The following is a 72,089-nucleotide window of genomic DNA, read 5'->3' as shown; positions in this document are numbered from 1 at the left end:
CTGGAGAACAGTTTAGTGGTTTCCAACAAAACTGAAAGCACCCTGACCATATGCTCCAGCAATCATGAGCCTTGTCATTTACCCAAAGGAGCCAAAAACTTATGTCCATACAAAAACCCACACATGGATGTTTATAGCTGCCCTTTCTTCATAATTTTCAAAACTTGGAAGCAGTCAATATATCCTCCAGCAGGTGGACAGATTAATAAACTGTGGCACAACCAGACAATGGAATATTATTCAGCACTAAAATCAAAATTAACTATCATGTCATGAAAAGATACGGAGGGATCAGCACATTGCTAAGTGAAAGAATCCAATCTGAAAATGCTCCAAACTGTACGATTTCAACTATGTGACATTCTGGAAAAGGCAAACTATGGGGAGAGTAAAAAGTTTGGTAGTTTGCTCAGGGCTGGGGAGGGAGTAGAAAGGAGGAGTGAATAGGATCCCAGGAGATGTTCAGGGCAGTGAAACTGTTCTGTATGATGGCATTCATATAATTGTGGACACCTTCATTATATATTTGTCCAAATCCATAGAATGTACAACACCAAGAGTGACATCTAATGTACTTTGGGTAACAATGGCATGTCGATGTTGGCTTATGGATTGCAACAAATGCACCACTCTGGAAGATGTTTTATTGACATGCCATGTTGCCCAGGCAGGTAGGTCGAGTCTATGGGAGAAGGCAAGTGGCTGCCATGGGAAGATTCTAGTATGGCCAACTCATGGGCCAACTCCCCAACCCATATGACATGTTTTACTGACATTTCTTTTGAAATTTATTAGTTACTACATAACTCAAATTTTTATTTTTCCTTGTTGTAAGCCTCTGTTGGTTCTTAATGGTGGCATATTGGTTTTATAATACTTTGGAAGTCCCAGGGTTATTTAAGAATCACTGTCCTTGATTGTAGGTATTGGCAAAAGCACAATTATGTATTCTAATTAGTTACTCCTGATAGTTACTCATACTAACGGGAGTTTCTCATTTATCTCAAAATTTCCAAAGTCAAAGTCCTGAGTTTTAGTGTCTACCACCCCAGTGTTTACATGTATAGGAGAACTTGGTGATTTTGGACGATTTTCTGTGTTGATTTATTTCAGCTCTATAAAAAATGAAGTTTGGATCATTGATAAGAACTAAAATCTAGTCAAACGGTTCTGCTAGTAATCAGTTTGACTTAAAACAAACTGACAAAAGAATAGGCAAATTCTGGTCTAATTTCTCTGAGCACCACACGGTGGTATGTGCTCTCTTCTTCTTTTAACTTAAGAGATATAGCCCCAGGCAGTTGGGAATGCTCTCTAGTTTGGTTGCTTTGCAGGACACCTCGGTGCAGTGTCCCGTGTGTTGTCAGAGGCGTTTGAAGCAGAGGGAGTCCATCTTGAGCAGTGGCTGTGTAAAATGAGGCTGAGACACACTGGGTTACATTCTTAGGAGGTCAGGCATTCTTAGTCACAGGATGAGATAGGAGGTCAACACATGATACAGGTCACAAAGACCTTGCTGATAAAACAAGTTGCAGTACAGAAGCCAAGACCCACCAAAACCAAGATGGTGCCCACAGTAACCTCTGGTTGTCCTCACTCCTCATTATATGTTAATTATAACGCGTTCGCATGCTATTAGTAACAGACACTCCCAGCAGCACCATGACAGTTTGCAAATGCCATGGCAACGTCAGGTAGTTACCCTATAGGGTCTAAAAGAAGGAGGAGTTCTCGTTTCTGGGAATTGCCCCTCCCTTTCCTGGAAAACTCATGAATCATCCACCCTTGTTTAGCGTATAATCCAGAAGTGACGATCAATATAAGCATTTGAGCAGACCTACCCACTGCTCTGCCTGTGGGGTAGCCATCCTTTAACACTTCATTCTCTTAAGAAACTTGCTTTCACTTTACGGATTCGCCTCAAATTCTTTCTTGCGTGAGATCCAAGAATCCTCTCTTGGGGTCTGAATTGGGATCCCTTTCCCGTCCCAGTGGAGTTAAGCGAAGGGTCCGCCCTCCTGGGTGTCCTGCTTACAGCTTCACACGCAAGCGTGGGGTTTTACATTTGTGAACACATGTTGAGTCATAGAGTGAGCCCCTCCACTAAATTTTTCTCGCTGCCACTGACCTCTAAGCCACGCAGGAAATCCCTTTGTAAGCAAATTCCCATCCTCAGCCCTTTGGCTGTTTAGTCTGTGCAGGGCTAGGCCTGGCTTTCTCGCTCCCTTGATTGGCAAGCCCCCTGCTAGAAACAACAAATGGACAGAGTCGCTCTCACCAGAAGCTCCCCGCCCTCCAGCCTCCCCATCTGAAGACTCTTTCAGCTTTATTTGGACTGGAACTTGATGAGAGGTTCACCAGGCAGGAAACACGCCCCTCCTCCCAAAAATGCCACTCACAGGGGGACAGTTTCTCACAGACTTGGCGGCAAGTTGCAGGGACCCGAGCTACTCCACGCCTGGGGAATTTTAACTCTTGTCAAAAAAGGAAATAGCCTTAAACCATTTGTTTTCACTGAAGATGCAGCTAATTGTTTGATTAAAAACTATGGTTCTAATGGGACATTAAATCAGTGAGTCAGATGAGCAGAAACTACATGATTCCAGCATGCAAACTCCAGAATAAGCAAATCCACAAGGTCAGGGAGCATGTGAGTGGGTGGTTGCTGACAGCTTAGGGGAAGGTGAAATGCCAGTAAGTGTTCTTGGGCATGGGGTTGGTTTGGGGGGGTGATAAAATTTTCTGAAATTAGGCGGGGGCGCAGTGGCTCAAGCCTGTAATCCCAGCACTTTGGGAGACCGAGGCGGGCGGATCACGAGGTCAGGAGATCGAGACCATTCTGGCTAACACGGTGAAACCCCGCCTGTACTAAAAATACAAAATAATTAGCCGGGCATGGTGGTGGGCACCTGTAGTCCCAGCTACTCGAGAGGCTGAGGCAGGAGAATGGCGGGAACCTGGGAGGTGGAGCTTGCAGTGAGCTGAGATCCCACCACTGCACTCCAGCCTGGGCAACAGAGTGAGACTCCATCTCAAAAAAAAAAAGAAAAAAAGTTCTGAAATTAGATTGTGGTGATGGTTGCACAGCTTCGTGAATATACTAAAAACCTCTGAAATCATACATTTTATAAAGGTGAATTTTATGATATGTGATTTATATCTCAATTTTATAAAAACCTGTATGAAGGGAGTGAAAAATCATTTTAAAAGTGCCCACAAGCCACAGACTGGGAGAAAATATCTGCAAAAGACATATGTGCTAAAGAGCTGGCATCCAAAATACACAAATAACTCTTAAAACTCAACAAAAAGAAGCAAAACAACCCAGAGATCTGAAAAAGCACATCACACACACATATATACACACACACACCTATATATATGTGTATATGTATAGATGGCACATATATACACATATATAGATATATATACACAGTTGGCAAGTATGCATATGAAAAGATGGTCAGCATCATATGACATTAGGGAATTGCAAATTAAAATGACAATGACATAGTATGAACTCTCATTGCTGGTGGGAATTTACAGTCAGTAAATGGTGTTACCCTATGTGTTAAATTGGTCTGCTTGAGCTGCCATAAAAATGTACCACAGATTAAGTGGCTTAAACAACAGAAACAGGTTCTTACAAGTTCTGGAGGCTGGAGTCCAAGATGGGGGTGTCAGCAGGGCTGGTTCCTGGTGAGGCCTCTTTCTTCAGCTTGCAGATGGTGCCTTCCTGCTGTGTCCTCATGTGGCCTTTCCTCTGTGTGTGCCTGGGTGGGTGGGGGTCTGGGAGTGGGGGATAGCTGGTGTTTCTTCTTATTTGTATGGACACCAATCCTATGGGCCTAGGGCCTCACTCTAATGGCCTCATTTAACCTTACTTCCTTAAAGGCCCTACCTCCAAATACAGTCACATTTGGGGGTTATTGACTTCATCAGACAAATTGGGCAGGGAGCGGGGACCCAATTCAGTTCATAACATATGATTTGGCAATCACACTCCTTGGGATTTTCAAATGAGTTGAGAACTTACATCCACACAAAAACCTGCACATAGAGCAGGTTTATTCATAATTGCCAACACTTGGAAGAACCCAACATATCCTTCAACAGGTGAATGGAATGCTAAGGATGCAATTTTATGAACACGGTGGTTTAAATATTTGTGTTCTTAGACAAATGTCTAATTAAATGACATGATATATGACATTAGCTCTCTTCACTTAGCATTTTGCCAATTAAGAAAAAGACAAGAAGATTTAAATTTCTAATGCCAAGTGTATACCAATTAAATATAATATGAGACAATGAGAAACTCACGTGATTTTTTTAAGGTGAAGCACCAACTTCTAGCTCTGACTTCACTCCCTCGAGCTTCAGGTGTATGCACCCTCTTGTCTGCACGGAGAGATATTTAAAGGGAAAATGGCGAAGTCTCATGTGACAGTTCTGTGCCTGGCTCAGGCCTGCAGTTCCTTTGGGAAAGTACCTGTGGTTGTGTGTTAGCAGCACAGGATATCTTGATAAATCTTTATTTCTGAAACTCTCTATTTTAACCTACCTCTACCCTGATTCTGGCCTAGTCTCCAAATTTTACTTTATTTGTCTTGTATTTCTAGGGGGATGAGGCCACAGAGTGAAAATACGGAAAATCTCATGAGCTCTGAGTACATCTAGAGGCTAAATAACCATCACCCTGCGTTCGGATGCATTTTTATTTTCTGCCTGGCTAAAGATGCTACTGTAATGAATAAAATATACACAACTTTAATACTGCTGTCATTTTCTTCATCATCAGTTCGTAAAAGGACACCAGCATGTGGAGCCCACACATAATTTCTTGAGGTAAAAAGGTTTATAAAGTTCTAGAATGGGGTATTTAATATATAACACAGCATTACACACATCAAGAACACTTTAGGTGATGTAAATCAATTATGTTCACTTCAGTAACAAGTTATAGAAAATCCTGACCAGAAATGGATTCAGTGAGAGAGAGAGAGGAAAATCAGCATTTATAGGCAGAAGGAGCTGAGATGGACAGTCCTGACTTTAAATGAGGTGTAATCCAGCACCTCAGAAGCTGTCATTTTGGCTGCTCTGTCTCCTCAATTGACTTCCCTCTTAGGTCTACTCATGGCTGCCCAGCAGCCAGGAGTCTCAAAGTCTTACCCCAAAATTGTGGAGGAAATGAGAAGAATCTTCACAGAAGCTCCTGTACAAGTCCTGTCTCTCACCAGCTTAAATTTAGCCTCTGCAAATAAGTCGAGGGCATGTCCCATTGCAGACCAGGGCTGGTTAAAGCTTCTTAGGGCCCACCAATGACAAATGGCTGAGATGGGGAAGGGAGTGCTGTGGGTCAGGGTCAGAGGGAGGAGGCAGGGAAACACCCCCAGACATCTGCCACGTGTGGTCCTATGATGCTGGCTCATTCGGCATTCTGCAGATGACACTGTGGTTTCACATGTGATTTTACAAAGCAATCAATGGACAAATATTTATCAGCTTTCTTGTTGCATTGTGTATCCATCTCATTTTGGGTTAAACAGTGGTGTCTGCTCAGAAGGTCCAAGTAATCTGGTTGGATAGATAAGACATAAAATAAAGAGAGAAAGAACAATTTTATTAACAGTAACATTCAGTAATGATAAGATATTGTCATAAGTTGCCTGAAACAATTAGGAGGCTGACATTAATTCATTTTATTAGTTATCTATTGCCACATGACAGATTGTTGCTGTCTTAAATTTAGCAGTTTTAAACAACAAACGTTTGTTATCTCCCAGTTTCACGGGTCAGGAAGTTGGGAGCATCTCGGTGGCGGGTTCTGGCTCAAGTGTCTCAAGCAGTTGCTATCAAGCCGTCGGCCGAGGCTGCAGTGACATCCGAAGACTCAACTGGGCTTCTGAGTTCAATCACGTGCTTGCTGGCAGGACCTTGGATTCTTGCTGGCTGTTGGCTGGAGATTTCAGTTCCTCACCACGTGGATCTCTCCCAGCAGATTAGCAGGCTTCCCTCCAAACAAGTGGGGAGGGAAAGAAAGAAAGAGAATCCAATACAGAAGTCACAGTCTTTTCTAATTATATTATCTTAGAAATGACATAGCATCTCTTCCGCTGTGTGTTTTGGTCACCACCTTTAGTACAATGTGGAAGGAAACTACACCCGGCAAGAACATCAGGGGCCAAGGATCACTGGGAATCACCTCAGAGGCTGCCAACTATATCCCTGTTTGATATTCTTAGCACAAGGTGAAAACCTTTAACGACTGTTGCTTTGGTGAGATGGGAGAATCCATTCACCCGTCTAATAACTTTTGACAACACACCATTGTTGTGATGTGGCTGTTGTACCATATGAAAGCCTACACAAGGTGATCTCTGGCTCCTTCCAACTCAGGGACGAAGGCTCTGTGGCCCTTTTGTATCCAGTTTGAAATCACACCAGGACAGATTGCCAGGGGGGCTTTCCTGGTGTAGGTAGGAGAGGTCTACTGAGCCGGCACCTTGAGCACTGTTCACGCGTATTTGAGACTGAAAGAGAGATGAACCTGGCTCCAGGAGGGCAGCCGAGACCAGAGGTTGAGAGACTCAAGGTATCCAGATGGACGCTGAGGTGCCAATCTGCAGAGACGTCAGGAAACACACCTGTTAGCCACAGGGGCCGGGAGAGGATCCAGGACTGCAGTGCAGAGTGGTAAGTCTGGCGGGCTTGGGAATGTCCCCACGAGGCCAAGCAGGGAAGGCCATTTTTTCTCAGTGCCAGGCATGTGGCACTGCCTCTGGGAATGTTAGTTGGATGTCTGTCTATTCTACTCTGTGAGCCTTCATCTTTTCCTAAATAAGGTGGATTAACTCTTGGATATTGACATAGGATGTATTTACCCCATGCAGAGCTGCTTTCCATTTTCAAACATGTGGTTGTTGCTACTTGTTATCTGGTCACACCTTTACTGAAGAAGTCTTTCAGGAGAAGAAAGTGAGAGTAAGGGATTAAAAGAATACCAGTGCGTGTTAGCCACTAAGAAGTCCTATTGCACGGGTTCAGGAGGGAGTGAATGAATGCAGAGAGCTTTCAACATTATGCCCGCCACTTAGAAACATGAATGCGTGGTTAGCACAGGCACCTTTCCCCAGAGGGCTCATGACAATCTTGCTCTGGTTTTGAGACATCACATGGTATAGAAAGCAGGTCCAAGCAAGAGCCTGGTTCCCTGGCTGACGTGACTGTTCTTGACTCACATGATCTTTGAGGATTGAGCTCCTGTGGGCGGCATATCAGGGCAGCTCTCCTCTGGGCTGCTCGGCAAGTTGGTCTTCAGCTACTGGCACCCACTGCACCTGCTTTCCCCAGAACCCACGATCGTTTGCTTCTCTCCCTCTCCCCATTGTGAGAACACTCCAAGTCTTTGGGCTGCCCACAGATCGATGCCTGGCACTGGGTACTCTTGAACGATGGACACCTTCAGCATTCCTCTGACACCATGCAGTGGAGACAGTGGGACTCGGCATGCTTTAGAGTGTCTTACTGTGTGTCTACAAAAACCACCTATAAAAAAGACTTAAGTCATCATAAGCCAATAAGATGTGTAGAAACCTGATGGCTATGTTTGCATGTTGATAAAACATTCTAATGAAATATATCCATTATGCGATTGTGAGTTTACCGAATGTATTACCTGAAACATATTAATTTGTGGGTCACACCAGCCTCGAGTCCTTCGAAGTCCATTTTCATAGAAATGTGGGGACTCTGCTGGAAGTGGGAGAGGAAACACAGTCTTACGAAGTGACGAGCCCAACCCCAGCTCACCAGTAATGGATACAGCGTGCCTGATACTTAACAACGCTTTTAGATGTCCATGTCTTTTCCGTAGTTTCAATGTGGCCCACCTATAAAATTCATAAATAAGGAAAACATCTTTGGAAAGTTAAGTGTGGACAGAATCCAGCTATTAGAAGCAAGCTCGCTCTGTGTGTCTCCATTTTCTCACTACTCAGGCTCAGAACGGATCTGTGCTATATTTCTGTTCCCCGAGCTTCACCGATTATTAACAGATTCCCTTCTCAATCACCACGTTTTATGGACTGATGCCGCCATGCTTGCCCGGAAGACAAAAGGGAAAAGAAAAATCTCTTCTATGCACTTCACATCTATGGATGTATATTCTGTTAGGCTCAAATGTAAATAGAGTTTCACTGAGAGAGAAAGAAGCATTATTTTTATTCCAACATTTATGATGATGTGAAATATGGACCCCTCTTTCTATCCTAGCGTTTATGACTATGTGGCATACGGACCCCTCTTCTCTCCACTGTTGCTTCTCCTGTTTGTAACAGCAAGACACTGATTTAAGGTATTTGGCCAACTTCCTTGAAGCCCTTTCTGAGCAGAAACAAGGAGGAGCCAGGTGCATGAGTCAACAGCAGCTCTCCCATGTTGATCAGACAAGGCTGGCATTGCTGCAAAAATGAGAAAGCAGATCTGGGGCAAATGCTGGGCTCTATTTCCTAGTATTGTATTTTGCTTTGGCAACTTGCAGGCTTAGTTATTAGAGCAGCAGATGTTTTTTAAGACTTACAGGGAAAAGAGCATATCAGATTCCATGCCCGTGCCTGTCCCAAATGCACATGGCAAGAAGGGTTACTTGGAACTGAACACGCAGAGGGGCAGAGGACACATTCAGAGGTCCTTAACGGCACCAAGGGAACATCTTTTCAACAAAAAATGAATTCATTCTCAGAGCGGGTCAAACCTCCTTATTCCCAGGTTCATTTTGACCTTTAGCCACAAAGATGCAACTGTATCATTAAAAAACAAAACAAAACAAAAAAACAAACAAACAAAAAAAAACCACTCCTGAGATTTCCTACCCAGGAACCACAGTTCTAACAGGGGTCCTGTGATTCTCCACCTGTCTTCTATGTACCCGGGGGTCTGGGAGGACCCATCGTCTCGTCCCTGCTTGGATTATTGCATCACCCGAGCATTTGCCTTGAGCATAGTGGATACTCCACATATACCCAGGCTCTCCTGATTCCCTGAGGATACTCCAGGTTTAAAGAATTCTGAGATTCCCCAGTGCTGTGATTCTTACAGTTTCTTTCTAATTTGGTCTTGAGGTCTCTCTCGAGAGTGGCCCTAAGCCAAGACAGCCATTTTTAGGAGAACCCTGATGTGGGGATTGCATATGTGGGTCTGGTGAGACACAATGAGAAAGCGAAAACAGAATGCACGAAACAGACACAATTTATTTCTCACAGGTACGGAGAGGTTAGAGGTGCCAGCAGGAGGCCAACGGGAAGTTTGCAGGTGGCAGGGAACTCAAGTGATAGCTGGTGGGTGAGAGAGAGAAGGAGAGGAGGGGGGGACCTGTGGGACTGAGCTGTGGGTGTGATCCCTTGGGTCTTCCTGTGGGGGTTGTGGATTGCACCTGCAAGGGAAAGAGCTTATTTACATGACTCGGGGCTGACCATTATGTTTTATCATGGTCAGCAGCTGTGGGCTGTGCAGAGTTTTGGGTCAGTGGGATGAGGAACAAACAGGCTTTATCTCAAACAATCACAAGGAGAGGAAAAGTTTTAACTAGGCCAAAAGTGACCGGGTACAACTGGTTTCAAACAACTTACATCAGAGCTAGAAAGTAATTGTATTAGGCAAATGCATTACACTCTGTGTCCTTTGATTTAAACTCTGCTTTGGTGAATGGTATTTTTCAGAAGAGGAGGTAGACCACATGGCAGGAAGAGGGTGAAATTCAATGGATGCGAATAGTATAGTAAAAGGTTTCAGGGGATTTGGGACGTGAAAAACTGGTGAACCACTGCACTCAGGCTGCAGTTGATAAAGACGGTGCTGTGCTGGTTTCTGTTATTTGTGTTTAAGATTTTGTTTTTAATTAATAGCCTACCAATCAAAAAGAGCCCAGGGCCAGACAGATTCACAGCCAAATTCTACCAGAGGTACAAGGAGGAGCTGGTACCATTCCTTCTGAAACTATTCCAATCAATAGAAATAGAGGGAATCCTCCCTAACTCATTTTATGAGGCCAGCATCATCCTGATACCAAAACCTGGCAGAGACATCACAAAAAAACAAAGCAAAACAAAACAACAACAACAATAACAAAAACAGAGCATTTCAGGCCAATATCCCTGATGAACATCATGCGAGAATCCTCAATAAAATACACAGAAACCAAATCCAGCAGCACATCAAAAAGTGTATCCAACACGATCAAGTCAGCTTCATCCCTAGGATGCAAGGCTGGTTCAACATACTCAAATCATAAACGTAATCCAGCATATAAACAGAACCAATGACAAAACCAACATGATTATCTCAATAGATGCAGAAAAGGCCTTCGACAAAATTAAGCAGCCCTTCAGGCTAAAAACTCTTAATAAACTAGGCATTGATGGAACATATCTCAAAATAATAAGAGCTATTTAGGACAAGCCCACAGCCAATATCATACTGAATGGGCAAAAACTGGAAGCATTCCCTTTGAAAACCGGCACAAGACAAGGATGCCCTCTCTCACCACTCCTATTCAACATAGCATTGGAAGTTCTGGCCAGGGCAATCAGGCAAGAGAAAGAAATAAAGGGTATTCAAGTAGGAAAAGAGGAAGTCAAATTGTCTCTGTTGCAGATGACATGATTGTATATTTAGAAAACCCCATCGTCTCAGCCCAAAATCTCCTGAAGCTGATAAGCAACTTCAGCAAAATCTCAGGATACAAAATCAATATGCAAAAACCACAAGCATTCCTATACACCAGTAATAGACAAACAGAGAGCCAAATCATGAATGAACTTCCATTCACAATTGCTTCAAAGAGAATAAAATACCTAGGAATACAACTTATAAGGGATGTGAAGGACCTCTTCAAGGAGAACTACAAACCACCGCTCAAGGAAATAAGAGAAGACACAAACGAATGGAAAAATATTCCATGCTCATGGATAGGAGGAATCAGTATCCTCAAAATGGCCATACTGCCCAAGGTAACTTGTTGCTTCAGTACTATCCCAATCAAGCTACCATTGACTTTCTTCACATAATTGGAAAAAAATACTTTAAATTTCATATGGAGCCAAAAAAGAGCCTGCACACCCAAGACAATTCTTAGCAAAAAGAACAAAGCTGGAGGCATCACGCTACCTGACTTTAAACTACAAGGCTACAGTAACCAAAACAGCATGGTACTGTACCAAAACAGAGACATAGACCAATGGAACAGAACAGAGACCTCAGGAATAACACCACATGTCTACAGCCATCTGATCTTTGACAAATCTGACAAAAACAAGAAATGGGGTAAGGATTCCCTAGTTAATAAATGGTGCTGGGAAAACTGGCTAGCCATATGCAGAAAGTTGAAACTGGATCCCTTCCTTACACCTTACACAAAAATTAACTCAAGATGGATTAAAGACTTAAACATAAGGCCTAAAACCATAGAAACCCTAGAAGAAAACCTAGGCAATACCATTCAGGACATAGGCATGGGCAAAGTCTTCATGACTAAAACACCAAAAACAAATGCAACGAAAGCCAAAATTGACAAATGGGATCTAATTAAACTAAAGAGCTTCTGCACAGCAAAAGAAACTATCATCAGAGTGACAGGCAATCTACAGAATGGGAGAAAATGTTCGTAATCTATCCATATGACAAAGGGCTAATATCCAGAATCTACAAGGAACTTAAACAGATTCACAAGAAAAAAACAAACAAACCCATCAAAAAGTGTGCAAATATATGAAAAGACACTTCTCAAAAGAAGACATTTATGCAGCCAACGAGCATATGAGAAAAGGCTCATCATCACTGATCATTAGAGAAATGCAAATCAAAACCACAGTGAGATACCATCTCATGCCAGTTAGAATGGCAATCATTAAAAAGTCAGAGAACAACAGATGCTGGAGATGATGTGGAGCAATAGGAACGCTTTTACACTGTTGGTGGGAGTGTAAATTAGTTCAACCATTGTGGAAGACAGTGTGGTGATTCCTCAAGGATCTAGAACTAGAAATACTATTTGACCCAGCAATCTCATTACTGGGTATATACCCAAAGGATTATAAATTATTCTACTATAAAGAAACATGCACACATATGTTTATTGCAGCACTGTTCACAATAGCAAAGACTTGGAACCAACCCAAATGCCCATCAATGATAGACTGGATAATGAAAATGTGGCACATATACACTGTGGAATACCATGCAGCCATAAAAAAGGATGAGTTCATGTCCTTTTCAGGGACATGGATGATGCTGGAAACCATCATTCTCAGCAAACTAACACAAGAACAGAAAACCAAACACTGCGTGTTCTCACGCATAAGTGGGAGTTGAACAATAAGAACACATGGACACAGGGAGGGGAACAACACACACCAGGGCCTGTTGGGAGATGGGGGGCTAGGTGAGGGATAGCATTAGGAGAAATACCTAATGTAGATGATGAGTTGATGGGTCCAGCAAACCACCATGGAAGTAAAGACTATTTACTATCATTTGACTTTGTGGACTTATTTTTGCTAATAAAGTGTGCCAGAAATGTCCAGGCTGGGCTTTGAGAGGAGGCTTCCATGGAGCCCACTCAGGCCCCCTGTGAAGAGTGCAGGCTAACTCATGGCCAGTTTCAGCCAGCTGGAGGGCTTCAGTTACGTGAGTGAGCCTGGCCCAGAGCAGCAGCATGGCCTGGCCTAGTCCAGCCTAAGCTGCTAACCAAATTATTGCTGGAAATCACTAACTCTTATTGGTTTGTTCTGCAGCAAAACTAGCTGGGCTGACTTCATTCAGAGGAGCAGGACAAAGCCAGGTCACGGCTTGTCAGTTTACACAACGTAGGTCTCCAGTAAGTGTGAATATGCCGAACCCAAACCCTGCACCCCCAGGTCAGGAGGCCAGAGAAGTTGAGCAGCGAACTAGCTAGGTTCTGTCTACTTAATTTAGAATAATTTTTCTCATAATTGGACCAACATGCATAAAAGAAGTCCTCAACCTCTGCCAAATTAAATGTATCCTATGACTCTCCATCTGAAAACATTCTTTCCGGGGCTGGGGAAGCTCCTTCCATCCCTGTCTTTTGGTGGCTGTGTTGAAGATGCGATGACAAGATATTGGTCATCCTCCTTTTCTTAGGTTAATTCACCGTTTGCCCTCTGAATGCTATCTACTTTCAGAACGCTATCACTTGCTCCCGTCCAATAAGAAAGAGCGAGCTTCGTGTCTTGTAGCAAATGCGCGATTTGATGAGCGCATCTTTGCTCTCACTCTCTGGTTGAGAGCTTCTGCTTTCTGATTTTGAGGCCAGATTTTATCCCCACCTAAGAAGGAGATTTCTTAACAGAGGGCAGTTAGTGAAGCGAAGCAAACCCCATACCTATCAGGAGAACATGTTAAGTGAGTTTACATTTGAGAGATAGAAACTGGACTTAAGGCTGGCTTCAGTTCTTCTCCTTCCACAGAGCTCCTGGAATGTTCCGGAAAGTCGAAGCCAGGGGACTTTGCCCTTCTCAGTGCTCTGAGGAGGTGTTTTCTGGTGTGCGCGCTCTGAAGGATCAGAACGGTGAGCCACGTGGAGATCACCTGTGGCTGATGTGGCTCATGGGCCCCTGGGCAGGGGCAGTCACTGGTTTTGTCTGCTGTAGCTCTATCATCTGGTCAGCATCTTGTACATTTTTTTTTGAGACAGAGCAGTAAAGGAATGTGCACCAGATCATTAAAGTCTTTGTGGGCGGTCTGCGTGGGGGAGGCACTGCCACAGAGGACACGTTGGACCTGACCGGTTCATATGAAAATCCCCTTGGAAAATGCATGTGGCACCAGATTGCTGGAGTTTTCTCAGTCTAAACAGTTCCTGATGATTTCCCTCTCTCTCACTCGCTCTTTATATATATCTATATTTTTTTAAACTAAAACTAAACTGTTATCTACAAAGGAACTCATCAGCGTGTATGCACACACAGCATTCCATCCAATCCCTGCCCTCGCCCACCCGCTGTCTATATAAAAACACTTCAAATGTTTTGGATCCAGTTTCTTATTTCCTGTGAGCAGTTGCCGGCATTACTTTACGTGGAGAGGTTTGGTTGTAAGATGAGCAAATGCCCCTGAGCTCTATCCCTCATAGTAAGTTAGGCCAGCAGGCTGTGAGACTTTGGAGACTGATGCCAATTTCCTTCTTAGAGCGTAATCCTGTAATGCAGAACAGAACGTTTCTGTTCCTTTGAGTTAAAGCCTTACTACTTTGCCTGATTTGTGTTTGAGGTTTTATTTTTTTTCCTTTAGTAGAGACAGTGTAATCTCAGAAGGCCAAGTCCCCTTAAACTTTCCTACTCTGTTGCAAATATCCCGGAGAAACATGGAAGAGGTCCTTGGGCAAGTGAACGCCCTCCTGGTCATCATAGAGATTGCTGAGCACAAGACTAAACACTTACGTCTATGACACTGATTTACCATCAAATAATGAAGATGTCTGCATGCCATTTTAGGTTCTGCAACTCACTACTGCTTAGCTCCCAAAGGCCTGTGGCGTCCAGTGGTGATCCGGCAGTCACACTTCGCAGGTGTGCGTGTTTCGCTGCAACGTCCCTGTCTGCAAAATGTCCTGCTCCACTGTTCTCCTTAAATCAGTTCCACTTCCAGAGGGTTTGATTCCACTCTATTCCCTGGTCTATGGTGTCAACCAGGAGTTTGTTCTCCGTTATTATTGGGGTGTTTTCCCAGACTCCAGGGAATGTCCTAGATCCCCTGGGGTCTCATGCAGATTCAACCTTTGGGGAATTTTCTCCTTGAAAGCCTGTGGTGTCCTTGCTTCCACGCCTTGTGTGGGCTCAGGAGTCCCTGCTCAGGGACCCTGGGGTGGGGATTCCACCTCCCCAGACACACCATTCTGCACATTCCTCTGCAGCCTTGCCACCTCCCAGGCTCACGGTCGTGGGCCCTGCAGCTTTTCCTGCCCTTCCCCACGTTGGGAGTCTGCCTATTTTTCCTCATTATCTCTGCCTTTTTCCAACCCCCTGATACAATCTCCTCCAGAAGGTGGAACCCTGGGAGGAAGAGAGCCAGGAAGGGAAGAGTCTATGGGTACAAACAGTTCACGCACATGGAATACACAACACCACATCACTAAGCAAATTAACCTTCCACGTCTGGATGAGGAAAGTCAGGTGCAGAGAGGGTGAGTGACTTATAGAAAACCAGATGGCAGATAAACCACAGGTTTCGGTATAAGTGAAGCCTTCTGAATGCAGGTCACATGTCCTTTATAAAGAGGAAAACTGAACTCAGGTCCTTTCAATTGTTGAATACCACGTGTTTTCCAGGATAGAAAGTAGAAGTCTACTCTGTGGAGCAGAAACAGGAATTATCTTCTCTCCAACTGTGGCTTGACCCATCGGTGACACACTTCTGCAGTCTGGTTCCGAGGCCATAGAATCCAGTCACTGAGGCCAAGAACCAGCGAGAGGCCTCCTCTTCTCAGCACTTATTACCCCTCTGCACCACAGTGGCCAGCCACGCTTCTAGGGTGTCTGTGGACAACATGTGGCAGGTTCCAATCCCAGCCTTGCTTCTCGGGCAGCAGGTGTCTATTTCCCCCATCTCTTTGTAAAACAGAAAGCGTTGTAGTAAACATTAGTGCTCACATGGAAAACGGAAAATGTAGGTGGATTGCCAGTTAGTATCGGAAGCTCCTAAAATCTTCTAGCTGAAGAAAAACATGGAGTTGAAAACTGGATTTGCTGTTCTTCTGGAAAAATAAAGTCAATTATAATTTTTCCATATTTTTTATATATAATACATATTTTACTATACTTTAAGTTCTAGGGTACATATGCACAACGTGCAGGTTTGTTACGTATGTATACATGTGCCCTGTTGGTGTGCTGCACCCATTAACTCATCGTTTACATTAGGTATCTCTCCTAATACTATCCCTCCCCCCTCTCTCCCCACAATAGGACCCGGTGTGTGATGTTCCCCTTCCTGTGTCCAAGTGATCTCATTGTTCAATTCCCACCTATGAGTGAGAACATGCGGTATTTGGTTTTCTTTTACATAATATTTTTCCACATTATATTTTTTAAAAAGATTGCATATTTTGACAAGTGAAAATGCTGATAGGAGCCTTATAGAAAAGCTGATAATATTGCAACACAATGTATGAATCTTGCTAAGGGCATTTAGCCTTCTAAGGTTGGACATCTTATACATGTGGCTGGATATTCAGGCTTATTGCACCATTGCTGCATCTTTTTCTTAGATTGCTCTTTTCAGAGGAAATAAATTAAAATATACTAATTGTGTTAGAAAAGCCTAAACCTTGAAATTCAATATAATTGTGGTCAAATAATGCAGTTATGAAATGTGCATGTGAGAGTCCTAGCTCAAGGAGAAGTCATGCCTCAGTTACTGCCACGCGTCCACCCATCCATCCATCCTCCTATCCTCTCGTTTATTCATCCATCCACCAGTCCATCCATTCATGCCTCCATCTATGCGTCTATCCAACAAATAGTTACTCAGACCTACGATGTACCCAGCACTATTTTAGGAGCTGAGGTCCCAGCACTGAGTAAAAGAGACAAAAATCCCTGCTCTATTGGAGCTCACATCCTGGGCCAACTTCTGTTTTTGAGCCTCTTCCAGATGAGGCTGAGGCCAGTGGGAAACTTTCCTCCAAGGGAAGGTCTGCGCTGCCTCACGTTGTGAGTGAAGAAACTACAAATCAAAGGCAACAAGCAGCCCTCTGCTCAGCGCAGCTCCCAGGAACCGTTCTCTTCCCAGAGCGCATGTTCTGGAGGGGCCTGGTTTTTCCGTCTTCTCTGGGCAAGGTACCCCTTGGCATCGGTTCCGTAAGCTTCGCTATCAGGCTCCGGCTTCTCTGTTGTGTGCCTTTTTGCCATTTCTCTGTCTCCTATTCCCGATAACGTCGTTTAAGTCAGTTTAGGTGCCAGTCACCTGTAGTTAGTTTCATTTTATTCCTAGATGGATCTTGTCTCTATGACTTTCTCCTCAAATTTACTCGTTCCATCTCATTTGTCTCTGTTTCCCCCATCCTGCCTTTTGGCAGTAGAACTCACGCCTGGCACACAATAGATGATCAATTAGTTATTGGTGAATGAGGGAATGGACAGTGATAGATCTTATATATGTAGAATATTTACAAGTCTTTCTCTTTTTCTCAGAGATCCTCTGATGAATGCATAACCAGAGGGAGGCTTACCCTCTACTTGCTCACCTTCTCCCCTACTGAGATGGCCTTTGGAGGCTCTTCCAGTTAATTTGCCTTATGCTGCACTGCATCGTGTTCCTAGTTAATTGCAAAGCAAATAGTCCATGGCCTAGAGGAGGCCTGCACCCTGGAACAAACGTCTGAATACCCTGGCCATTTAATATATCAAGAGTGAAGGAGAAATATTCTTTGTGTGGCTTCAGTGGCAAAGTGTGAAAAGGACTGCAAAGCCCATGTGTCACCGAGGAGTGGGTCAGAAGCTTGTTGCTGGCAGGACAGAGGCCACTTCTAGATGTTGGTGTGATGGAGAAAATGTAATCAATGATAAGGCCCTTGGGGAAAGCATTGCATTTGTTTGGAAGAAATATTTTAGTAAGTTGAGGTTAAGACCCCCATGAACATGCTCAAAGACAAAGGATAGTCTCTCAATAGTCTTCTAAGGGTGGGAATGATTGATGAGAGGGGATTTTGATTTGCTGAGCACTTAGATCAGTTTCAGTTTACACATCTGGGGACAGACGCCAGGGCACATCTGGGGGCAGAAGCCAGGGCAGAGATAAACTGCTCAGCATAAAATGGGAAAGAGGTGTCGAGGAGGCTAATTCTGGGAAGAGAGGAGCCACGCCCTTGCTGGTATGTGGACAATTTGTAGGTATTGGCTTTGAGCATCACACACAATCCCCTTTCTTTGGCTTTGTAATTGCCTGGTGTGTTCTTCCTGCCTGCTGCACAAACAAAGACCACAGCATTGCAGTAAAGAAAGGGTTTAGGCCAGGCAGGGTGGCCCAAGCCTGTAATCCCAGCACTTTGGGAGGCCGAGGTGGGCGGATCACAAGGTCAGGAGATCAAGATCATCCTGGCTAAGACGGTGAAACCCCGTCTCAACTAAAAAAAAAATACAGAAAGTTAGCTGGGTGTGGTGGTGGGCACCTGTAGTGTCAGCTACTCAGGAGGCTGAGGCAGGAGAATGGCAGGAACCTGGGAGGTGGAGCTTGCAGTGAGCCAAGATCGTGCCACTGCACTCCAGACTGGGAGACAGCGTGAGATTCCATCTCAAAAACAAATAAATTAAAAAAAAAAAAAAAAAAAGAGTTTAATAGACACGGGGCCAGCCACACCACGTAGGAGACAGAGTTATTACTCAAATCAATATCATCTCAGGCTCCTGGGTTAGGGGGCTTTAAAAAGCAGTTTTGGGGAAGGGGTGGGGGCCAGGTAGTGAGTGCTTGCTACTGATGGATTAGGGCAGAGATGAAATCACGGGGCGTTAAAGTTGACCTCCTGCACACTGAATCACTTCTGGGTGGAGCCACAGGAGTTGGGTTGGTGGGTTTAGGCAGAGCCATCAGGTCCAGGTGGAGCCACGCATGTCACACTGCAAAAATCCTGAAAAGATTTCTCAAAAGGCCCATCTACCACAATGGTGGTATTTGCAGGACTATCTCCTGACCAGTCCACACTTGGCAGAATCAGGCTCCTCATCCTAGCCTGATGGCCTTTGGTTAGCTTTACAGAGGCTGCAGAATTTCGGGGAAGGGCTATTATCATTTAAGCTCTAACCTACATGTCTTCTGAAGTTACCTCAGCCGCAAAGCCCAGAAATAATTAAGCGGAAGGCAAGATGGGGTGTGGGTTAGATCAGATCTCTTTTACTGCCGTAGTTTTCTGCTATAATTTTGGCAAAGGTGGTTCAGCTTCTCTGCGAAATCTCAGGCGAGTTACATATCACTCAGTAATAATTCCCGGCAAGTGGGTTCTTTCGGAAAACCTTGAGGCTCTTTGGTCTGTGTCCAGACTGGTTTTGGGGTGAAAGCAGAATTAGTTCACCTGGACGTAGGAGCTGGAGGATGATTTAGGGACACCTCACAAGTTCGTTGTTGGGCTCTGATGCAGGAGAGGTTCTGGTGCCTGGAGTCCCCCACTCCTCCCCACTGGCCTGTCTTCACCTGCCTCACCTGACTTAAGTCCCACACTACACGATTATCTAATGGTTTAGCCAATAGACAAGGAAACTCATCACATCTGCGATTCCCAGGGAGGGCTCCACACAGCACAAATGGCCTCAGGGTAGATATCCCACCATGAAAGTGTCTGTGGGAAGATGAATTGCGGCAACGTGGGGTTGAAGTAAATGAAAGAGCTCCTTGCTGTGACATTAATATTCAAGCCCTTAATAGGATTCTATGGCAATGTGTCATTTTCCAAACATTTTAACCACAGAGTCTGGGGGGGGCGGGGTGTGTGTGTGTGTGTATGTATGTGTGTGTATATGTGTGTGTGTATGTGTGTGTATGTGTGTGTATATGTGTATGTGTGTGTGGTGTATGTGTGTGTGTATGTATGGGTGTGTGTGTGTATGGGTGTGTGTGTGTATGGGTGTGTATGTGTGTGTATGGGGTGTATGTGTGTGTATGGGTGTGTATGTGTGTGTATATGGGGTATATGTGTGTTTGTGTATATGGGGGTGTGTGTGTATGTGTGTGTGCGTATATGTGTATGTGTGTGTATGTGTGTGTGTGTGTATATGTGTGTGTGTATGTGTGTGTGTATGTGTGTGTATGTATGTGTGTATGTGTGTGTGTGTGTGTGTATGTGTGTGTGTGTATGTATGTGTGTGTGTATGTGTGTGTGTGTGTGTGTATGTGTGTGTGTATGTGTGTGTATGTATGTGTGTATGTGTGTGTATGTGTGTGTATGTGTATGTGTGTATGTATGGGAGTGTGTATGTGTGTGTCTGTGTGTATGTATGGGTGTGTGTATGTGTGTGTCTGTGTGTGTGTATATGTGTGCGTTTATGTGCGTGTATGTGTGTGTATGTGTGTGTATATAGGGGTGTGTGTGTATGTGTATGGATGTGTGTGTGTGTATGGGTTTGTGTGTATATGGGGGTGTGTATGTGTGTGTATGTGTGTGTGCGTATATGTGTCTGTGTGTGTATGTGTATGTGTGTATATGTTTATGTGTATGTGTGTGTATGTGTATGTGTGTGTGTGTGTGTGTATGTGTGTGTATGTGTGTGTATGTGTGTGTATGTATGTGTGTGTGTGTGTGTATGTGTGTGTGTGTATATGTGTATGTGTGTGTGTATATGTGTGTGTGTATGTTACATTCACATTTGTGGCTGGTGCTCTCTGGAACATAAACAGACCTACAGCAAGACTGCTGTAGAATGAAGGGGCAGAGCTAGAGGGGCCAATGGGTCCAAAGGGAGGGGCCCAGGGAAGACTTAGTGGTTCTCTCACCTACGTTAGACACTACCGCAGCCGCTGGGATCCTGTTCCCACATGGAAACACACCATTCAGATGTGGAAAACACAGCAAAAGTAGCTGAGAGAGACTTTGGCTGGGAGTGGTCCCAGTGGAAGCCCTGACCCCCTCTCCTCCCGGCAGGCCCCTGGCCCTGCACACCCTCTGCCTGCCCCGTGGGGCCCTCTGTGCTGCTGCTCTCGGCCTAGGCCCAGGGCCTGCTTTTCTGCTGCTGCTCCTGTGTGGTTCTCGTCCACACCCCACTAAGGTGGGCTGGCCCCGCACCATCCTCTCAACTCCCTCTGATGATATTTGCCTCTTGAGGACTGTCACAGCCTCATTAGGGCCACTCCATTGATTATCCAAGGATGGGCGCAGGAAGCAGCCCCACCCTGAGCAGGTGGGGCCTTGCTCTCCAAGGGCCTGGGAGAAAGACAGTCCCCACAGCCACCATGATGCCACTATGCAGAGTCCCTGAGGTTCTGTGGCTTCTGTAGGCTCAGAGTCCTGGGCACCACTGCCAGGGCCATCGAAGGAAGGAGGAACAGAGTGCGTCACTGAAGGCAGCAGGACAAGAATCCACATCGGGAAGCTGCCACTTCCTGAGTCATATTATTTCTATATCTGGAAAGCAGGCTTCCAGCAGTCAGTGTGCTGTCGGAAGGCAGCATCTTTATTAAAAGAAAAGAGGTGTTAGGGCGTCAGACTCAGCTGCCGTGCCTGCTGTGTGAGGGACACTGGTCCTGGCACCCAGTTAACTGAAGTCTGGTTACAGATCAAATCTCATTACCCTACATATAACTTGGTGTTATGCTTGTTATGCAAACAAGTCTTTGCTTCAGGCAACTGTCTACTTACTCAAAGTAACATTTAAGTCAATTGGAAGATTCCAGTTGCATGAAATAAGTTGAACAGTCCCCTTGGGATATGTTACAGTGGGATTTGCCAGTGAGAGCACGAACACAATTGTTCTGAAATCATAGTAAAAATTGCAAAGGGCTTTGCAAAAGTGCCTTTTTGGGGGGTCAATTTGTTTGCTGAAATGAGAGCGCAAGGAGAAAGTAGATAGTCCCTGGGCGTTTCTCACCTCAGACAGTTAGTGGAGTGGTGTCCAAAGAGAGGAGGAATGAAGGCCCTCACCTAGCTTTCGTCCTACTTTAGGAGGCTTCCTTGCTGTCATTTGCATACCCAGCAGTAACTGATTGATGCTTTTGCTTTGGAAGTATATCCTGTTTATAATTTTAAATATAAAGAATATAAAATGTGGCCAGGTGTGGTGGCTCATGCCTTGACTCCCGGCACTGTGGGAGGCTGAGGCGGGAGCATTGCTTAAGGCCAGGAGTTCAAGACCAGCCCTGGTGACTTAACGAGAACCTGACTGCACAGAACAGGGTGTCCACTCCAGCCTATCTTTCCCTTCTCCACCCTCCCTTATGCATCTTTGAGATCAACTTCTTTAATTCTAGAAATACAGATCTTATCAAGAAAGGCCTTTGCTGTGCGCAAGTTTAAGAAAATGTTAATTGTGAAGATATTTAGGTGGGGTTCAGAATCTTAGAAGTAACCTGAGACTGTGTTCTGAGGAAGCATTTGTAGCTCTAAGATATTTATGTAACTACTTATGTTTTCCTAGACTTTTATTAGTTCCTAAATAAAAATCCTCAAGATAAGGGCTTGTCAGGAACATAGGAGGCTGTCTGAGTTTTTAGTAATGGTTTGCATCCTGCATAGCACAACCTAGCTTTTATTTTATTTTCAAAGTCATTCCAGAGCCTAGAGATATTTACCTTTCACTCTCTGAGGGAAAACGTATCTAAAGGGAAAGTCACTGGGAAATAGCTTGCGTGTTCACTGAGCTTCTTGGTGGGAGGCCGTAGTGGTGAAATCCCTTATTTGCCTACTCGTTGCTCTTTCCAGGAGTGTGTGTCATCGCCAGATGCCAAGGGACTGTGTCTGGGGAAAATTGTTCTCTATTTTCTCTAGGGTTTGACTCCAGGCAGTTCCCATCTTGTGTAAATAGGTCCTGCTATAGAACCACATTTTACAGAAAAGAATGTAGGCCGGGCGCGGTGGCTCACGCCTGTAATCCCAGCACTTTGGGAGGCCGAGGCGGGCTGATCATGAGGTCAGGAGTTCGAGACCATCCTGGCTAACATGGTGAAATCCTGTCTCTACTAAAAATAAAAATAAAAAAATTTGCCCAGTGTGGTGGCACATGCCTGTAGTCCCAGCTACTTGGGAGGCTGAGGCAGGAGAATCACTGGAATCCAGGAGGTGGAGGTTTCAGTGAGCCAAGATCGTGCCACTGCTCTCCAGCCTGGGCAACAGAGCAAGACTCCGCCTCAAAAAAAAAAGAAAAGGAAAGAAAGAGAGAGAAAGAGAAAGAAAGAAAGAAGGAAAGAAAGGAGAGAGAGAGAGAAAGAAAGAAAGAAAGAAAGAAAGAAAGAAAGAAAGAAAGAGAAAGAAAGGTAGTTACTTTGGCGTTTTGGTTCTAACTTACTGGGTTTGGGTGAGAACATTGCTGATAGCAAAGTGAACATTTATGCCTCTGTCTGTTCAGCGTTCAGCGCTGACAGCATATTTTCTGTATGCCAGGTGCTGCGTATCCTGCCTCGGGGAGTCAGGGGCGCAGGAGGTGGTAAGGCTGAAAGCCAAGGGTCCTAGTTCAGTGAGGTAGGGACCACCCAAAGGCCATCACTGGGGTTGCTGGCCACCTGAAACTCTTCACATGCAGCAGGGCTCTCTGCAGCACAGGCCCGAAGGGTGGAGTCACCTTAGACAAACTGGGGCCCCAAGGCCTGTGTGGGGGTCCCTGCCTGGACACCACTGGTGCGCCAGGGGGCTGGAAAGCTCCACTGTGTGAGCCCAGGAGCAGCCCCTCGGGGTGAGATTTTCGGTATTCTGGGGACATCAGGGAAAGGGCTGGGGTGGCTGACCCAGGAGGGGCAGCTAACTTTCCAGAAGTACCTCTCCCTGCCCTCCTCCGGCCTGAGACCAAGTGACTGTTTCCAGACAATGTTTTCATTTTAATTTACAGTTTCCAAGGGCTAATCTCAGGTAGGACTTCTCATATTGACTGTACGTAGAGCACACCCATTTTATATCTCACTTACATAAGCACAACAGATAGCAGCTCCTTCACAAATTCATACCTTTTCTGAGAGGAAAACGGTGATAGGGCTGCATGGACCTGTACTATCAGCTCTTGTTTCAATACTGGTATTAGGAATGATAAACAGTGATATACGCAGTTATTCAACATAAAGGTTAAGTTGGTCAGAATAAGCCCCGAGGGCTGACACCGATCAACCAAACCCTCCATTGCCTACGTTTACCATTAAGAAAAAAATAACCTGAGAAAGTTAATCAAGTGAAACCGAAAAGTAAAGAAAGGTGTGGGCTACTTTTAAAAGTATTCTTCCATTTAACCTACTTTTTGCAGCCAAAAGTGGACCTGGCCCTCCCTGGCTTGCCTGGGCTGAGATTGACTTCAGTACTGAACTCGGTGGCCACGGAAGGGGCGAGTAAAGAAGCTGGGGCCGGCTGCAGGGTTTTCAGTTTGAGTTTGCTGGTACCTGGCTGGCTACTTCCTGAAATTACTATGTTTCCCAGCCCCAGAATCATCTGTTTCGAAAATAACAAATAGGGCATATCATATTTTCCCCTCTAAAGAGAATTAAAAGACAGGTTGACTTTGGTGTGTGTGATATTTTTCTCCTTTGGTGCCCAAGATAAAGCCAGATGAAATAAGTGTGTGAGGAAGGAAGAGAGGGAAAAGGCAGCTAGTATGAAAAGGAAAACCTCTGAACTCAGATTTTAGTCTTTGGATATTACTTATCTCAAGAGACTACAGGTAAAGAGGCCACTTAGCAATGCAAAGGAGCTGATGAACTCTGACTAGATACTTAACTTCCAGAAAGACAGAGAAGCACTCTTGCAGCTGGCCCCATCCACAAGGAGCAGGTTTCGAAGCATAATCTTTACAGTCGAGTGTTTTCTTAGAGATCTCCGTGTTCTCTCATCACTCCCATTTCATGGATCTGAAGACAGACCTCTGCCTGGCACCACTCCTCTGCTACCCAAAGAAGGCTTTTTTTTTGGTAATTAAATATAATCTTAAAGTGTGTGACTTACTGTCAGAAAATTGGGAATTTGCAGATCTGCTTGTGTTAGACAAATTTATATTTGCAGAGATAAAATGCTTAGTAAAAGTTTCATATCACATCTACTCTTTTTTTTTTTTTCTTTTTTTGACATGGAGTTTCACTCTCGTTGCCCAGGCTGGAGTGCAGTGGCGCAATCTCGGCTCACCGCAACCTCCACCTCCCAGGTTCAAGTGATTCTCCTGCCTCAGCCTCCCAAGAAGTAGGGATTACAGGCACCACCACGCCAGGCTAATTTAGCATTTTTAGTAGAGATGGGGTTTCTCCATGTTGGTCAGGCTGGTCTTGAACTCCCAACCTCAAGTGATCTGCCCTCCTTGGCCTCCCAAAGTGCTGGGATTACGGACGTGAGCCACCACACCCGGCCACATCTACTATTAACAGCAAATGCTGACTGACGTTGACTGTCTCTTTGGCCAGTGCAAAGACCAGGCCGTTAAAGGATAGCTGCAGCCATCGGCCTCTGACAGGTGGCCAGGACTCATAGTGACCCCAGTGATTGCTGTCAGCTTTCAATGAACTCATGAATCCAGATGTGTGGCTGATGTGCAATGCCCTAATTACATGTTTTATGAACTTTCAACTAAGCGTAAATTTTAAGATTCATTTTATGAACAATTAAATAAAAGTGACTTCATAGTAAAGAGAAATGGGATTTTTAAAAATGTGAATCTATTCTAAAGGATGGATCATTTGACTCTTTGGTTTGATATTTGCTTCAATATCCAGTATCAGCCAACCTTGACCTGGACACTGTAGTCATAGACTCTTAACAGTCAGCTGTGACTTCAGAGACCATTTGGATGAAACTCTATTTAATGGGAAACCTCTTTCACGACTGTCCTGCCTTGCCAGTCAAACTCCGCCCGGACGCGCTTAGGGACGAGGTGCTGACTCCCACGGAAACTACCTGATCTTTCTTATTTGAATAAACCCCACCTCCCTGTAACTTCCTCCTCATTCTTTGGTTATCTGACAGCTTTGAGATATTTGAAGGCAACCTGGGTTGGCCCCAGCCTTTCCAGCACCTCCTTTCTCCAGCTTGGACTAGAAGCTCTTGGCGTATGTCAGCTGTTTGTGACATGGCATGAGTTTGAGACCCCTTCTTTCCCAGTGTGCCCTGCAGGGGGAGTCTCTAGAGCCGGGCCCACCTAGGGACAGCAGAGCAGAGCCCTCCCTCTACCTCCCGGGCCTAAATTCTGCAGTAGGGGCATCTGCCCTGACACCCTCCGAAAGGGTCATGGTAGAAGGTATGGAAGCAGAAGTCTGAGAGGATTTCATCTTCCAACTTTGAGGATTGGGTATCTGCCCACCCACCCCTATTTTGCCTCATCTTTGGTGGAAGCTGGGCTGCACCTGGAGTGGGTGGGTCTGTGACCCAAGACCTGCTTTGTGCAACAGCACCAGGCTCCCCTCCCCTCCTCTTGCTGGCCTGATGTGGAAGCACTCACCATGCTTCTTAACTTTTGTAAAATTCTACAGTGGAATCTTCAGGACTAGGGCCATTAAGTGGTCTCCTGGGTATTTCCTGTTACTTCTACCATCCCCCACTGGGCACCTGCCCACTCTGCCTTTATTTCCAGGGAATGTCCTCCTCAGGTAAAACATAGCAGAACACAGATAACACACTAGCTGATTTCTTGGTTTTGAATCTGAAAAGCCTGGGCCCTGGCAGAGGACTCACAGCCGGCCCCAGACTGGATTTCTTGAGTTAGGCAGCTGGAGGGAAAGCGGGTCCCGAGAGTGGTGGCCCTCCCCGGGGACCCTCTATTCTGGCCCTCATGCCCTGGGCTGGTGGTGGAGGTGGGGTCCCGGGCTGACCTCAGAGTGCTCAGTGTGGAGCAGGGACAGAGGAGAAGTCTGCAGGTGTGTCTGGAGGACCAGGTTGGGAGCCTTGTGGAGGTTTCTGTCCTGAAGCCATGAAACGTTTTCTGGACACTCAAGGGCTGCATGGGCGTGGCAGGTGAGAGGCGTGAGGGGTTCATAATCACAGCACAGTGAGGGGCAGCCAGGACCTGCCTGCATCCCAATCAGAGGACCAGCAGGGCATCTCCGCAGCACCCGCATGGGTGGCCCGTGAGGCCCCACCTGTCCCTAAGTGATCCTCCTCTCTCCTGTGGAATCACAGGGACTCCGGGTTGGTGCAGAGCATCCCTGCCAGTCCAGAATGGGGCTTCTCATCGAGGTCAGCTCACCTACAGAACAAGGAAGCTACGTTTCCCACACACTTGCAATCGGAAACTGAGCTCAGCACTCACTGTGCATTAGCACCAATCACATCCCTCCTTCTGAGTTAAAATGCCTATTATGGGTAAGAGCAAGATGGAAAATACAGCCGTGCGGGGAGACCGGTTTCCTCCTTGGACGTGCAGGAAGCCCATTTTCCAGATGGCTGTGCCTCATATTTCAGGACAAATGCTAAGGTGATGAGAGGTAAGGAAAAAATACATAAGCTTTTTATTCACTCATTCATTCAGCATTGATGGAGCATCTGCTATGCCAGGAAATACAATGATGAATAAAACAGGCAAGGTTGCCCATCAACACGTGCTTAGAGATTTCGTCTTTTCTGTGTACAACCACAACCCCAGGAGGCAAGCCCGCTGGGACACGTATCCCGGGATGCTGCGTAGACGAGCTCTAAATGCTCCTCCTCGTATCAACCGCTGACCTTGTCCCTGGGGTGTGTCCTCAGCCATCACTCTTGAGGAATGGGGTGGATCCTAAGTTCTACTTGCTAGTCCAAATGTTTTTCTCATATGGGTCCTGCCACAGATTTCCTGAAGGTGTGTCACATTTCCAGTTGGACTTACCAAAGCATTCACAATCACGGGTGGGACTGAAGTATTTACTGCCACGCTTCTCTTTAAAGCCTGTGGGAACAGGCCCAGTGACCTGTTAAATGAAGAGGTGACATTACATGAGGTGTGGCAAGGCTCAGCTTTTTCTGTCTTTAATAATAGCTTTATTGGGCTATAACTTGCATACCATGCCTTTACCGATTTAAAGTGTACACTTCAATGTTGTTTAGTGGATTCAGTCGTGTAACCGTCGTCATGATCAATGTAAGAACATATTCAACACCCTTCAAAAAGCCCCATAGCCCTTAGCAGCCACTCCGCCTTTCTCTCTCCCACCCCCAGTCATTGACACCCATAAATCTACTTTGCGTCTCCCTATATTTGCCTATTCTGGGTATTTCTTGTAAACAGACTCAGACAAAATGGATCTTATGTGTCTGGCTTTGTTCACTTAGCCTAATATTTTCAAGGTTCATTGCAGAATGTATCAGTGAAACGTGTACCAATACTTCATTTCTTATCATGGCCAAATAACATTTCATTGCATGAATACAGCACGCTATGTGTTCATTCATCAGCTGACGAACATTTAGATTGTTCTGACTTTTTGTCTGTTATGGATAATGATGCCATTCATATACAGGTTGAGCATCCCTCATCATAAAATCTGAAATCCAAAATGCTCCAAAATCTGAAACTTTTTGATCATGAACATGACACCATAAGTGGAAAATTCTGCACCTGACCCCATGTGACGGATCCCAGTAAAAATGCAGGTGCACTGCACAGTTTATTCAGCATCCCTAAGTGAGAAAACATCCCCCTTCAGCTGGGAAATATCTTTCCATAGCATGCCCCGATTCCCCCCAGGACAGCACACCTACAAAGAGTAATAAAATGGCAAGTGTGCAGGCTGGACGCACCAGTGGTAGGTTCCCGCAGGGCCCCACATGGGGCTAAGACCCATAACATGGGTAGCTGAAATAATGCCAACTTCGCTTTCTGATGGTTCAGTGTACACGTTTGTTTCATGCACACAATCATTAGAAATGTTGTATAAGATTACCACCAGCCTGTGTGTATAAGGTGTATATGAAACATAAATGAATTCCATGTTTAGACTTGGGTCCCATCCCCAAGATATCTCATTATATATGTGGAAATATTCCAAAATCCAAAAAATAAAAATAAAAAAAATCTGGAACCTGAAGCACTTCAGGTCCCAAGTATTTTGGATAATGAATGCTCAAACTAGACAAGTTTTCACGTGGATATATGGTTTCATTTCTCTTAGGTATATACCTATGAATGGAGTTGCTGGATTATATGGCAACTCTATCTTTAACCTTTTGAAGAACTTCCAGACTATTTTTGAAAGATGTACAATTTTACATTCCCACCAGTAATGTACGAGGTTCCGATTTCTCTGCATCCTCATCAACACTTACTATTGTCTCTTTCTGATTGGAGCCAAGCTGGTCAGTGGGCAGAGGCACCTCAGTGTGGTTTTGTTTTGCATTTCCCTGATGGCTAATGAGGCTGAGCATTTTTTCATGTTTTCATGTGCTTAGTGTCCTTTTGTGTGTCTTCAGAGAAATGTCTATGTAAGTCTTTTGTTCATTTTGAAATTGGGTTATCGGCATTTTTATTGTTGAGTGCATATATTCTAGATACAAGCCTCTTGTCAGATACACGACTCGAGGATATTTTCTTTCATTCTGTGGGTTGTCTTTTTTTTTTTTTTTTAAATGGAGTCTCACTCTGTCACCTAGGCTAGAGAGCGGTGGTGTGATTTTACCTCACTGCAACCTCCATCTCCTGGGTTCAAGCAATTCTCGTGCCTCAGCCTCCCAAGTAGCTGGGATTACAGGCATGTACCACTGCGCCCAGCTAATTTTTGTATTTTTAGTAGAGATGGCGTTTCACCATGTTGACCAGGCTGGTCTCGAACTCCTGACCTCAGGTGATCTGCCCATGTTGGCCTCCCAGAGTGTTGGGATTATAGGTGTGAGCCACCGCGCCTGGGTCTTTCACTTTCTTGATGGTGTCTTCAATAAAAAGCTTTAAGCTTTGATTAAATCCAATTAATGTATGTTTCCTTTTATTACTCAGGACACAGCTTCTTAATCATAAACAAATAAAAAACTTTTGAATGCCAACTACCTGAAGAGAGGTGGTGATAAGATTTTAAAGTGAGATGTTAAGTATGAAACTGTTTTTTAAGTTTTTAGCTTAGAGGTAAGAAGCAACTGTTATTTGAAAGCAGAATGTTTATTACACTACGGACACAAAAATATTTTTTTTCTACTAAATATGAGACCCACCTCCATGGAAGGAATGTGTGATGAAAATCCTTCATGGAAATGTATATGCATGTTTCTGTCAAATTATCCTGCCATAAAATAGTTGCCTTGGCATCCATCCTTGAGTAAAATTACAGTTTCTCTTTATTAATTTTATTTTGTATCTCATCCTGGGCACATCTGTACTGTTGAGAGTAGGGTCAGGGTTGTCTGAATGGTGATGTCAGCTTTCTTGGGCGATTTGGAGACTGTTTGTGAGGAGCACTCAGGAAGTCAGCTTTTCTTTTCTGAATTGGCCAATGAAAGTAAGGCCTAGCAAACTCTGAAAACCTTTGGAGGGAGAAAAATGCAAGGAAGTTCATCAGCCCTGGACTGCCAAATGCTTCCCTGGCAGAGCTGGAGAACCAGCCCCGCCCTGGGGCAGGTGGTTCAGACACCGCCAGGACTCTGTCTGTGGTTGTGGTTCCTTTTCTTCTTCTATAAAAGCGAATGTTCCCAGGCTTCGTAAGTGTGGCCACAAATCAAGCTGTAGAGAAAATGAGGCCCGCCCAAAGTTTCTAGATTCACTGTATCCGAAACCACTCTTTGAACGAACTTGATGATTGAAATTAAAGAGTGAAAAAAGTAAATGAACAAGTTCAATTTATGGGTGAAGTTTCTATCCTACCGACCTGATGTGGGCTGAACTGTGCCCTGCGCCAACTCCTCCAGTTCCTCAGAATGTGGCTGTGTTTAGAGACAGGGCCTTTAGAGAGGTAGTGAAATTAAAATTAGGTGACCACGGTGGACTTCAATCCAATCTGACTGGTGACTGTGTAAGAAGAGGAGACTAGGACACAGGCACGCACAGAGGGACCACCACGTGAGGACACAGGGAGAAGACGTCAACTACAAGCCAAGGAGAGAGGCCCTAGGAGAAGCCAGCCCTGCCCAACCTGATCTCAGACTTCCAGCCTCCAGAACTGTGAGAGAATAACTTTCTGTTGTTCAAGCAGCCCAGTCCATGGTACTTCATCATGGCAGCTCTAGCAAACTAATACTCTACCTATTTTTACCAACTTCTGTGGAGAGAAATTTTTCCCTTTGGAAATGGAACATGGAACATTAAATGAAATGTTGATTGGCTGATACGGATTTCATCATTATTGACTGCTTCAAGCAAAGGTGTTTATCTTTCTAGCTGACGTTCATAAAGCATTTATAAAGTGCTTTTATTTTATCTTCACAGTTGACCATTAAAACAAGCAAGGCAGGTGGCTATTACCATTAACTACAGTTCACACTGGAGGAAGCTGAGCAACTTCTCTAAGAAATTCAACCAGAAAGTAGCAGAGAAAGGGGCTTGAACCCAGGTCTTTGGTGTTGAGCCCCTTTTCCCCTCTGGTCAACACTGCTTTCCCAGAACTTATGGCTGGTTGTGTTTCTGGGAAAGGCACTACACGTTGTAGCGATGTAAGGTCTAATCTAATTTATTAACAGAAAAGTTTTATAATGGAGGTTATAGTATGGACTAAGTGCTTGATCCCCAAATTGTTATACAAAGAACAAAAATCCCATATGTGATCAGGCCCAGGCTCTGTACCTGTACAGTACACAGTGAGAACTGGCAATATAATACCTGCTTTTATAAAATTTAATTTCATTTTTAATATAGTTCCCAGGAGAGGGTTTGTGCAGAGTAGGACGAAGGGCTGGAGGTTTTGTGGAAACAGCTGGAGATTTCCTGATTTCCAGAGGTTTTGCCTGAGGCTGAGGCTGAAGTGACCCATGGGACACATGCTGTGGGGGGATGGGGGAGGTCCCCTGCGGCCTGGCGCTGGGTCTTTTCACCACTAGGACCCATCAGGAGGCTGTTGGAACATTGTGGGTACCCCAGGAGTGTGAGAGCCTCTCTGATCGAACCTTTGTGGAGGGAAGCATTACCGAGCCTTTGCTTTGCTGCCTGAGGACCAGCGTGAGACTGAAGCCGCTTTGGAATAATAGAAAGTTCCTTTGCTCTTCTGGAAAACCAGGGCCCTACCACTTAGCAGCACACAAGGGTGGAACTCAGTGCCCAGGAACGGGCTTGTGTGTGCACTGAGGTCCCTCTGAGTGAAGATGCAACGTCCAGCTCCAACCCAAAGTGTCTCTAAAACACCTGTCCATCTCTAAAACAGCAAAGCATCTCTAAAACACCTGCACTTGCTCCGTGGAGAGGGCAGGAAAACAGGCGAAATCAGCGAGTGGCTTTCCCACGGCTCTAATGGCCAAAGCCCCGTGGACAGCTGCCCTGTTTCCTGATTCTCTAACCACAGCCAGCAGCAGCCTGTTTTCCCTCTTTCACATCATCCCTGTCACACTGGACGTGAAATTTAGGGCATCTGTGTGGGGAGTCCTTGGCCATCTGTGTCTAGTACTAGTGAAACAGGAAGAAGCACTTTTTCTTTTTCTTTTTTTTTAGAAAGGCCCTGTCCTGAGCCTGCAGCTGGAAGGAAGAGTGGCTTGGCGCTGTTATTTTTAGAAGGTGGAGGGCTGAGTGAAGATTGTGGCCCGGGTCAGGGTCTGCTTTCATTATGGGAGTGATTTTTCCAGGGAGGTCCAGCCTTTCCTCTGGGCTCGCTTGTGAGGGAGATAACCCACTGCACTCTAGAAAAGGTGGTCTGGCGGACAGTGGCTTGCCACGTTGCCTTTTCTGTGTCCTGGTGAGTCATCTTACAACAGCCCTGCTGGAAGAGAGACGCGAGGTTTGGAGACAAGAGTTCACCCAGTCACCACCTTCACAATCCCTATAATCCATTTAAAATATAAACAGAACCAAAACACAAGCCAACAAACAAAAAGCTCCAAAAAAAAAACTTGATCATTTTTCAAATTTTCCCCTTCATCTCCTCATTTATGGAGTGCACCTGTCTGCCTATCTTCCTATCTCATGTATCTATCAATCCATCTCCTATCATCTCTCTACCTACCCCTGCATGCAGCCATCTAAGCTTGATAGGAAATCAGGGAAGCACAAATGTTTCTCACCCCCACATTTGCAGTGGGAAAACTATTCTCCTGCTAGCTGTGAAAATATCACTCCATTGACCTTTGGACAGCTCTCTGGGCCTGAACCTAATGACCCAGTTATATGCTATTTTCTATAACCCTAATGGGAAAAGGAGGTGGGTTCTGTAAAGAGAGAAAAAGAGGATAGATCCATAAGATCGTTCAGTTCCACTGCAACTTCTCTGTGGAGAGACCGAAGAATGGAATCGACTGTTTTCTTCTGCAAATTTCCCAGAAAAGTGATCTCCTCCCCAGTGGTCGAACTGCTTGTTTTCTGGGACTGAGATTCAGCACGGTTTTGTTTGTTTGCTGGGCGAGGGCAACACGAGGGAATGAGGCACCATGCTGAACTGAGCTTCTGATGCAACGTTAACGAGCCAGATTGCATTCCCATTTTACACTCTTCCGCTGGTCTAGATAAGAGGCTTTAGGACATGAACACTTAGCTAGCTTGAGAGTTTAATGAAAGGCCGATGCTTCATCTCTTGGCTTAATTATTTGATTGCCAAGGAGGCTGTCTTCCCTACACCTTATTCTCAGCGGACAGCCTGGTGCCCTTGACTGTCCAAACTGTTACAGGCCCATAGTCCAAGACAAGATTCTCATGGGAAAAAGTGCAGGAGAGACAGGAAATGGGACCCCAGGAGTCTGTTCTCATGACATGAGTTCTGTGGAAACAATGGGATGGGTCTACTCTTTTCCAGTTTTTGGTTGACTTTCCACTTTGATGACTTTTCTTTCTCCCGACCCTTCCACCCACCCTGACCCTCTCTGAGGGATGGGAAGCAGGATGTTTTCACAAAGCCTTTGTTCCTGGGAGGAGCTCATGCTGTCTCAGGTCAAACTCTCCCTTCCCATTCCAACTACTCAGGTGCCCACGGACTTCCTGCAGGAACATCTCCAGGAGTCCAGGATTCCCTGCCCATATTTTACCTGGATGGGAGTAAAACACACCCCTCTAATTCATGTAAAATCTAAATTGCTTTTAAAAGTGGCACAAATTAAAACATTAAACACCAATTGAGATATTCGTTGTCCTTTTAATGTTAGTGAGGACCTCATCCAGACTGTTCAAGGAAGGTAACCTTTGCTTCCGAGGCAGAAGGTAGGAGCTGTACTGTGAGCTGCCTGTGATCCCAAAGAGCTTGCAGGAGGCGGTTGCCACCAGGGCATTTATGGTGTGGACGGGAGCAGGGAATTCGGGGGTGTGACTATTGTTAACTTGTATAATGCATGGTTCCTGTAGCTGATAAAGGATGCTTTGGTGAGTCCTATGCTGCTCTTCAGCACCCTCAGCATCACCTGGAGCCCTGCAGAGCAGACAGGGCTACTCACTCCACGATGGCTAACTAGTCAAAGTGGACTCAAAGGGATTAACTTTCTTAATTCAGGTTCCAAATGTAGGGGTACTTGCTGTCAGTATCCAAGGTCTCAATTCTTGACCTTCCGAGCATATCTTTACAATGGCCGCTTGAACATTTTTCTGGCTTAAAGAATTTCCTGTTAGAGAAACTCCACTTTTCTCCACCTGTGCCTTAGACAACATTCCTGGTGACATTATCTCAGTATCAGCCTCAAAGAAGAAAGCAGATCCTCAGCCTCTGTGCCTCTCCTCAGGGATGGCCGTGCACCTGTGACTTTCTCTGGCACATGCCATAGGCTGCAGGGGGTTTGTAAGACGACACTCCAATGCTGTCACCATGCTTTGCTAAATGAACATTGCTGTGTAATAGTGCTCTGCATACAAAGCTTCTCCCAGCTTCATTTTGGTTGGTTTACACACACATAAATTCAGGATGAAATTCATCACCCTTATTCCTGGACTGAAAATGCAATTTCTGATGCTCGAAATGGAAGACATTTGCCCTTCCCCTAACCTGGGAGTAACCTCTTCTCCACATAAGCTTCTTTGTAGTAAGTATCTGAAAGGTAGCAGCACACTTAAAGGGTTCAGCATACAGCTGAAATTTTGAAAACCCACAAAGACAGGTTTACAAAACACCATTTGCTTCAGACTCAGACGAGATCAAGAGAATTGTCCATATTGCTTACCTCATCTCCCTGACTGTCTCTCCCCTAAAATGTATTTTCACAGTTTTAGGTGGAAAGGCCACTCCCCAGCTGCAGGTGATTTTGAGGCCTCACACCTGGGCACTGTGACTTTTGTGTGTTTATAGTCTCAACCTGCCCTATAAGAGTATGACTTATTCCAGTGCAACTTGTGAAACCCAATGCAGCATTTTCAGAGACCTTCTTAACTCTTTCCTGAAGGAAGTTATCGTCGACTTATGTTGACGAGAAAACTAAACAAGTGGAGGTAAACTTCTCTGTAATCAAACAAGATTTCCCTGCTGAAATGCACCATGCCCACCTGAGAGGTGGAAAAGAGCCATGGGAAAACCAGTACAGGCCTTAGCATTGCCCACTCATCCCAACTCAGACCTGATCACGTGGGAAGAATGCACTTGCTTCTCTTCACAGGCATCGTTCAACCACATGTTCAAGGCAAAGTGTGCTCCACCAGATAAACTGGCTGGCTGCAGAATGGGATACCCACTCCTGTTCATTTGTTTTAGGTCCATAAGTGAATTTATAACTCTCAGATTATTGCTGTAGGAATCTCAGTGAGGGCTATGAGTGGCTTCTTCACCTGTAACACATTCTCGCAGGAGCCACAGGTGCAGAGAGAGCGGGACTGCCATTGCCAACGGCCGGCGGCAAGCAGGAAGAGACGCCGAAAGAGTGTTCTCTAAAGCCAATTCCACATCCCCCTCTTCTGTGTTCCTTTATGCTTGTTCCCACCCCTCGCTTGACCAGAGAGGAGAAGGAAAGAAGGGCAATATCCCCAAGCATCTTCCTTGCGCAATTTCGCAAGAGCAAACGTGTTTTACTTTTCACTAGGAAACAAAAAGCGCAAATAAAGAGGGGTTTGGGCAGTGAAAATTTCACATAGATAATGACTTAAATATTTTTCCTCAAACTGAGGAGGGGTAAATAATTTTTTCGCGTTTCCCAGCAGCACTATTTCCTCTCTCCAAAGCAGGGGTCATGGCTGATGCAAACCTGTTCTCCTAAAAAGGTTGATATTCCAGCAGGTGTGACTAGTTGAGTGGACAGTGGGAACAGGTCCATTTCAGACGAGTCTGGGAGGGTTGTGAGGTGTTGGCATCCCTTCCGTGCCAAGTGCAGCTTTGAGCATTTGGGAAGCGAGCTGCTGAAACAGGATCTGTTGTGATGATGTGATGTGTGGCTGGGAACAGGAAGTGGACTCAGTGCTGAGGCTTGGAGGCTGTGGGTACCAGTCCGTACCACGGGCAGGAGACTGAGTGGTTGGGTCCAGTTCCCTAATCTCAAATACAAGAATGCTGGAATAAATGTTCTCTATGGCCCCTTCCAAGTAGAAGAGTTCATATGAAAAAAAAGTGAATACCACAAAATTTAGAGATTCTGGGGGGAGCACACCTGTGCATCTTTGTACTTAACTCTCACAACTGTTCTGTAAGTGTGAAATTGGGTCAAAATAGTCAAAAATGTAAATAGTTCCCATAAGAAAATTCTTTGGTAGATTTAATCTACTCATGTGGAAAAATGAGAACTTTTCATGTTGTCAAAGAGAGTATCATGAAATCTGTGATGCTCTGAAAGATATATCTGATCTTCAACTTCGTGTTTTCTGGCATACAACTTCTAAAATGCTTAGAGTCTCCCAAGTGATGCCTTTTGTATGCTAATGATGGCAGCCCCTCTGTACCTTCAGGATGGGGCTGGCCACTAGAAAGACAAAGGCAGGATTGGGACTGTTAGACCTCCTCACCCCACACAACCTCCAGGGTTAATCAACCAAGACCAATGGCTTACTCACTCATGGCCACATAATGAAGCCTCCACAGAAACCCAAAAGAATAGGATTTGGAGAGCTTCCAGATAGCTGAACATATGGGGGCAGACAGGAAGGTGAACAAGAGCTCATCCACGTGCTGGGAGGGTAGCGCACGCCTCAATTTCACAGAGACAAAAACTCCTGCGCTTGGGACCCTTCCAGACCTCGCCCTGGGTGTCTCTTCTTCTGGCTGTTTACTTCCATCCTTTAAAACATTCTTCATCATAAGTTGGAAAACATGTTTCCCTGAGTTCTGTGAGCCACTCCAGAAAATTAATCAAACCCAAACAGGGGGTCATGGGAAGCCCAACTTGAAGCCAGTTGGTCAGAAGTTCAGAGCCCCGAACCTGAGGCTGGTGTTTAAGGAGGAGGGGGCAGTCTTGTGGTCCTGAACCTCGCCCTGTGGGACATGCCGCTGTCTCCAGGTGGAGCGTGTCAGAGTTGAACTGGAGGGCACCCATGGTGTCAGCCGCAGGTTGACTGCTTGTTTATTGGTGGAGAGAAATCACCTGCACTTACTCACCGACGCCTTCTGTGTTGTTGGTTGTTTTTTTGGTGTGAGAGCCGAGGACAGTTTTGAGTTTTTCCACATTCAGAATCAAACTCTTACTGGTGCTCAAGTCTCCTTAGGCGCAAGATTTCAGATTAGGCACTTTGGAGAATCGATTCTCAATTCAAATACTGCCCAGGTCACATACATCTTGAGACTGGGGCACCCTACGTTCTTCTGATCCCATGTGTGCAGAAGGAGAAGGACCAACACAGGATTATTGAGGAACTGCGATGTACTAGCACCAACCCAGCAGTCTGTTCATCACAGCGAAGAATGTTTTGCATAGAGTACTGTTTTAATTGCACAAGAAATAGCATTAAGTAAAGCAGCAGAAGCAACAGATGGCTCACATGTAGGAACAAGATGTTTTCAACTTCAATGGAACGGTGGGGATGGAATCCTCATAAAGTCATTTTTGATGGGTGTCTTCCTTGTTTAACATGTGGGGAGACTGATGCCGAAGAGGTTCCATTTTCAGAAGGTCCACCCAGGTGGAGGGACACGGGTCCACGTTAGAGACTGGGAGTGGACAAGCCGCTCTCAAAGTGGTTGGATGTTTGGGAAGGCCCGGAAAGGTTTCATGGCAGAGGCAGTGCTAGGGATGAAGAAGAGATAACTTACCCAGATTTCAAGGTAGGAGGTGAGAAGGGGTTCCCATGCAGCTCAGAAAGCTGACTTCATCAATGCAGCGAGTTGGGTATTTGAAAGGAGTTTAAGAAACTCCTGCCTGGGATGAAGGCCTCGGTTTTGCAGAAGGGGACAATGTGGTCTGGGTGAGGGGCTGAATTCAAACCCTCCTGCTCCTGCCCACTGCCCCACCATTCACTGAGTACTGTGCCTTTTAGAGGCAAACAAGCAGGGACCACTGAAAGTGATCTCCCCAGTTTTAAAATACCCTGCACTCAGAGGTCACATTGCCACTTTAAGTGGCCACAAGATTGTAAGAACTGACAAATTCAGGCTGTGAATCCTTGACCCTGTATTTTGCCCTAAAGAAGCCATCTAGATGTAGGTGATTAATTGTCCCTGTTTGCCTGGGAGGAAGTTGTTTCCAGGGACAAGGGACTTCCAGTGCGGAAACAGGGACAGTCCCACGCGAACCCAGACGAGTTGGGTGATCCTAAAGGGTCACTGTCACTGCAAACAGTAAACCTTAGATAAAAAGAAAGCATCGTGTTAACAACTTTCATACAGACTTCACAGAAGGCAAGAGTATGCCTAAGAAAACACAGACAGGATATGATCGTGTCTGCCTGTTTCAGGCAACTCTGCTTATTTTTTGTGCCATTCATTCATTCATTCATTCCTTCCAACAATGGGTGTGTAGTCACCACTGTGGCCCGGTGGCCCTGCTCAGTTCTGGAGTGGCAGCGGCCGCAGCGCAGCAGGAGGGCCGGCCCGTGTCGTAGAGCTCCAGACAGCTGCCTGTTACCCCAGGAAAAGAGCCGTCCTCCTGGACCTGGTTGGTTGGTTTGTTTGTTTGCTTTTTTATCACACATAACTTTCTTCAGCCACTGACTTTAGCAGAGTTATTTATGTATCTTTGTTTTCTTTCTGGACAGTTTGTATATATAGGAGGGAGAAATTTATTTTGCCAAAGACAGTCATGGAAAGCGTTACCTATCCTGGCCAGGCCCAGAGTAGCGTTAGAAGCCCTGGGTGCTGGCTGCTTTTGTGGGCATTGGGTCAGCTCCTGAGCCCACTGTCCTGGGGTAAAATCGGGAATTGATACTCGTCGCTTTTCTTCTCCCAGAGATTCCGTGGATTCTGCAATAATGCGTGTGGAAGTGCATTGTGTTCTACACAAGCGCTCTCAGTACTTGAGTGGCTTGAACACTAAGATTTCATGGGCAAGATGACAAAGGCACTAGATGTTAAATAATATGTAAGATGCTTTGAAGCATTCTATTTTTTATTTATGAAGTTTTTATAATATTAAATATGTGTCTGTGTACTGTTATTATGTTGACTTATATTATTTGAAAATCCTATTTTGATTTCAAATATATTTCATATTTAATTTAATTCACATTTAATAATTTAAATATGTTTCATAATTCATAGTTTTCTTATGATAAGAACTTTAGAACACTTATTTTTGGAAAATACAGAAATGTAAAAATAAAAGAGCCTTGACACCAAACACAAGCTGTGCGGGAGAGCTCTGTGCCTGTCCTACTCTCAGGCAGGAGGCCTGGGTCACAGTCTGTGGTCATTTGCCTCCCCTGGGAAACTGTGCCCTCAGGATGGGCACACCCACGTTGCGGCCTCTGCCCTCTGCCAGCCTATGTGCTTCTCGTGCCTCCAGCGGACCTTCCTGTTCTTCTTGACCTCCAAATCTGGGCTGCCAAGGACAGAGCAGAGAGACCCAGAATGAGACAAGCAGGGCCGGTCATGCCAGTGTGTGGGGGACCTGAGAGCGGGGGCATCAGGTGAGGGCCTGCTCCAGCTGAGAAGCTCTGCTGGGACTCTGTCTGTCTTTTCTTTTATGAATATATGTGGGTGTAATTTGCAAATGAAAAAAAGCAACCCATGATGAGGAAGTCCTCTTTTACGTTTAAACATCTGCTACTCCCAGTTCCTACAGCAGAAGGGCTTCCCTCCGTTTCCCCACCCCAGCCCCAGAGAGTAATTCACTGAGACAGGAGGACATTTATTAAAGCGATTGTTTGTAGGGGGAGCAGGAGCCAACAGCAACAGCGCCCTGAAGCCAAAGAGCCATGAGCCACCTCAGGGAGGCCAGGTGCTGGTGGTCACTCCCCGGTCACTGTCTGTCCGTGGAAGATGGGGTGGGGCTTGCAAGGAAAGGGAGCTTCTCTGTACAAAGTCTGTTCCAGACAATAGGAGACCAGGAAGGTTTAGTTTCCTCTTTTCTTCCACTCCATATCCACAATTATTTCAGTTAAATGCCACTGATCGTGGAGATTCTGAAAGCGCGTTGGAGTCCGCAAATTGTTGGTCTTCCTACTACAATAAAACTAATAATAATTAAAAAAAAGAGGATGAATGACTGTGATCGGGCATGACGACACGCAGCCCCTTTCAGAGGTGAGTTTCTTCATCTGCAACTGCAGCAGTTCCCCGGGGGACAGCGCGGTCTCTGACTGCGTGCTCTCCCCTAGCAGAGGGACCTGGCATCTGAATCTGTTGTTCACTCAGACCATCTTCCGTTCCTCAGTTCCTCTATTGAGGCTGCCTTTTTGTCCAGAGTTTGCTTTTGGCCACTGGTTTTCTCGACTTGATGAAGACCTCTGGCTTAGCTTCCCCAGACCCAATAAAAATACTTCTTTCCACTAGTAAATTGCTATTTGAATTTTAAGCATTTAATTTCACTTTCACGACAAATGCTTAAAAACACATACAGATTATGACGAATTCCATTTTTGAGGAAACAGTTTCAGAGGAGTTGGAGGGTTGGCCAAAGCTGAATCTCAAACCTAGAAAGTGCTGGAGTGAGGTTTGGAAGCCAATTCTTATTCTAAATCACATGCTCTAAGCAGCGGTCCACTGGGAACCCCCACAGGCTGTGCTGCTATAAGCTGAGACAAGACTTCTACAGTCCACTTTGGTAAAAGTGTGTTAAGGTGCTAAGGGACTTGGGGTTGGTGTGTTGGCAGAGACCAGACAGTTTCCATCAGTGGTTTGGACTGTATCTGGGGACTTTAGGAGCTTTCGACCGGCAGAGAAACACAATTAAGCTGTGCATGATGACAGTCACCCTGGCAGCAGCCTGGAGAGTGGTTACATGGGGGACCGGACTACCAAGCAGATTATTCCAGCAGTTCAGGAAGAACTGGGGAGGCAAGTTCACCGTCAGAAAGTGACAATAAGAATGGAAACACCAGACAGAATAAAAATCAAACACCACTAGCACTGATGAGCTTTAGAAGCTGAAGGAGAGAGGAGTGAAAGGAGACAGCCAGGTGTATCCTGGATGACTTGGGTAAACAAGAACAGGAAGGTGAGGGCAGAGATGCTAATGGTGGTTCTGGCCATCTAAGTCTGGGGCCTGAGCCGAGAACTGAGATGAAGATGTTCAGTAGAACACTGAAAATAGGGCACTGGGGAAGGAGGGCGGGTTAGGGAGGTGCAGGTTAGGGAGAGGTCTGCGGAGGGATGGTGGCTGATTTCTGGTGGTGCATAGAATTGTTGAGATGGGACATAGGAGAAGAGAGTTCTGGACTTTCGTAGGAGTCTCAGCAGAGTTCCTCTGAAGTATGGCTTTTTTTCAGTGAAGTTTGTTGAGTGCCTTGCCTTTGTTTCAGGATTACTTACACATTAGAGTGTTAAAAACAAATAATTACTGCCCTTATGTTAGCATTTGGGCCACCGTCACAGGGGTCTTCATTAAAGCAAATTCCATTTCAGTGAAAGAGCCGTGCAGCACAGTTCCCTGCCTGCTTCTTTTTAATTAAGAAGGGTTTGGCCTTCGACAGAGAGAAAGAGCAAATCTTTATCCTGAGCTTCCCAAACATCTGACTGATCACTTTTACCTCTCCGGGGCCATAAACCTGGTAGAACGACTTCTGCAAACAAGCAGAAAACATCCGGCTGCTTAATCCTAAACCAAAGCCAAACTCATTTTAAAATGAGACAGGAAAGCTCTTAGAGGCAAATGTGACAGCCCCACCCTTCTCAAGATCAAACAAGGTAATGTGACTTTCAGTATTTTTTAACTCTGGGCCTTAATCACCCTGAGAATAGGGGCAGCTGATGTTGGTCATGTCTAATTAAGATTGTTCTGTGCCATTTGGTTTCTAATGACGGCCATTGCACCCTTTCCCACACAGTGGTTGGTCAGTCTGCCTCCATCTATCATCAAGCATTCTCATTTAGTAGTAGTAATTATAATTCCAAAGTCAATAGCAGTATCAAAGCAAGGTTAAGTAAACACCATAAAGTTATTAGGGATGAAAATATCTACAAACCTAGCAATATTATTCGTAGATATACAGTGGAATCAGGATGTAACATAACAATTTTTTTTAAAGGATTGGAATGAAAAGTTGGGGACACAGGGAGGATGGGTTTCCGGATGAGATTATAAAGTGGGGTTCCCAACAGGACCCCAGGCCTTGTGCTGCAAGTTCACAGGTTCAAAGCTGGCCAAGCGGTGGTGACGGAGTATTTTTAGGTTTACGTGATGTATCAGTGAATGACTCCCTGCACCGTTCTCACTGAGCGCTCCATAAAGCAAACCCTGCTGGAGAAAAGGAACAAAATGAAATATAATGCCAAATTATGAGCAAAAACTCAAATTAGTGTTTCTGCTCATGAGTTTATGTAAGGAGGGGAAATGAGATTGTGTCACCTAGCCAACCCCTGCCCTTTCCTTGTGGGCGTTTCTTAACCAAATCAAACTTCAGTCCACACCCTAGAAGGGCAAAGAAAAGGTATCATTGTTGGGCCACTCCCTGTTCTGTTCTTTCCTGAACTCACAGAGAATTTCCTGCTCTGGGGTTATGAGTCTCCACCTTCTAAGAGAATGTTTAAAATCACTGAAAGTTTAGTATTTATGGAGGGGCCTTGGACTCGCGCTCCCTCCCTCTCTCCATTCCTGTACACCTACATAGGTTGATGCAATACCATTTAATGGTATGTGAGCTTGTGTGTGTGTTCACATGCATACACACATGATGTATAGGTGACTACATCCACAGGACCTACACACACACATATACATGCATGCGATCATCTTAGCTCAGGCTGCTGTAACAAAATACCACAGACCGAGGGGCTGACACAACAGACATTTATTGATCCCAGTTCTGGGGGCTGGAAGTAGCAGAACAAAGTGCCAGCAGGTTCGGATTTTGTGAGACGTCTCCTCCTGGGTTTCAGACAGACCAGCTTCTCATTATGTCCTTACATGGCAGAGAAAGAGAGAGACAGAGAGAGAGAGTGTGTGTGTATGTGTGGAAGAGAGGGAGAGAGGAGAGAGAGCGCACACATGCACAAGCTCTCTGGTTTCATCTTCTAAGGTCCCATCACAAGGACTCCACCCCATGACATCATCTAAACCTAATTACCCACAAGGGCCCCTTCTCCAAATACCATCACATTGGGGTTAGGGCTCCAACATATTAATTTTGGGAGGAAACAATTCAATCTCTAATGACTGACTGAGGACATTCACCTGAATTTTGTAGACTCACGTAACATGGTTGTCTGAACCGAATTACATTTTGTATTACATGTGTTCCTTGGAAAATATTTCATATTTTATTTTATTTATATTTATTTATTNCCTGGGTTTCAGACAGACCAGCTTCTCATTATGTCCTTACATGGCAGAGAAAGAGAGAGACAGAGAGAGAGTGTGTGTGTGTATGTGTGGAAGAGAGGGAGAGAGGAGAGAGAGCGCACACATGCACAAGCTCTCTGGTTTCATCTTCTAAGGTCCCATCACAAGGACTCCACCCCCATGACATCATCTAAACCTAATTACCCACAAGGGCCCCTTCTCCAAATACCATCACATTGGGGGTTAGGGCTCCAACATATTAATTTTGGGAGGAAACAATTCAATCTCTAATGACTGACTGAGGACATTCACCTGAATTTTGTAGACTCACGTAACATGGTTGTCTGAACCGAATTACATTTTGTATTACATGTGTTCCTTGGAAAATATTTCATATTTTATTTTATTTATATTTATTTATTTATTTATTTATTTATTTATTTATTTATTTATTTCAGATGGAGTCTCACTCTGTCGCCCAGGCTAGAGTGCAGAGGCACAACCTTGGCTCACTGCAACCTCTGCCTCCTGGGTTCAAGCACTTCTCCTGCTTCAGGCTCCTGAGAAGCTGGGACTACAGGTACCTACCGCCACGCCTGGCTAAGTTTTTGTATTTTCAGTAGAGACGGGGCTTCCCTGTGTTAGCCAGGATGGTCTCCATCTCCTGACCTCGTCAGCCGCCCGCCTAAGCTTCCTTTGCAAAGTGGTGGGATTACAGGTGTGAGCCACTGTGCCTGGCCCCTTGGGAAATATTCTTAGGCACTGAGAACAATTTACGTGTTCAAACAGGTTTAAAATGGACCGTCTTTGAAAAAAAAATGATGACCCCATTCCCTCCAAGAAGTAAATATGTCTTTTATCTTCTTTTCTGAATTTCTTGAAAGTCCAAGAAATTCTCATGACTGCTTTCTCTTGTCCCCAGTAAAACAGGGACCACACTGCGCATTGCTCCCCCGTCCCCACCCTCCATGCCCTAGAGGATTAATGCTGTTGAAACACTGGGACTATCTGCTGAGTGAAAAATTTAATATTTCTGTGTTTCCTACGTGCATTACCTTTGAGGAGTATAGAGGAGAGTCGCCCACAGCCGGTTTACATTTGTGGTAAAATACGCCTAACATAAAAGTTACCATTCCAGTGCACGCAGTTCACTGGCGATGAGTACGTTCACACTGTTGGACAGCATCACCGCCTTCCATCTCCTGAACCTTCTCTTCCCAGGCTGCAACTCTGTACCCATTAAATGATAACTCCTCATTCCCCCTCCACAGCCCTGGCAACCCCGTTCTTCTTTCTGTCCCCATGAGTTTGGTACTCTAGGTGCCTCACATGAGTGGAATCACACAGTATTTCACCTTTCGTGCCTAGGTTATTTCACTCAGAGTAACAAATGCAAAGCTCATCCTTGCTGTAGCATGGGTCAGAATTTCCATCCTTTTTAAGGCTGAATAATATTCCCTTTTAAAAAATTGTTTACTCACTCATCCATCCACTACCTATATTTGTAAATAAAGTTCTTTTTGGAAAACAGCTGTGTCCAGACGTTTACACATGGTCTGTGGCTAGGCAGTTACAACAGAACTTTATGCACCACAAAGCCAAAAATATTTACTCTCTGGATATTTACAGAAAAAGAATCGCAGCTCCCTGTTACAGAGAATACTCTAGAACAAGAAATCTGATGAGAAAGAGGCAAAGATGTTTCAAGGCCCAACAGTCAAAATCCACCACCCCTGCGCCACACCTGGGGACGGACTAGCTCGGGTCCTGTGCACCTGCCGGGCGTCTGGCTCTGTGCGCCCCACTGTGGACCAGCGATGGCAAGCGGAGGCTGCTTGCTTGCAGTGGCAGGAGGATTTCTTTGCCCCTTCCTCACAGCCCAATTTGTCCCAATTTTGTTTTAGCCACAAGAGCGTGTCTGTGTGGCCTGCACCACCAGCAGAGGGGACCCAAGTGTAAGGGCGTCTTCTCCCCAGCGCGTTTGCACACAGCCATCTCACTCTGGGCTCACAGGTCCCAGCACCAGGACCTAGCTGAAGGCAGCCTTGGTGTGTGGCGGAGGAAGACCATCTGTCCTGCCCTCCGCATGGTGCTGCCTACAGTGACAAGGACACTGCTGCGAACGGGCGGGCCCTCTGCGCTCAGGCCTGGCTCCCAGGGCAGCCTCCTGAGAGACAGACTCCGCAGCGGCAGCCTTTGAGACCTTTACTAGCCGTGCACCACTCGTGACAAGCATTCCCAAACCCGGGCGGGACCTTCTTAGGCTGTCCCAAGAATCCCCTAAATAAAATTCCAATGTGGAATGTGCTCAGGGAGGTAAGCTAGACAAGTGTATTTTAAGATACAATTCACAGAGCTCTGGCAACATTGAGGCCGTAGGGCATTTCCAGAATTAGAAAGAACTTGAGCTAGAATTTGAAGGTTAAGTGAACGTCCTCACGTGGACACACGTAAGGAAATAAGAGTCTTCCTTTAAGGACTGTATGAGATGCTGGGCATGGTTGTTGGAAACAAGCTAATGAATGACTTTGCTATTATCATTGATAATTCCATAAATAATTGTTTCTTTACTTAAAGTAATGAATACAAAGTTGTATAACTTCTTCATTTTCTTATTTTATTATGATTAATAGCGATTAATTTATAAAATAGCATCAATTTCCTATCTCCAGCAAGAGGCACGTTTAACGCACATTGACGCTCCACAAGGGTCTGCTCAATCATGGAACCTCTGAGGATTTGAAACAGAGGACCTTTTCTTTACAGTTTGCACTTGTTTTTAGAGTCTGTTCTCATTGTAGGTTTGCTATGTATGAAATCTGTACAAAGCAGAAGACAGCAAAAGCATCAGGCTCCCAGGTTCCCTCAAGCAGCAGGCATCATGCTTCAGTGGGATGTGAGATGGACTGTCTTCAGTCACCCAAGGTACGCAGCAGGTGACCAGGGCTGGGTATTGCAGAGTCTTCCTGGAAAGGTGGGATTTTCCTCTTGTAACTTCTAGCATACCCTACTGACAAAATGGCATGGTTAATTCCAATCAGAAGAGCCCTACATCTCCTATCCAACTTGGGAAGCAGAAAATGTCCCACATCCAGCCAGCCACCTTCCAGAATTAGACTCACCCACATGAGTGCTACATGTATCTAAGCTATTTTCCTTGAAGGACTGAGATGTTGTGTGAGGCATCCATGCTCTCTGAGGCCCAGTGGCCATCCTCAATTACATGATCAGAAAGAGAAGCTAGGACTTTATTATACAGCTTTACATTTGTGATTCTAGCAAGCTCCTGGAAGCTCTGGGGTTTCATCAGGTTAATGAGCCATACTAAAGGTGCTAAACTATGGCTCTCAGACCAAATTCATCCTGTTGCCTGTTTTGTGAATGAAGTTTTATAGGAACCCAACCAGGTTCACTTGTTTACGTTTTGTCAATGGCTGCTTTGACGGCTGTTGTCTCTACAATGGTAGACTTGAGTAGCTGAGACAGACACCTTCTGACTCACAAGGCCCAAAATATTTAATATCTGGCCCTTTACAGAAAAAGTGTGTTGTACCCTGAGCGAGGCTCACACTGAGGAGCATCTTAAGTTCATTAACTCCAGTCTATGCGCAGGAGGTCAGAGATCCCTTGCGTAGGCCTGTCCTGTTCCTACACAACAGTCACTCCTACCAGAGCATGCCCAGGAAAGGAAACCATTTGAAGCGAACATAAAAGGAAATGTATTCTATACTGCGTTTTCTAATCCTTTGCTGCTTTATTTCTGCAAATGGTGTTATCAGTATTCTTTCCATTAGGCATGACATCCCCTAAAGTGACTGTCAGGTTATTTTATTCATTCATTCATTCATTCATTCATTCATTCAGAGGCAGAGTCTTACTCTGTCACCCAGGCTGGAGTGCAGTGGTGCAACCTTGGCTCACTGCAACCTCCACCTCCCAGGTTCAAGTGATTCTTCTGCTTCAGCCTCCCACATAGTTGGGATTACAGGCACCCACCATGCCCAGCTAATTTTTGTATTTTTATTAGAGACAGGGTTTTGTCATGTTGGCCAGGCTGGTCTCAAACTCCTGACCTCAAATGATCTGCCCGCCTCCGCCTCCCAAACTGCTGAGATTACAGGCTTGAGGTACTGCCCCCGGCCATTTTAAAGACCCAGAGACTCTTCCAATTCAACAAAGCCTTTCTTCTTTTTCTCTTTGGACCCTTGGCCTTTGCTGGGGCTTGCTGCTTGACTTTTCCTTCCCTCACCACTCGACACTCCCACCTTTGTTGCTCCCCTGCCCCACTGGCTTGTGTCAGCACTGACAACACAGACTGTAGCAGCCGCCAAGGACAAAGAACGCCCACAGAAATGAGGGCCTGAATTTGCAGGCATTTCACTTACAGAGCAATTGACTCTGCATTAGGAGATGAGAATGCCGTTTCCACCTCTGTCACTAGCTCGCCATGTGACCCTGGGTCAGTTCCATTAGAAAGAATGAGATGTGAATAATGACTTTTCAAACTAGTTGTTCTAGGTTTTAAAGCATGGGGAGAACACAGCACCTCCTGCATTTAGATCATTCATGAACAAATCCCTGAATTCTGACTCTATTTCTGTGAGTAGTTATGAGTAAAGTTACACCTGCATTTCACAATTAAAATATTCACATAATTTAGTGACCTGCAGTTGAGTATCCACTGTGTTAGAGCATATTGCCCTGAGCTGTGATAAATCAATCTCGACATTTCAGTAGCTTCTCATGCTGCTGGTGGAGGATCGGGGAGATGTGTGGCTCCTCATGTGACCCCTTCCTCATGGTGACATCACAGCCACATGTGAGAGAAGAAGGGAGAAATGGGGATCGCACCCAGGAGATCTTGCGGCTAGGTTGGGAACTGGTACACAGCACGTCCTCCTACTCACACTTGGTTTTCATCTCACGTGGCCCCACACAAAGTGCAGGAGGACTGGGCAGGAGAGTTTATCTGAATACCCGAGAAGAGGGGAAGACCAGGCAGGATGAGACACACTCACTGTGTGCCCGACACATGCCAAAGGTCACACGGGTCGCTGAGATGAGTGATGTGGGCTTTCTGTGAAGATGCATCTAAAATCGGGAGCCTCCATCTGAGAACAGGAACTGGGTTCTGTCTCTTGTCGTCCTTCGTTTCTCAGCCTCAAGAAACCTTTACGTAAAGAATTTTGAAGTTTGTTGTTGGGAAGGAGCCCATGGTGCAATGAAATGATGAGCATTCTCTTATTTTTCTTTAGATCTTACTAGACATTTTACCTTAAATCATTGTGCAAGTTATTAAGCTCCTGTCTTTCAATTTCAAAGCCACTCCACGAAGGGGAAGTTGCGATTCTGGAGGACAGCAAAGGGACTTTCTGCTGTCCTTGGCCAGTTGTTCCCTTCAGTACCACTCCTGGCAGTGGTGGCCAGCTGTGTTCGACAGCTTTTCTGCCAGCTGGCCAGGCCAGTGTCATCGTGTCGCCCTTAATGTGCCAGTGCGGCCATCCAAACCATGCCCCTCCTCGAGGGCTGAGTCCCAGCTCTGCAGGGCCCCCTCCTGTGAGCTCGGAGGTACTGACCACCCCAATGTCTTTTCTCTGTGTCCACAGCCCAGGGCAGTAGTTTCTCCCTGCAGTTATGACATCTGGGGCACCAAGGGCTTCCATGTTGGCCTGTTGAGCTCTGACACCTACATAAAGCGTCTGTATTAAATTCCCTCTGTCGAATGGGCTCGTGTGATTTCAGTGTTCCTGACTGGACTGTGACTAATACAGCCATTTGACAACTAAAAGTAAATGTTGAATCTTGCATTTTATTTTTTTTTTTTCAGGAGCATTCAAGTATCATATCATCTAGCTTGCTAACCACCCTGCGAAATGCTGGTCAGTTTTGAAAACTGTTTCTAAGCAAAAATATTTTGTTTTCATTTTAACATATGAAATTGATTCATGAGAATAAAAAATTCCACAACTGTCAAAGAAGAATTAGTTGAACTGTTTACACTCATAAAATGAAGGTTAATTGCTTGTTGAAGTGAATATATTCTGCACAGTTTAGAAAAGTCGAATATAAATTTTCCTATTCCCCATCCTTTTGATTTGAAAACTGAAATCAGTTTTAATGCAAGCAATCTTAAATTAACAGCCTTTACAAACTAATGTGGTCTTAATGTAAGCATATAATCTTTATCCTAAAACTTAAACAGATAATGACTAATGACTTCCGTATGTTTATATTGTGCCATGCAGATGCTCTTGATGCTGGCTATGGAGACACCCGTCCTCTGTCTTCTATGTGAGCAGATGCAATTTGTCCAACTTATGTGCGCTTTTGCTCAGTTCCTGTTTGCAGCTGCAGAGCCTTCTGTCTGCACATGCTTCTCTTCCTGGGATAGGTGCCCATCTGTATTCCCGTGGTTATGTCCTGCACACGCCTTTGGGGACACTTCCTGGGCTGCCCTGGGATAATCTGTTGAGGTGTGTCTATCCCATTAGACTACGAATACCTTTGGGTCAGTGGTTTTCAATCAACCATGCGAACTGTGTGCCTGGCACTTCGCCTGGCCTTCAGATGCTCCATGGAGGTTTCCTGAATGAAGCAGTGGACAATGGGGATTTAGCCAGGTACCCCACTCACATGAGAAGGGTAAGGCCCCTAGCGTAGTGCAGACGAGCTGAGCAGTACCATGGGCAGATCCCGCAACTGATCAGAAGGGTTCTGAGACAAGTTTGCAGAACGTATGTGTGCATGAGCCCCGCGTGCCACCAGAGCCCTGCCACAGGCTGCAGAGGGGAGTACAGGATGGCACCTAGCGTGGGAGCGCTGACCCACTGGGCCTCCTGTGCCCTCACATCGGGACTTGAATGTGAACAAACGCTGATGGGCAGAGTGTGCACGGCAGGAATGTACCTGGTGCCAGACCTCTCCAGAAGGTTGCTTTACCTGCCCCCAGCCACAGTGGGACCCCCACCCACCACCCATCTACGGGACCCTGAGAATGCTCTGGGAGGCAGCTGGATTCTGATGGACAGAAACCAGGGAAAGTGGAGCTTTTTTCTCTTTGGCATAAATGGCCTATTATGGAAAGCCCAGACCTGCCCGGGCTCTCTCTTTGTGCCGAAGACATTTGCCTTGCCGGAGTCCCTCAAGCAACTCCTTTTATTGTCCAGAGTTTCATATGAGTAATAGAAGCTGCTTTTGCAGACAGCTGCTTTGAGGGTTACACATACTGTTTTAAAGTTGGTTAGGATTTAGAGTGGTATGACTGATATTTTTACTAATGTTAGAATTTAATTGAAAATACTTAGTTTATTGGCACTAGTTAATCCAAGTTATTTTTTCCTAGTTAAGGAACATGCCAAAAGCTGTAATTTGATCATTTTTATATGAACCAAAATAGATTTTGGCTTCAGGATGGGAGGAGGGACAAAGAGTTTATTCCCTTTCAAAACTGGCCTGACAGTTTAACTAGCAAAGTTAACAGAAATGAGAAGAAAGAAATTTCATAGGAAAAAAACAAGTTATGAAAGTCCTGAGATGTTTTCATAGAGACCAACGGGCCTGGGGCAGCTGTCTAAGGCCGTCTGCTGCTCCCTGGACATGGCCCTGGAGCGCGTCTCTGTGTCCCAGCACGTCTGCCCAGCACTATGGAGGTGTTGAAGCCTGCTGGTACCTGCGCTATCTTAAAGAAGGACGGGCAGAGCCCTTTCTCCCTCCGTCCCCACAGTCAGTCTCTGGAGGCTAGTGGGGTCTGGTGCGGGACCTGTGCCCCCAGCACACTCCAAAACAAGCGAGTGCTTGATGCCAGGGCTGCTAGTTTGTTGGCCCAGCCCCGGCCTCCTCCTGGGGCCATATCTACCTCTTAGCTGCAGGCCGCCTCTCTAACCAGTGAGTGTCCGTTCATCCAGTATTTATTGCCCCCACTCTAGGCCAGGCCCTGACTCAGATAGGAAGCAGCCTGTGGGGAGAAGGACACAGTCCTACTCGGAGACATTGTACTGTTTAGTTGGACATGTCTATAGTGACATTGAAATCACCCTGAGGGTTCAATAGCAATCCAGGACAACCATGCAAAAGATGCCCTAGGCATTGTACGGTTCGCCGCCAGGTAAGTGGCCGAGACGCGAATGATACCGCTGGAAATGAAAGTGCAAGCAACTTGTGTGAGGCTGCGACATGGTTCCTTCCCATGCTGTTGTATTGCTTGATCCTCCCACGTGTGGTGAGCCAATGGAAGTGCCTCTACACCAAACCCGTTTCTCGATGCTATCTTGATACTGTTCCAGAAAGCTGCTTTTGGGCTGGGTGACATCCGTCTGTAATCACCACCCCACAGTCTCCATCAGTACCATCGTCAGCGTAATCATCACCACCACCACCACCTCCGCTAAAAATTCACCTGTGCTGTGCCCCCTGCAGGCCTGTGCACGGTGCACACATATTCAGCTGTTGCATCGAATGAGGCCAAAGCCCCAGTGCCTTTCCCATTCTTGTCTTCCTGTGCTAGCATGGGTTCCAGGGACGTTGTTTGAATAACAGACTTGAATGTATCAAGCATTGTTTCCTGGGCTCAAATTCTCTCTTTTTTTTTTTTTTTTTTTCCGAGACAGAATCTTCCTCTGTCACCCAGGCTGGTGTGCAGTGACACAATCTCAGCTCACTGCAACCTCCGCCTCCTGGGTTCAAGCAATTATCCTGTCCTCAGCCTCCCGAGTAGCTGGGATTACAGGTGTGCACCACCACGCTCGGCTAATTTTTTTGCATTTTTAGTAGAGGCGGGGTTTCGCCATGTTGGCCAAGCTGGTCTTGAACTCTGGACCTCGTGATCCACCTGCCTTGGCCCCCCAAAGTGCTGGGATTACAGGCGTAAGCCACCGTGCCTGGCCCGTGGGTTCAAATTCTAACTCTTTCCCCAACCCATGTCATGGGGTCCCCGCATTTTAGCAGTGATAAAATATAAAGATGATACAAAATTGCGAGGTAGAAGAGGAAAAAGTGCTAGTGTTCTGTGGCACCATAGGATGACTGCAGTTAACAATAATATACAGTGTCAATAGGATGACTGCAGTTAACAATAATATACAGTGTCAATAGCTAGAAGCAGGATATGGAATGTTCCCAACTCAAAGAAATGGTAAGTGTTTGACCTGATGGATATGCTGGTTACCTTGATCTGACCACTAGATCTTATATGTATGGAAACATTACTATGTACCCCGTGAATATGTAGAATTATTATTTGACAGTTTAAAGAATAAAGCATATAAAGATCATATTTTCTCTTTCCCCACTTGTAGGGATATGGCAGATACCAATTTCTAACAAAACAGCGTTTGTGAAGGGTTGGCATTTCTTCTGCTTAGGAGGGGAAAGTGTTTGATAAACAAACAGCATCCTTGCCCTTGTGGATCCTGAGACCTTATGTGTTTTTTGTTTGTTTGTTTTGTTTTGTTTTTAACAAGAAGGCACAGCATGAAAGCATTTTAAGGAAATGCTTTAATCAAGATACTTTATACTCTAATGAAAATCATTCAAAAGCGCTCACTCTTCCCAACCAAAACGTGTTCCACTAAACATGCCTGGCTCCACGGCAGTGGGGGCGAAGTTGGCACCCAGTGGGTGGTCTACACAGCCTGGTGCCCTCACAGTGTGTTCTGAGGACTCGAGTTGGCTCTTTGTCTCAGCTAGTTTCATGCAGGAAGTTCCGGGGCTAAAGTTAACTGCTGCCTTGCTGCATAGGACTCAGGGTCATCTTCCACTGAGTGCATTTCAGAGCCCACATCTTGGTGCGAAGGTGGTTCGCAGACAGCTGGATGCCCGTGGCCTGGAGCTGATGACACTTTCCGGAGGGACATAAGGATATTGACTGTTCTCATTTCCCCTTGGTGGAGGCGCTTTAGGGCTTTTATGTTTTTCTAGCAGCAAGTATTTCGGGAAGGCCATATTTTTGAATTTTCTGCAAAGATGTTTAGAGGTGTTCATGTTGAATTGTCTGAAGAAAGTGCTTGGAAGCCTGGAATTACTGAAATCTGGTATTATTTTACCCTAATGTAGGTCCTGGCAAGGTACGTGGTGATGTGATCTGGCCTCAGTCTACCTTACTTCCTCTCTAAACAGATGATTGGCAGCATTCCTTCATCTCCCTTCCTCTGCATCCTGAATTCCAGCTGTCCCAGGGTTCGGTACTCAGGAATGTACACCCCTTCTTCTGCCTCTGGGGTTACCCTCTGCCCCCTCCCCTTTCTGTGTGCAAGGACTGCCCTCCCCACAACCCCTGGCCCTTCTCCTCTATCCCTGGGCTTGGCCGCAGCTTCCACGATGGCTTACCTCTCTCCAGCTGCCTTACCAGCACTTCCATCACCTGGGCAGCCAGTTCCCTCCTCCACTGCACCGTGAACTTCAGGCAGCTGAGGGCTTTCATCTGCACTCCTAGCTGCACCATGTCCTGCACTTAGGAACCCCGCACACACTGGGTCTGTACAGACTGCCTCTTGCTTGGCAGTGCTCAGGGAGCCTTACCTAGGCTGTTAGGTAGCACCATGTCATACACCTGGGGCCAGGTGTGGTTTCTGGAAGGGCACTGAGAATACTGACCACTAGGCCCTGTAAGGAGGTGTTGTAGGCGTAGATACGTGGAGGCTGAAAGCAGCTGTGAGCATGGGTTTGTTCTGGGCCTCCATCATTAGACTTCCTCCCACTCCCTCCCCACAAACTGGATGAATGAGGAGTCGTGCTCTCTTTTCTTTCTCTTCGCCCCAGAGGAAGAAAAGTGCAAGGAGGAAAACATGGAAGATTAGGCCGAGCAACACATGCAGGGGTGAGGGCCTCACATTTGCTACATTCTCTTTCCGTGCTTGAGATAGACAAGGGTGCAAAGGCCTGGGCCACGGGCCGCTGTTCAGAGCAAGGCAGGTGGCAGTGCAGGTAGTTAGTGGACTTCTGGACAATGAGGAGAACCCCAGGAGGAGAATCTGTATGGTTTTTTTTTTTTTTTTCTATTGAAGATACAATTTCTCCTTTCTTCCTCTCTCACCTTAGCCTCCCAAACAGCTGGGACCACAGGCACGTGGTCCCAGGTGCTTTTCTGGAGAAGACAGATGAGATGCCTGTCCTCATGGGTTTAGCCGAGAGAGACAGAGAGAGAGAGAGAGGAGAGAGGGAGGGAGGGAGAACATAACAATATGTGCAGCAAACATGTAAACGGTACAGTAATATTAGGTGAGAGATCAGCAGACATTTCCTGCCACGGAAGCTGCCATAAGGGTGAGTGCCAGCCCCAGGCTGGGCTTTGCCAATCCCCTTATTTGAGGAAGGAAGTATGATTGGAGCATTGCTTCCAAACTCCCTGTGGTGATGAGCTAGTGTTGGGTTTCTGTTTCAAGTCATTTGCAGACCAGTCATTTTGTAAAATATGGTAACATGAATCACTAGAAAATAAGACGAAAGCGTGCAAAATACAAGCCACATTGTTGTGTCATGAGATTCCACAGACGTGAAACTGCTGTGTCCAATCGCTCTGCAGCAATAGCTCCTTCCTCCCTGCTCCTTGTTCTTCTCTCCCACCTCCATCCTTTGCTTCATCCCTCCCTTTCCCCTTTCCCTTCAGTGGGTCAGAGCTTTGGCTCTGCAGCTGGCCAGGAAGAAGATGTGTACCTGTGGGCCTAGCTTTTAGCCAGCTTAGGCCAGAGACTGTTACACAGGTGAAATCCAGACAATAAACAAGTCCTTTGAGATGAGGAGAGTTGATGTCTCACATTGTTGGAAAAGGAAGTTACAGATATGGAAAGAGGAATGAATAAAAATAAACCTTACAGTGTTGGGTGGGATTGCAGGTGTTGTCAGCTCATGGTCTTTAAAATAGATAGGTAGAAATCAAATGTACTTGCATATGTGTACATATACATAGACAATGTATGTGCATCTACATGTATTTCCTAGTTCTCTCTATGCTGCTAGGGCACAGAAACAATGACACCCTGGCAACACCTGGTACCCATAGCTTGGGTTCTACATGCCACACTTCACGTAAAGGAACCAAAGCTCATTGGAGAAATGGCTGACTCCAGGGTTGGCCAGAGAAAATCTTAGATGAGCTTGGAGAATTTATTTTGTGCCAGAAAGTATGGAAGTGCTCAAAAAGTGATGTGGGCTTGTTAAACCAGTCCAGGAATCAGATCAAAGGCACTACCACTGACCAAATGAAACACTTAAGCATCCAAATAATAGTGAGTTACTGTTTGTAACCCTTTGAGCAAAATAGGAATTCATGAGTTCACATTGATGTGAATTAATAACCGGGAGAGAAGGGGAAAGTCTACTTTCTTGTCCAAGTCTCAACGTTTTTCTCCATAAAACACTCGTCAATTCCTTATCAGCTAATGAGTATCAGAAACTCATTACCTGACGTCACAGTGGAGAAACCTACCAGACCTCCTCTAAACCAAGTGATAAATTAATTTCACCCACCAATAGGACAAAGTAACCTCGGGTGCCCGGTACAGTTTGGATATCTGTCCCTGCCCAAATCTCGTGTTGAAACGGAGTCCCTGTGGTGGAGGTGGGGCCCGGTGGGAGGTGTTTGATCATGAATGGCTTGGGCCATCTCCTTGGTGATGAGTGAGTTCTTGCTCTGAGTTCACGAGATGTGGTCATTTAAAGGTGTGTGGCGTCTCCCCTCAAACTCTCTCTTGCTCCTCCTCCTGTCATTTGAGAAGCCTGCTCCCCTTTTGCCCTCTGCCATGATTGGAAGATTCCTGAGGTCCCCAGAAGCTGAGAGATCACCATGCTTCCTGTACATCCTGCAGAACCATGTGCCAATGAGCCAATTAAACCCCTTATTTATAAATTACCCAGTCTCAGGTGGTTTGTTTGTTTGTTTGTTTTTCAGTCTCACTGTTGTCACCCAGGCTGGGTGCATTGGCAGGATCTCGGCTCACTGCAACCTCTGGCTCCTCGCCAGTTCAAGCAATTCTTCTGCCTCAGCCTCCCGAGTAGCTGGGATTACAGGAGCCCACCACCACACCCACCTAATTTTTGTAGTTTTAGCAGAGACAGGGTTTCACCATGTTGGCCAGGCTGCTCTCCAACTCCTGACCTCAGGTGACCTGCCTCTCTTGGCCTCCCTGAGTCCTGGGATAACAGGCGTGAGCCACCACACTCAGCCTTAGCTGTTTCTTTTCTTTTTTCTTTTTCTTGTTCTGAGATGGAGTTTTGCTCCATCACCCAGGCTGGAGTGCAATGGCACGATCTCAGCTCGCTGCAACTTCTGCCTCCTGTGTTCACGCGATTCTCCAGCCTCAGCCTCCTGAGTAGCTGGGATTACAGGAGCCCACCACCACATCCAGCTAATTTTTTGTGCTTTTAGTAGTGACTGGGTTTCACCGTGTTGGCCAGGCTGGTCTCAAACTCCTGACCTGAGGTGATCCGCCTGCCTCGGCCTCCCGAAGTTCTGGGATTACAGGGTGAGCCGCCGCGCCTGGCCTCAAGTGTGTCTTTCCAGCAACACAAGAACAGCCCATCACGGTGCCTCCAGATGTGGCACCCTGAGAAGAGCGCAGTGTCCTTTCTAAGGGATTCTTGCCCCGAATGCACAAATGACAAAGAAACCCAAGACAAGTCCAAACCAAGGAGTATTTTTATCCAGCGAAAGATCTGTGTTTAAAAGTGAAGATCCTGAAAGACAAGGGCTTTGGAACTGTGTCTGGTGGAAGGGAATTGGAGCTGTGAAACCACAGGCGATGTCTGATCCTCAGTTGCACTCTGGACCTTTGAAAACCATTTTTAGTGCCATTGAGGAAACTTGAATGGGGATGGGAGATGTGATGGAACTACACAGAGCGATGTGAATGTCTTGATTTTGATGGCTGTACTTAGTTTATGCAGAAAAATGTCCTCGTGTGTAGGAAATGCACAGTGGAGTATTAATAATAACAGATGACGCATCGTCACAGCAGCAACTTACTGGATGGTTCAGGAACACCCAGGTGTACACGACAACCACCCCGCCCCCTCCTCACACATAGACTGTGAAGGTATTGAGATAAATGTTGACAAGCAGGGAGCCCTGCTGAAGAGTACACAGAAGGAAGGAAGCTCTTTGTACCTTTTGCAACTTTTCTGTAAATTTGCAGTTATTTCAAAATATAACAAGTTAAAAATTTGCTAGAAACGTTTCTAAATGTTTACTCTCAGTTTCCGCTCAAGGGTGGGTGGCTTGCGGTTCCTGCAGAGGCGTTCCACGCAACACGATCTGACAACACATGGAGCGACCTGAGTTTGCGTGTTTCTAACACGGTGGCTCGAATCCAGCAGGTGCTGGTGCTGGCTGTGTCCTGATGGGGCAATGAGAGCTGCTTCTCCCTGTCATTTCAATCATGCAGATGGAGAAACCCCTGTGAAATGCCCCTATCAAGGTGAACGAGCACGAGAGACACTCCTACACGAGAAGCCCCTTTTTCCAGCTCCTAGCACACTTGGTAATACCCACAAATCCTAAGGGAGGCGTTTTCTGTAGGCTCAGATGTTCCTGGTACAGAAATGTGACCAACAGAGAGTGCCCCCCCCGGCTGGGGCCAGAGCACATCCCACGTCCCGGACCCAGCCCTTTGGGAGACGGAGGCAAAAGGCAATTTGGCAAAGAAGTCACTCATTGTTTAAGTTGTCTGGGCGTCCCTTTTCATTACCTGCCTTTAATTTTGACTGTTTTATGGAGTTAAATGTGTGATCCTTCTTATTAGATTCTTAGAAGGCACCTTTGCTTGATGCAAGCACACCTGTCTATATGAACGTTTGTAAATGCTTTTTAACAGGTTTTCAAGCAACCCTGGGCACACAGCTGGCCGGGGAGCTCCGGTGGAAAGTGCCAGCTGCTTGGCTGCCAGAATTGGAACCAGCACAGGACATGTGCAGCCACTGTAAACAAGAATGAATTTTCCTTAACCTTTATGAGTCAAATATTTATTTTTGGAATATTAACAAAATCAAAAGAATTGCCATGTTCTTTTAAGTCAAAACACACTGACGTGCAGCTTTTAAGAAATTTTATTTAATGGAATAGTCTTGAATTGAAGCTAAAACAAATTCAGAAACACTGGCGATTTCTTGCCCAGTGTACATAGCACTGAAGCAACATTAAAAAACTCTTTAACGCTCTATAAAAGAAGTAATGAAATCCTTCTTTCCATAAACTGTCCATCAGATTATGAGCACGCCAAAAATTCCCAAGTATGCTGTGGATAGAAAGCTTTTGGTGTGTGGCATTGTGCGTGTGCATGTGTGTTGAGGGGATGATAGATGTAAGCTCCCTAACTCCCCCTCCCTTTACCCTCCCTCTCTTGCCCTTTCCTTCTCATAAGCACATGCACATGGGTAGGGAGATGTAGGAGTCGCTGGCTTCTTAAAAAAATTTTTTGAGACAGGGTCTCCCTCCGTTGCCCAGGCTGGAGTGCGGTGGTGCGATCACGGCTCACTGCAGCCTGGACCTCCTGGACTCAGGCGACCCTCCCACCTCAGTCTCTTGAGTAGCTGGGACTACAGGCCCACCATGCCCTGCTAAATAGCTAAATAATTGCTTTTTGTAGAAACAGCATTTTGCTTTGTTGCCCAGGCTGGTCTCACACTCCGGGTCTCAAGGAATCCTCCTGCCTCCATCTCCCACAGGGCTGGGTTACAAGCGTGAACCACTCAGCCAGAACGGCCGTTTTAAAGTGGCTGGGAACAGACCTGTGGAAGAACTCTTTTCCCCGGAGCCGGCATGAGAAGGGTAAAGGCGTCTTTTCCAAACTCTGCAAAGCAGCATTGCTGCATGTGCACTGCAATTAAAGAAAGGAAAAAAGAAAGAAAAAAGAACAAAAACATTGCTCTTTTTTTTTGTTTTTTAAGAAAAATGTAGCATTTTATATTGTTCATTATTAATTCAGTCTTCTTTGTGGATATTTAGTTGTAGCAGTCAGGTTTCAGCCAGAAAACAGAACTGGAAGGAGATATATATTAAGAGATCTATTGCAAGTGGACAGGCTAGGCAAGTTGACAGTTCTTGGAGTAGATTTTCAAGGATGGGCTGGAACTCTCCAGCAGGAGCTGAAGGTGCTATTCAAAAGGCAGAATTTCCTTCAGTTTCTGCTTTTAAGACCTTTCAACTAAAAGGCCCACCTGGGATGTCAAGGATAGTCTCTCTTACTTAAAGCCTACTGATTATGGATTTTAATCATATTCATAAAATATCTTCACAGCAACACCTAGATTCCCATTTGTTTGAATAACTGGAAACTGTACCTAGAAAGATTGTCATGTAAAATTGACCATTACACCAATGCAATTTAAATTTTTCCAATTTGAACATTTAGGCAATCCTTTTAGGTAAACATCGTATTTTTACATTGCTCTTTTTGTCTTAGAAACAATTTACCTCTTTCTCTTGGTTTTGTCATGATTGTGTTTTATGGAGAAATTTGCATAGAGGTGATTTTACATACAAAACACCCAGAACCAGCTGCATAATTTGTGGGGCCCAGGTGCAAAATGAAACTTTGAGGTCCTTTGTTCAAAAGGATTAAGAAGTTCAACATGGGAACGGCAGAGCATTATCAAGCCAGGGACCTTCTGGGTCAGGGGTCGCCTGCAGTAATGATTCCGCCCTGCAAACGTGGAAGTGTATTGAATTGTAAGCCCCAGGACTCTGGGAGGCCAAGGTGGGCAGATCACCTGAGTTCGGGAGTTCAAGACCATCCTGGCCGACATGGGGGAAACCCTGTCTCTACTAAAAACACAAAAATTACCCGGGTGTGATGCTGTGCACCTGTAATAACAGCTACTCGGGAGACTGAGGCAGGAGAATGACTTGAACCCAGGAGGTGGAGGCTGCAGTGAGCTGAGATCGCGCCACTGCACTCCAGCCTGGCGACAGAGTGAGACTATGTCAAAAAAATTTTTATAAAAAAGCCCAACGTAAGTTAGCAAGCTGAGTGTTTCCAGCATAAAGCAATGGTTTATGACCAAGTCACCACTAAGTACAAGTTTTAATTTAAGCCTGTCGCCGAGTTCAAGTAAAAGTTATTATTATTTTTAAAACAGCGGTTGGAAGAATTCAGAGTCTAAATTAAGGGATTATGTAGTAAGAAATTTTCAGAAACTTAATAAGTCTCACAGTTTGTCAAATATAAGCCTCTCTTCCCCTTTGTAAAACAGAAGTAAGGTATTTTAAAATTTCAGAGATGAAGACCCTCACCAGGGGCCATCAGAAGCCATCCAAGTGTGACATCCTTGTTACTCAGGTCAAGGAAATTGGACCCACAAAAATAAATTAACCGGGAACTTGTATCTACGACTCATGATTCCGTCCTTGGCTCTTTGTACTACATTAAATTCTTTTCCATATTTTTCTTTCATGACTCCATAGTGAACGACAAATCAGTAGAATGAATTGATAAGCTCAATTGACAAGTGGCCTGAGTGCATAAATGTCTCTAGTCTCACGGATGCTGCGACTGGGCCTATGTTCTAAGCCAACTTTTTCCCTACTCCTGGCAGGCTGCACTTGGCAGCGTGAATACTTATTGATGAGCATATGGAACAACAGAAAGTCTTCTGTGTTGCTGGTGGAAGTGTAAATTGGGACAAATTCCTTTGTAAAATAATTTTCCAGAGTCCAGTGACAATTCTGCAACGTAGCAATTCTCTCTCTAAATATTTACACCAGGTAGGATCTCACACACGTGTTCCAGGAGACATTTAAAGAATGGTCATAGCAATATTCTTTGTAAAAACCCCAAACTGGACACAACAACCCAAATATGTATAGAGAGTGGATAAATATATTTGTTATATTCATACTTTCAATGCCACATGGCAGTGAAAAAATCAATCAATTATAGCCAAATAGATTGATGTGGATGAGCTTCATCCACATCACACAATGTGGGTGAAAAAGAAGTTACACAAGAATACAAATAGCATAATCTCATCTGTATAAAATATATGCAAAACTAAACAATTTTGCTTAAGAACACATACATAAAAAGAGTATGAAGAAAATGATACACATAAAATCCATGATAATGGCGACTTCGGGCAGACATGTAGGATAGGATGGTGGAGGAGCCCTCAAGGAACCAAGGTGTCTACAACCTATCTATTATCTATCTATCTATCTATCTATCTATCTATCTATCTATCTATCATCTATCTATCTATCTATCTATCTATCTATCTATCTATCTATCATCTATCTATCTATCATCTATCTATCTATCTATCATCTATCTATCTATCTATCTATCATCTATCTATCTGTCTATCTATCTATCATCTATCTATCTATCTATCATCTATCTATCTATCTATCATCTATCTATCTATCTATCATCTATCTATCATCTCTCTATCTTCTATCATTTATTTGTTTATTATTTGTCTATTATCGATCAATCTATCCATCATCTATCATCAATCTATAATTTATCTATCATCTATTTATTTATCTACCTATCTACCTACATATCATTTGTCTATCTATCTACCTATCTATCGGATTTTCTTTTGTAAGTGGTACCATATTTCATAAAAAGTATGAACAAAGACTAAATGTGGAGGACATTGGCCCACAACGGCAGGTAAAGTTTCCTTTTGATCTTTCTCCTTCAGCAACCCAAGGTTTTCAGAGCGTATTTAATAATCATGAACAAGAAATATACAAGAAGAACACAATGTTTTTATCATCTTAGCAGTTTATTCCTTATCTTAATTGTATCATTTGGAAATTGTGTTTGGCTGTATTTAACAGAAAATTCCATAACAGTGGTTCATAAAAGATACATGTTCATGTCTCGCTAACAAGAAAATAAGCAATAGATATTATTAGGGACTCTATTTCATTCTAAATCTCCTTTCTAGGGATTTTGTAGCCATCCAGAGTCCACAGGGTATGAGTCTTTGTGTCACGTGTGCAAGATGGCTACTGGCACTCAAGCCATCGCATCCACATTCCTGGTTCAAAGACAGACTAGGGCAAAGGGCAGAGGAACAATCTAGACAAACCTGTTCACTTGGAAAGGCTTTCCCAGAAGTCTCACTTGACCAGAACTGTACCATGTGGCCACTGTGAACTGCAAGAGAGGCAGGGACTGTAGCTGAGCACACAGTTGTGCTTAGCCCCTTCATCAATAAACTTTAATAAACTTGGGGTCTTGTTATTAAGAAAATGGAGAAAGTCCAGACCCACGCCCCCAAACCAGGAGGCAGTTAGCCGTCTCTGCCCTGCTAATTTATTGTTTCTGAATAAGAAAACTGGAGCGCAATAGTAATTCTAAAATGAAAGAAAATTGTTTAGACGATTGTTAATAAATGCAATGCTATTAAGATAGTAATTGATTCTGCTCACCAAACGTGGCAGAGAAATATTCTTTTGCATTTTAAAGCCTCTGAGATTTGTTTCTATTTTACTAGTTTGTTATAAAAGCATTATTTACTATATTTAATTTGACTATATTGAATTATATTATATATTATATATTTAAAGTAATTATATAATTGATTACATTATGAGTACCATAATGATAGATATGTAATTGATTTTATATAATGATTATATATTAAGTTATATAATATATATAAAATATATAATTGTATATAATTGCATACTAATTATTATATATTATATTTGAATTATATTAGTTTTGCTATATTTGATGATGCTACATTTATATATTACTGATACATTAAACTCATATTTATCCAGAATCAAAATGTTCTGGCACATCAAATAGTCATAATTATCATTTCTAGTGTTTCCTATTTATACACTTTTTTGCTGAACTCTTTTAAAAATATTATTAATTTATATACAGTTATACAGAGTTATAGTGAATCGGAATAATTCTTCAATTAGAATAAATTACATTAGCATTTCTAGTATTGTGCTTACGTTTTATGCAACACTTTTAATACGAGAGACGCTGCACTTATTTCCATTGTTGAAGCCCCCAAAGCCCTCTCTTCCACATGTATTTGAAAATATTAAAGAAAATATTCAAAAATTAAATTATGTTTCTCCTCTGTGAATTTTAAAAAAATACTTTCTTGTATCAAGAAGAAAAAAAGAATTCTTTAATCTTCTGGATTATTGCACACAAATTGGCAACTCAAAATTCCACGGACCTGGCTGAGAATTCAGCTGCAAGATAAACAAAGATCTAACACATACCCCCCACTGCTGAAAATGAATTCTCTCGGATGGGAACAGACCGGTGCCCGTCACAATGACATCAGCTTATTGTAACCTTCCCTCCGTGTAGACAAAATAACCGATAGGCCTTTCAGATCTGCCCAAACCAAAGCCATGAGTCATCATCCCTGGGCCGCCACACATGGGGGGCCACCTTGGAATAGCCTCTTTCAAACAGATCGCCCCCCAAATTCAGGATTAACGTGCAATAAACAGATGGATGCAGGCGCACCTGCAGGGAGATCCCGTCTTGCTGCTCCCCTGCTGGGCACCCCGCGTCAGCCTGAGAGTGAGGCCGGAACCAGGGGTGGGCGTCCCGGGCCCCCGCAGCCAGGGTCCATGGTGACAACAGTTGTGAGCAGGACCATTTTTATGGCATCTTCATCTTTCTTTTAAGATCTATTTATACATTTCTCCAGCTTTTTTCTATTCATTATATTAATATAAACTTGCAGAGTTTTGAAAACTGAGGATGAAGTTATGTTTTCCTTCCACCTTAAATATCTCTTAAAGAAGCCAGAAATGAATTAAAACAAAACAAACACATCTATTGGTATTTGGGGCAATGGAAAATGTTTCTCTGAGTGTCCTGATTTATTTGAAATGTTTAATTAACCATAAAAATCTTACTATTTACATTGTACTTTCTACCATAAAACCTGTTTCACCCGCTCTCACGCACCCAAAAGACTAGCAGGGCAGTGATTTTTCACCATCTTTCTCCCTGAGCCTACTTACTACTTCCCCAGACCTGGACAGAACACTCTGTCTCTCCAGTCCTTGCAAAAGGGGAAAAAAATATCTGTTTCACTTCCTTCACTGGGCAGTTTAAAGATCAATATGAAAACAAGAAAAAGAAGAGCTCTAATAAGCTTTTCTATTGGCGTAAGATGTTGTTGGTAGCAATACTCGTGGCATCTAAGCCGCTCCTCTTTGTGAATGTGGATCAGATTTGGAGATAACCTGACTTCCACATCGTCACTCAAAGGGAAGTGCTGCAGTCCCGAGAGATGCACAGTCAGGGTCTCACTGCCATCCCCACTGCAGCCTGGGAAAGTGGCATCCCTGATTTCCTCTGTCGAGATCCTGACAGTGCGGTTTTATACGCGCATCTGCTAAGTCAAGCCAGAGTGCGAATCTATGAGTTCAAATCTTGTGCAAGGTGGAGTCCCTTCTCAAGAGACAGAATCCACTTGTCGAGGAGTGGCAGGTTACAACGTAAGGACTCCCTTTGGCTGTTTAGCCATGGTCTGTTTCATAAAACCTTGATATTCTTCAAGGGTAGGGCAACCTAAGTCAATTTCCAGAAAGTATCTCTATCATCAATGGATGCATGACTATAATTGATATGGTCAGGTGGCCCTTTCAAACCGAAGTCTCTCTGGAATAGTGATGTCGCTTTGCTGAGAGACCAGAGAAGTTAAAGAAGATGAATATTCTTGTACCTTAAGAAAGCCTTCGGTGGGTGCTATGAACTGAATGTTCACATATCCTCCAATCTGTCTGTTGAAACCATACCCCCTTACGTGATGGAATTAGGAGATGGGGGTCTGTTGGAGGTAATCAGGGTTAGATGAGGTCATGAAGGTAGAGCCCTCGTGAATAGGGTTCGTGTACTTATAGGCGCCCCCGGAGAGCGTCCTTCCTCTGCCATGTGAGGACACAGTGAGAAAGCACCGTCCAGGAGGAACAGTTCCTCACCAGACACCAAAACTGCCTTGATCTTGGACTTCCAGAATGCAGAATCATCGGAAACCGATTTCTGTTGTTATAAGTCACTCGGGCTAAGGTATTGTGTTTTTATAGCCCAAATGGACTAAAACGGTGGGGTTACAACCATGTTCCCCTCCAAGTAATTTGCGTGGTCAGTAGCGGACTATGAAAAGAAGGGATAAAGGTGAGATTTTCCAAATTACTTCCTATAAGTGCTATTAGCTACAAGGAGTTTGGCTGCTGTGAGGGACGCATGACAGCTGGAGCAAACACCACTCAGCTCATCAGCGCCCTTCTCACTGGCCGCCCCTCTCATCATCTCATGGGCGCCCTTCTCAGCTCAGATCCCCTCACATCCCATGCTGTCCCTCAGCTCCTGTGAGGCCCCCCTGTGCTCCTATAAAGACAGTCAATCAGGCTTCCTCCAATATGCCACAGACAGGATCGTGTGGCTCACCTTTCTCCCCTTTGGCAAGGATAACTTCTGATGTGCTCACCGAGGCTCCTATTTCCTTCTTTCATCCAGTCTGATACAGTGACCGTGTGGAAGAAGTCAGGCCCGTCGGACCTCAATGGTCATCTATTGAATTCTGCTTTGCACGCTTCAGCAGGTGGTCTCGCTGTATCCTCAAATGCACCTTTTTGGGAAAGTGAGGATGGTGTTCCCCTGTTCTCCTTCATTGACCCTAAAGGTTTCCCATTCCTTTTAGGCAAAAATGCAATGTACACAACTCTTCCCATTTATTAATTTCTAAGTTCCAGAAACAGTCCTAGACACTTTATATAAGCTCACTTAAGTCTGACGACCATCCTCTGAGGTTTGCATTCTTACACCCGCTTTAGAGATGAGGAAATAGGGTCAGTAGGTTGATTAACACAGCCAAATGGCAGAGCTGGATTTGGTCTGAGGTCAGCCTGACTTTTCCTTCAGGATGATGTGCTGTTTCCTCTGATGAAGGATCAGGGATGCAGAATGGGACTGATGTTATCTGTCCAACCATCCCACTCATTCTCCCCACTTTGCATACTCTTCTCTGGGCCATCTACAGGCAGGTGAGGGGCCCCAGGCAGACAGCTCCCTGGGATACTGAGCTGCACATTGAAAGGTCACTCAAATGAATGCACAGAGGAGCTGTGAGTGAGAAAGTAAGCACTCCTGCGTGAAGAGCCCTGGAAAAGCCACCCTTGCTCTGGCACCTGTTATGCAGCCCTCACAGCAGTTCTCCCATGGGGTATGGGAGGTCAGGGGCACTTCTGTTGGTCTTTCCTTCCTTATGTTTGTCCCAGTAGGGTCTGGACCTGCAGCTGGGGCTTGGAGTGCCCTGGGGCCATAGCCACACAGCCCAGCAGACCCAGCCTTGGGCAACTGCACTAACTGGATTAGAAAACTCCAAACATTGCATGTGTTCTACATCCAGCATTGACTATTTTGTTCATCAGAAGGTAGATGTAAGAAAACATTGGACAGAAAGAAAGGTTCCAGCAGACAGCCTCTCCAGCCCTCAATAGGTAACAGCCTGGAGGACTCTTTGCCACCCCTACGAAGGCCTGATCGGGGCATGCCTGAAGTAGAGAATCTTTGACACGTAGAAGGCTTTCTATACACCAGTCATTTATTCCTGGTGTCCACATGGATTTCAGTCTGATCCAGGAAGAAATGTGCTCTGGGTGTCCCTGTGGAGAACTTTGCAGCAGCCTACTCAACTAGCAGCTACAATGAGTTGTCATGTGATTCTCACATAAAAGCATAGGCATCCAAGCGTGTGTGGTCATGGGGTGGGTAGAAATGAGGGGGAGACAGAGACAGAAAGAGAGGGACAGAGAGAGAGAGAGAGTTTAATAAGGTAAGCCCCAGGACAGGGACGAATGTCTGCGGGACCCTTGAGACAGCTGGCTCATGGCGAGTGCTAAGTGCATATTTGTTAACTAAGCAAATGAACCAAATGACAAAAATGACAAAGTGTATTTTGATGCTGCTCAAAATAAGGGACTTACAGAACAAAGATAATGGTTTCTGGTGAAATAGCACAACATACTGACTGCTCTGAAGTCCTGAGTTTAGAAGGGGAGAGATTTGTCATATCCAGCTCCTTGCTACCATTCGGTGCTGAGGCTGAGACAGGACCCCCTGTGTCACATCAGCTGGGGTGCCCTCCATCTCACCGTGCCGTTGACGCCAAGGTGTCCACACCTCAGAGAAAGAATACTACCCGTCTACCAGGACCAAGGGTCTGGGTAAATTCCACTTCAGAATGCAGCCTTCTTTCCTGACAGGCACAGCTATTTATGTCTTTTCATAACCCAGTTTCAGTAGGTCACACTCATCCTGGGCAATGCATTAAGCAGAGAGTTCTTTCTTATTATCCGTTCTTTGGAAAAAATAAGCTAATTTTCACTGCAGGTTTTAGAGCATGAGGAGGGTGGCCCTGGAAGCCCTAGTTTCTGCCTGAACCGAGATGGTGAAGCAGAAGCACATCATCTGCCAGGCCACAAGAGGACAGCAGTGGCTCGAGATCCAGGTCGCTGCTACCTACTCGTCAGGCTCCCTCCCCGCATCCCCCGCACCCCAGCCCCCACCGACTCCCGCCGCTGCCACGGGCATCAGAAGCATGCCTGCCCTGATTTTAGGACTTACTTCTGCCATGCTGTTCCAGGTTGCTACATTACATGGGGTGCGTTTATTGCATGAATGTGCTGGAAACAATCCAGAATTGATTCTCAACATCCCCAAGCTGAAACTGGCTTTCCACTTGTGCTTCCAGAATGATTCTGACATCACGCGTATGTCTCTATGATCGACAGTCTCACTGCAGAAAGTGATGAGAAATGTTCCATGTCTCCAGAATGTTCTGACATCACGGTTGTCTCTATGATCACAGTCTCACTGAGAAAGTATGAGAAATGATTTACCTAAAAGGAAAAACAGGAGCAAGTCCTGTTGTGTCGCCGGGCCCACATGGTCAGAACCGGGGTCATAGTTAAGGTCTTGAAAAGAAAATGCTCAACATTGCAGGTTTGTCGTTTCCTTAGCTTATGTGAGCCCACTGGTTTCATCAAAATCTAAGAAAACTTTATGATTCGTAACTTTCCTTCATTAAATAAGTTTTTGACTCAGAAATGTTTATTGCACACTTACTATGTGCTGGGAATAGATGGTATGTGCTAGGAATACAGATACACACAAGCTGCAGTTCCAGGTTGGAGCTGTTCTTGGAACAGGCCGGAAGCAGACCTGGGAACTAATGAGTTATAATTCAGCATGCTGAAGCCAAGCTCAGGCCATGCAAAGGTCCTGTCGGGGGGGAGCCCCGGGATGCATGCACTGCGGCAGGGAGCCCCAGTGGGGGCCACTGCTAGGATGAACCAGGGAAATTATGCCATGGCCAGGTGCTGTGCTAATGCTTTCCGTACGCGATCCCCTGCAGTTTGCATAGACTCAGGAGGCAGGTATCAGGCTTAGACTGTTTCATAGCTGGAAGAACTAAGATTCAGGAAAGAGAATCCAGTTGCCCAAAGTCTCCCAACTATTAGTAGTAAATGGGAGGCTGAGATGGGAATGCAGGTGCTCACTGGAGAGTCCGGGCACTAACCACTACTCTACAGCCCCTTCCCATCCTGGCCTCTGGGCTCGTGATCTGGACTCGTGCTTGCTGGCACCTCCCTCATGCTGTCACTGGAGCCACAGGTGCAAACAATGGGAGCTTCCCACTGGTTCACCAACCTGTGCACGCAGGAAGCAGCTTCTAGTCCCTTCTGCAGAGACAGCTGCTGGCGGCCTTCGGGTCAGGGGTTCTGCATTGGGAACCCTGCCCCTGCCTTGTCTGTGGTCAGGGTTCCTTTGGCCCTGTCAACCAAAAGCCATCGTCACATCCACTCCAAGCTAAGGCAGGGGCCGTGTGTCGTGGGTTGTAATATTTCTTTCTTTCTTCCTTTTTTTGAGATGGAGTCTCACTCTGTGGCCCATGCTGAAGTGCAGTGTGGCACGATCTCAGGCTCACTGCAACCTCCGCCTCCCGGGTCCAAGCAATTCTCCTGCCTCAGCTTCCCGAGGTTACAGGCATGTGTAACCTGTGTAACTCAGCTGGGGTTACAGGCATGCACCACCATGCCCAGCTAATTTTGTATGTTTAGTAGAGACGGGTTTCACCGTGTTAGCCAGGATGGTCTCGATCTCCTGATCTCATGATCCACCCGCCTCAGCCTCCCAACGTTGGTTGGAATATTTCTTAAGCCGAGTATCGTGCCTGACATGTTCCGTAAGAATTCGTTATAAATTAACAAATGAGTGACGAGAAGCACACAAATTCTGTTCATTTATGAGAAAAGTTCCTGATCCTTCTATTGACCTCCTAAAAGCCCCTCTGTAGGGGACTCTGTGGGTGAACAATCCATGGTCTTCACGTCACTGGAAGATTCTGGCTTCCCATCTTTGATGGACCCACAAAAGGGTTTCATGGTGTCTGACCTCGAGCTTCAGCATGTTGACATCAATTGTATTGTCTTTCTGGATTTTCATTACATTCAATAAAATCAAATTATGAGACACAGTAACTATTTCATGGCAGGCTCATTGTCTTGAAACCATTCTTTTCATGTTTACTCTTGAAATGAAAAGACAAGTCTAGGTTTAAATTGAAAGTATCCATTAGCCTCTATGAGTACAAGTGAGTGCTGAGTCCTACGCTTGGCACCTCCCAGCCGGCATCATCTCTGAAGGCTGTGATGGGCACAGTGTGAATGCAGCACCCATATCTGTTTTCACTGATCTTCTCCCAGCATACCTCACAGGCCCGAGAACTCTGTGTATTGAATTCCCCGTTCTTCGTGTCTTTTGCTTGTGCGGTGTGCTGATGTGAACTGTGACAGCTCTGCGAGACACCTGGAGGAGGTTTTGACGGTGCTGAAGTTCGCAATGTTGCAGTATGTCAATACTTTGATAGAAGAATAAATCTGTGAAGTTTAGAGGTTGGGGATTGGCCCAAATAGTTCAGTCTTCGCAGCCACGCTCCAGTCCAACCAAGTGATGTACCTCAAAAGATTTTCCTCTGTGCACTCTGCACCAAGGAGACAGCATGGCAGTGGGATGTATGAGAGACCGTTCAGGTACAGGAAATATCTCTGATCTGATTCTGTCCCACGCCCAGCCATGTCCTGCTGCCCCTTGGCCACCTGCACCCCTGGAAGGTGACAAGGTCTGAGCACCTCATACCAAGCCCCATATATATATATTTTTTGAGACAGAGTCTTGCTCTGTCATCCAGGCTAGAGCGCTGGAGTGCAGTGGTGTGATCTCAGCTCACTGCAACCTCCACCTCCCGGATTCAAGCTATTCTCCTGCCTCAGCCTCATGAGTAGCTGGGATTACAGGCACATGCCACCACCTCTAGCTAAGTTTTGTATTTTAGTAGAGATGCGTTTTCACCGTGTTGGTTAGGCTGGTCTCCAATTCCTGATCTTGCCATCCACCTGCCTCAGCCTCTCAAAGTGCTGGGATTATAGGCGTGAGCCACCGCACCCAGCCCGAGCCCCACCTTTCTAGGTAAGCTTATTATCCTAGCTGTTAGTGAGAGGTGAAGCCAGCTGGGCTAGGAGAACCTTTTATCTAGTGAAAGGATTGTAAATGCACCAATCAGTGCTCTGTGTCTGGCTGAAGGTTTGTAAACGCACCAATCAGCACACTGTAAAATGGACCAATCAACATTCTGTAAAATAGACCAATCAGTGCTCTGTAAAATGGACCACTCAGCAGGACATGGGCGGGGCCAAATAAGGGAATAAAAGCTGGCCACCCCAGCCAGTAGGGGCAACCTGCTTACATCCCTTTCGTGTGGTGTGGAAGTTTTGTTCTTTTGCTCTCTGCAATAAATTTTGCTGCTGCTCGCTCTTTGGGTCCACACTACCTTTAAGAGCTGTAACACTTAACTGCAAAGGTCTGTGGCTTCACTCCTGAAGTCAGCCAGACCACAAACCCACCAGGAGGAACAAACAAGTCTGGCTGCACCACCTTTAAGAGCTGTAACACTCACTGCTAGTGTCCGTAGCTTCATTCTTGAAGTCAGCGAGACCAAAACCCACTGGAAGGAACCAGTTCTGGACACAATAGTGTCACAGGGTTTCAGAGTCATAAATGAGTTATAAAGCAAAGACGTTTTAATAAGAGTTTTAATTAAGTTTCTGTCTGGTGTGGCTTTCTCTGTACTATAGGTAAAGATGTACAGTTCTACTAGGAGGCACACATTAGACTGCTATGTATTGATAAGTTAAAACTACCACTCCCCTGAATACAGGGGAATACAGAAGAAGGCATCCTTGAGGTCCAGAACAGTGAACCATTCTGCTTCCTCTGGTATTTGAGAGAGCAGGGTATAGGGATTGGGTACAACTGGATATAGAGGAATTACTGCCTCATTGGTGAGTCTAAGATTTTGCACTAATCTCCACTGACCATTTGGTTTTGTACTCCTAGAATTGAGGTGTTGCAGGGACTGCTGCATTTCCTTACTAAGCCTTGAGCTTTTAAATGTTTAACAATATCCTGTAATCCTTTATGAGCTTCAGGCCTTAAGGGATATTGCCTTTGATAAGGAAAAGTGTTGGGATCTTTTAACCTGATTTGGACTGGACAGGCATTTTTTGCCCTTCCAAATTGTCCTTCCAATGCCCAGACTTCAGGGTTGATTCCCT

The 72,089-nt window shown here is 45.3% G+C and overlaps 1 long non-coding RNA gene across 1 annotated transcript; it reads left to right on the top strand.

Annotated features, from left to right (window-relative positions):
* The first annotated feature begins 25,364 nt into the window (after positions 1-25,364).
* Positions 25,365-33,820, top strand: LOC108514235 (uncharacterized). The gene is made up of 3 exons (XR_001881162.1): positions 25,365-26,268; positions 31,002-31,225; positions 32,214-33,820. It is a non-coding gene; the product is annotated as an uncharacterized LOC108514235 (long non-coding RNA).
* The last annotated feature ends 38,269 nt before the right edge of the window (positions 33,821-72,089 follow it).

This window comes from Rhinopithecus bieti, unplaced genomic scaffold, assembly GCF_001698545.2.
Source record: "Rhinopithecus bieti isolate Rb0 unplaced genomic scaffold, ASM169854v2 scaffold_32012, whole genome shotgun sequence".
NCBI classification, from domain to species: Eukaryota; Metazoa; Chordata; class Mammalia; order Primates; family Cercopithecidae; genus Rhinopithecus; species Rhinopithecus bieti.
The sequence above is the reverse complement of the archived record's forward strand: the minus strand, read 5'-3'. Positions and strand labels throughout refer to the sequence as shown.